The 72,089-nt window shown below is 35.8% G+C and overlaps 4 protein-coding genes and 1 pseudogene across 6 annotated transcripts; 3 read left to right on the top strand and 2 right to left on the bottom strand.

The window, feature by feature from the left end:
• Positions 1–627: 627 nt before the first annotated feature.
• Positions 628–3,538, bottom strand: LOC145107222 (sphingosine kinase 2-like). 2 transcript variants are annotated; one of them, XM_079044062.1, is made up of 10 exons: positions 3,091–3,538; positions 2,786–2,908; positions 2,615–2,715; positions 2,213–2,289; positions 2,040–2,122; positions 1,810–1,887; positions 1,628–1,698; positions 1,270–1,536; positions 1,062–1,184; positions 628–840 (listed from the first exon to the last, which is right to left on the bottom strand). In XM_079044062.1, exons 1-10 carry the CDS (start codon positions 3,419–3,421, stop codon positions 649–651), a joined length of 1,446 nt encoding a protein of 481 aa, XP_078900188.1. In that variant the 5' UTR covers positions 3,422–3,538; the 3' UTR covers positions 628–648. The 2 variants fall into 2 exon arrangements, with proteins under 2 accessions (XP_078900188.1, XP_078900189.1); XM_079044063.1 differs by lacking the exons at positions 2,786–2,908; positions 3,091–3,538 and having other exon boundaries at positions 2,213–2,292.
• Positions 3,539–5,134: 1,596 nt separating this feature from the next.
• On the top strand, positions 5,135–9,733 carry LOC145104907 (1-aminocyclopropane-1-carboxylate oxidase 4-like; annotated as a pseudogene).
• A 12,998-nt stretch (positions 9,734–22,731) lies between these two features.
• Positions 22,732–24,684, top strand: LOC145107224 (ribosomal RNA-processing protein). The gene is made up of 4 exons (XM_079044064.1): positions 22,732–22,953; positions 23,661–23,766; positions 23,960–24,107; positions 24,262–24,684. The coding sequence occupies exons 1-4, from the start codon at positions 22,835–22,837 to the stop codon at positions 24,513–24,515; spliced, it is 627 nt and encodes a 208-aa protein (XP_078900190.1). The 5' UTR covers positions 22,732–22,834; the 3' UTR covers positions 24,516–24,684.
• Positions 24,685–25,911: 1,227 nt separating this feature from the next.
• Positions 25,912–30,544, top strand: LOC145107221 (calmodulin-binding protein 60 D-like). 2 transcript variants are annotated; one of them, XM_079044061.1, is made up of 9 exons: positions 25,912–26,270; positions 26,708–26,783; positions 27,390–27,451; positions 27,948–28,441; positions 28,526–28,686; positions 28,763–28,966; positions 29,068–29,299; positions 29,483–30,060; positions 30,267–30,544. In XM_079044061.1, the coding sequence occupies exons 1-8, from the start codon at positions 26,182–26,184 to the stop codon at positions 30,037–30,039; spliced, it is 1,875 nt and encodes a 624-aa protein (XP_078900187.1). In that variant the 5' UTR covers positions 25,912–26,181; the 3' UTR covers positions 30,040–30,060; positions 30,267–30,544. The 2 variants fall into 2 exon arrangements, with proteins under 2 accessions (XP_078900187.1, XP_078900186.1); XM_079044060.1 differs by having other exon boundaries at positions 29,483–30,544.
• A 131-nt stretch (positions 30,545–30,675) lies between these two features.
• On the bottom strand, positions 30,676–36,891 carry APC4 (Transducin/WD40 repeat-like superfamily protein). Its single transcript, XM_079044059.1, has 19 exons — positions 36,635–36,891; positions 36,380–36,491; positions 36,169–36,260; positions 35,933–36,019; positions 35,606–35,845; positions 35,363–35,443; positions 35,141–35,262; positions 34,876–35,036; positions 34,691–34,791; positions 34,530–34,604; positions 34,263–34,442; positions 33,571–33,659; positions 33,391–33,489; positions 33,131–33,235; positions 32,627–32,765; positions 32,016–32,180; positions 31,419–31,571; positions 31,199–31,280; positions 30,676–30,918 (listed from the first exon to the last, which is right to left on the bottom strand). Exons 1-19 carry the CDS (start codon positions 36,707–36,709, stop codon positions 30,824–30,826), a joined length of 2,253 nt encoding a protein of 750 aa, XP_078900185.1. The 5' UTR covers positions 36,710–36,891; the 3' UTR covers positions 30,676–30,823.
• Positions 36,892–72,089: the final 35,198 nt, after the last annotated feature.

The following is a 72,089-nucleotide window of genomic DNA, read 5'->3' on the forward strand; positions in this document are numbered from 1 at the left end:
TCTAGGCTTGTTTGATTTTTCTGAAATGGTTCTCGACATATCTTTAGCTGGCAAAAAAAAAAGATTGAAATCATATGTATTATAGTGTGCTTGTCGTGATCTCAGGTTTCCGGTTAGCTGAATTCCCTCTAAGATCTGGAAGAACCAGTTAACATTAGTAAGGTAAGAAGTTCAAAGCTTACTAATTGAATCGGAGGATCATAACGAGTATTATCATGCCTATTCAGAAAATTGAAATACATGCTCAGGAGTACATCGAAGTGTTTTGTAAAGCTTTTTGTGGTCGACATAATGTTATTCCATTATGTGATAAGAATAATGTATAATTGTTTTGTTGCATAAATCAACAGCGACGTGTTTCAATGTATTATTAAATTGTTCTCGTTATCAATTGCCAAAGTTAGCTAGCTATTGTATTTAACTTGTGTGTTAACCCATTGGCTATATAAATTTTTTTTTAAAAAATGTTTATAGTTTTGCTATTGTCAATAACAAGAACGCGATAACATATAGTAATAATTTTCATAAGTATGATTTTAAAAATGATTTATTTATTTTTTCACCTTCATTTTGGTTTGTATTGAATACCAAGTTTGTATTCTATTATTTACATTTTGAAAACATAAATAGAGTTTGTTTATTACAAATTTAAATAGGTGTAAAGAGAGTGGCTAAACCTTGGTCCACAACAACTTGTATCTTATCATACGCCATCAATGATTTTAAGTTACATTTATAAGTTCCTTTCCCTCTCGCCAACACTTCCCCATCCGAATCTATAATCCCTTCTTTCATCGAGTCATCCGTTCTCGGCCCAGGCTCCAATATCACCGCTTTCACCTGAAACATATCAAGGACAAAACATGACATGACAGCCTTATACTGTGTTTGACATGTGCTGACAACAAAAAATGCAATCGTGTAGATTCCTTTTTTTATCTCTATATGCAAAAGACGTAAATGCCCTCCTTGTCCTTGTCATTTAAAATAGCCCTAGAAAGTTTGTCCTGTCCTCTCTAGATATGTGTAACAAACATAGATGAAAGATGCATTGCACTCGCCTTGATGTACACAACATAGGGTGATTCCACGTGGCCCCCGTTGTTCAATTCGGACATTAAGGACAACAAGGCCAACTTTGGGCATTGCCTCACTATAATCAAGTCCAAATAGCCATCTTCAAACTGAAAAGACCAAAATAACCTCCATTATAATAAGTATTGAAACAAAGAATATGCTAATACATAAAATAGATAGAGGGAAATCAACCTTGGCATCAGGGGCAGCCATAGTGTTTTCAGCACCCCAAGGAACATTATGAAGCCAAACAGAAACAAACGGGCCTTCAATCTTTCTCCAATTTAAATTCTTTAAATCAATATTAGGACCTTGGTAACCATGCTGACGTGGCACAATAAGAGGTTCCATAGAATCAACACACGAATCATTCGACTCTCCCACATCTTCAAACCCGGGTCCAGGTACAAAACATATACTCCCATTATATTTTCGCAGCCTTAGAATTCGTTTAAGAGCCTGAATTTTATTTTAAAATAATAATAACCCAATTAACATACAAATTGATGGTATTTCATAATAATTTTAGAGAGAAAAGGTTTGGAATTACATAGAAATCTATCCGAGCACTTCCCATCCACCGATATTTCTCGGACTCGATGTCGATATCTGATACAAGTCCTTGAAGAAAACAAACCCAAACCCAAACCCAATTCCATAAGTCAAAAGAATCACAATCTGAATATTTATTTATTAAAATTTAGTTTTGAGTTCAGTGTATTTATTGTATACCCCATGCAAGCATTAAGACGCTAAAAAAGGCAGTCTCTCCTTGCCAGATTGTAGCTACATCTAAAGACCGTTTATGCCCTGACAAAAAAAAATATATATATATATGATGCTGTTTCTTTTTCACTTAATGTGGAGAAATCTTAATATGAGTAATTATTTTTTGACTGAAAATGCAGAAAGAATGACTTAATAGAAAAACTTAGCGAAGTAAAAGTAAAGTAAGTATATACCTCTAACTACAGCAAGAGTAGCATGAGCTGGAGTACATGGCTGATTGACTGAATCTAAAAGGGATTTTATCATGCCATTCCCAGTACCTTTTTCATAAACATTTGTTTGTGTAAGTTTTTAAAAAAATAAAATAAAATAAAAATATTGTATTTGTAAATTGTAATGAAGAAAGGTACCTGCAGGTATGACTCCAAGAGGCATCTTGAGTGCAACTGCCCAGTCTTTTCTTTCAAGCAATCCATTCACAACCTACTACAATTTACAATTTCCAGCCCATATGCCATCAGAAACCGTGGGACTTATTTGCTTTAAAAAAGTTGTAGGGACTGATTTGCCAAAAAGTAGAAAGTACATGGGTTTTATTGCAATTTCCCCAATAGTAGATACTAGATAATTAGATATACATCTACAAGTCTTCTATCCCAAACTAGATGGGGTACAGCAAGCCAAACATTATAACTTTTTCAAGTGACATTAATAAATTGCTTCAAAAGATTTGCATGATGTTTTCTGGCCTACATTTCATATAGCAAAAAGGTGAAATTCATATATCAAAAAGAGGTAACAAACCAACCTCAACCAATATGCCATCCCCGCTAACACATATTATACCATCATACTTTGTAAGATCCAACGAACAAGAAACTTCCTTCGCGTGAAGTTGATATCTTGTTTCTGAAATTAAGATTAAAGGCAATAAGCAACATTATGATACAGAAACGAAATTGGCAGAAGTTGAAACAACCTTGCAATGTGTATTCGATGTTAGCATCTTCAAGTATTGGTTTTATATCATTAGTAAACATCTTGGAAGCAGATTTCCTCCCACCAAACGGATTAACGAATATGAAGAGCTTTTTTGGTCGACCTGTTACAACAGCCTCTAAGTTATGCAGAATAGAAATATTTTGCTTACATGGGACAAAGTACAAGTCAATTCGTAGTGAATCAACGCCATGTTGAAGCTTTTATGTGTAATTTAGCTACATGTTCATATTGATGACATTGGAGAATAGCCTAATGAGTTGAACAGAAAATCACATGTATTACCTAACGAATCGATGTACCCTTGAATCTTCTCGCATAAATTCCGTAACGAATCCTCCGTCACCGCCTCAAATACGAAGCTCTTCCTCGTCAAACATCCTTCGGCACTACTTCCGAAGCAAAATCGATCAGCGCCAGTTTGAACAAGTGCCCTAATTGTGATCAGGCGTCCGACTTTTGAGAATCCAAGAACTTCCTTCTCTACAGACAAGCACCGGCGAATTAAACCTCCATCCAACCACTGGAGTATCCCGTCGACAGAAAGCGTGAGTGATGATTTGCCGCCGTTGACGAATACTTCATCGGAAACGGAGAGTAAATGTTGTTGTTCCATCGTCGATCAGAGTTTGGTGGCGGCGAAGGGAATGAGGGTAGCGTGCGGGAGTTGGCAACGAAGGCTTGGGACGCATATGATTTATCGGAGGAGGATCGGGAGTCAACATCTTTAGAAAACTTCTAGACTACTATTGTGTTGGTTCTTTATTCAAAACCTTCTAAAATTAGCCAATCACTTTTTCCAAAAGACACAGGATTACCCCTCAGAGTTCTAAATTCTGTAGCTACAAGTCCTCATACGATTTGGTCATCAAATTGCGAACTTAATTTCATATAAGTCGTCTCTTCACCTAGTTACCGCGTATAGTATTCACCTTTTACCATTTATTTTTTCAATTGTCACCTTAGTTTTCACTCACATTTTGGCTCACCAAAATACATCAAATCGTCATCTTTCATTATTTTTTCTTAAAAAAAAAAAATTTATGTTTATTTAATTCAGAATATTTCTTTTATCGCAGAATTTGTTCCCAAAACATTATTTTGAATATGAGATATTATCAATGTCAAAGCATTTCGAAGAAATAGTTTTCATTAATATATAAAAAACTTGGGATGTTGTAACTGATACAAACATGAGCATAAACTTGTCTTAACAGACCTTACAACATCTTTTTATACTAATGGCCTACATCTCCTCGAATCTCTCATCATATCCAAACATCACTATATATGTACTTTCGTACCGCTACCTGTGATACAAAGAAACTGAGTGAGTTGAGTTTGAGAGCCTGGTGAGCACATAGGGTTTTCAAACCACAATATTATAATTAATTGTCTTAATTGTATAATTCACATCAAACAAATAACCTGATTATTCATTCTTATTATTCTCACTCCCTGATCCTAAGATGATGATCTTGTGGGACCTATCTTAAAAGATCACTGAGTAGACAATACCGCTTTGGGGATTCCTTAGCAATATAAGTCAATAAAGCAACCGAGGGGTAAATAGATTACCCTGCATGAATATATAGTTCATCAACACCTACATGTCATAGACCTGCCCGTGTGTGGTTCATTTATCACATACATGTCGAAGACCTGCCCGTGTGTGGTTCATTTATCACCTACAGGTCGAAGACCTGTCCGTGTATGGTCCATTTAACATCCACCGGTCGAAGACCTGTCCATGTAGGATTGATTGACACCTACAGGTTCTGCTCGTGTATGACTTATAAACACCTACAGGTTGCAAGCATGTCCATGTTTCACCAAACTTGTCTAGAATAGTATGTGGTCGTCCTATATATTCTACTAGATGACTACATTGCAACATCACCAGTAAAGTCATAGCCTCTCCTCATTATTTTTCATCACTCATCACCCATCACTACCCAATATATTACTAATGGTGTACTCGGACCGGTCAATCAATTAAGCCCATTACCGACCTACATCCACTAGGTCGGCCTGGAAAGCTTACCAATCACGAGCATAATCCATCATAAGTCGATCTAAACCCGACCAACCACATCCCAACTCATACGGTGGCAAAAGACAGCCGATCAAAATTAGACTCATAGGATAATACCAAAGCACAACAAATAAAAGCAACATATCCCTGGATTAACGCAAAGGCAATATCATAAGCAATAAAATAAGAAACCGGTACACATAAGGCAACTTCCTTTTGTCCATGTAATAAAGAAAGACCGGGTAAAACCTTATACCTTAAGATATAAGGAAGCCTATAATTACCTTTAGAAACATGGCACTGAGGTAAGAAAAAAAGAGAACGAGAACAATCAGCAATTCCTAGCAATTTACTTATCCGGCATCTAACTTAGGCATCGAAGAGCAATATCGGGGTCCATCCCTCAGTGTTGCTTCCTAGCCTAGTGTTTTCTATTCCTTGTAGCGTGATATCTCGAGTGCTCTCTGGACAAATCCTTACGGAGGCCGCTAACAACGCACCCAGATGTCTACGTAGCAACATTGGTGCCATCAGTGGGTAAGAACTATCAGATTATTGACATTGAGACAAGCGATACCATCGCCCAATATAAAAGAAACTACATAGGCAACATAACCTCAAATAGACTAACGAAAAAGCTAGCCTTACCGTGTAACGACCCAATTTTCAAGTCCAAAAATTTCTTTTTAATTAACTGACTCATAAAAACATTCATAAGAAAATACTGTGAAAACACATCATCTCATAAAACAATGCATTATGTCTGAAAACCCAAGTCATAAAATAATAACATATCAGAGTACAATCCCAGAAAACTCCATGCGGAAATCATGTGTGTGTGATGCGCTGCTACACTGTCGGCTCCTTCCCCTTAGACGAAGAGGTACCTGAAACCAAAACTAAAACTGTAAGCACAAAGCTTAGTGAGTTCCCCCATCATATCACATACCATACAATCACATAGCATACATACTGCCAGGCAATTCTGGGGTGCCCGACCTACCCGTGTCAAGCCATTCTGGGGTGCTGACTTACCCGTGTCAAGCCATTCTAGGGTGTTGACCTACCCGTGTCAAGCCATTCCGGGGTGCTGACCTACCCTTCGGTCCTAACAACCGAACTCTGGGGACTATCTCACCCCATACTACTACTATCACACATATCATAACATAATCATACTGTCAGGCATATCTGGGGTGCCCGACCTACCCTTCGGTCCCTACGACCGAGATGCGAGGACTATTTCACCTCCTACTACTACCACATAATATCATAGCATAAACATACCGTCAGGCATATCTGGGGTGCCCGACCTACCCTTCGGTCCCTACGACCGAGATGCGAGGACTATTTCACCTCCTACTACTACTATCACATATAACATATCATGCCAGCATATAAACATATCATAACATACTGTCGGACATATATGGGGTGTCCGACCTACCCATCGGTCCTAACAACCGAACTTGGGGACTATTTCCCCCTACTACCACTATCACATATAACATATCATGCCAACATATAACATATCATGTAGTAGCGAACCTAGATGAATATCACAAAGACAATCATCTAACATACAACTCCTACTGGTGGGCCGGCATTGTGGCCGTAGACCCACCGTTACTGGAAGGTAACTCACCTCGAACGAGTAGCTGCTGATAATCTGTGCGGGAAATCTCTGTCTGTTGCTGCTCCGGAAATCCTCCGGCTATAATCCCCACAAAACACTTAATCAGAGTCTGAAATCTATTCTTAGGGTAAAATGACCATTTTAACCCTGACCAAGTCCAAGTCAAAGTCAAAGTCAACTTCCAGTTGACCCGACTCGCCGAGTTGGGCCGCCAACTCGTCGAGTCCTTATCTCTTCAACTGTCCTCATCCACGACTCTACTCGTCGAGTTTAGCAACGACTCGACGAGTTCCTCTTCGATATGAACATCGAATGAACCTTCATCCGACTCGCCGAGTTGTATGAACAACTCGTCGAGTTCACCTTCATCTGATGAACAAGTTCTGACCTTGACTCGCCGAGTTGTATGAACAACTCGTCGAGTTCATCTTCAACCATAAGGAGATTGCCTTGGACTCGCCGAGTCTGTTCTAGCACTCGTCGAGTCCCATGAACTCCAGGTCTAAGGCTAAGTCCAATACATTGGGTCACTCCTTCGGACCTTCTACAACCTTTCTAACACCCAACTGAGTTCTTTTGACCCTCAACAGACATGGGACTTTATGTCTTGGACTCGTCGAGTCCCAAGAACGGACTTGCCGAGTCGATAACGTCCACACCCTAAATCCTCGATTTCTGATGTATAACCTTTGACCAAAAGATAGATCCAAGCCCCTAAGCTCGATCTAGCACGTAAAGTTTCGAACTTTACGTGCATGCATGGGACTTTTGAGCCTAAAAGGCTCTAAAATGGCTCTTATGTTGCATGGGGTCTTCCTTGAGTTCAAAAGCAACCCAAATCTGCCTTGTGACCCCTCCCAAGACTTAGATCCGAAGTCTTGACCCCCAACCATGTTTGCAATCATGGTTGGCTACCTCATATGGCTTAAAAAGCCCTAAATCTTCCCCAAAAAGGGATCTAACAAACAAGCAAGCAAGGTACAGACTTTATACCTTTCAAAGACTGCAAATGATGAACCAAACTCGAATCCTTCAGTCTCCTCTTGATCCTTCTATGCTCTTCCTCCTTCCTTGAGGTCAAAACCCACAAAAATCACTCAAAAGCCTTAGATCTTGCACCAAAACACTTAGGGTTTGATATGGAGGGTTTCTGGGAGCATAAAGGGGCGATGGGAGGCTGTATAAGGTTGTTTAAATAGGGTGCAAACCCTCAGATTAGGGTTTTGTCCAGTCAGAGCCTACTCGTCGAGTCCGGGACCCAACTCGACGAGTCCATCACTTAAATCACGCGTCTCATCCCGCTTCTACTCGGCGAGTTGGGCCTTCAACTCGCCGAGTCCCAGGCTAAAAATGCAAAATTACTTAATTGAAATACATACCAGGAACCAGGTGCTACATACTGTGTCCTAAAGATGGTCGAACAATGTGCTTACACAACATGTTTGACATACAATAAAAAAATCCATTCATCCCCGAAGATATGAACCAATACTAATACATGTCTACATCTACGACATAGGTATTCATCGAATATACTACGATAGTTGAATCTCAACCGAGATAATGTATGATGATTTCTTCTCAAGGTTACCAGAAACAATGAGGAAGAAACTCAAACAACCAGAGGGGCATTTAACCAGTTTTGCATGACATTCAGTATGGGCCCTAGGGATATTATCGGTATCGCTAAATCTACGGGATCAACTCACACAAGCTAAGCATACATAAATGTTATATGTCACAATCACCCAGTCAGAATCACCTTATAATATAATATTTGGGAGGAGTGCCATGAAAAAGTTTAAAGTTATCGCATCAACGATCCATGGTCTTCTTTTGTTTTGACTTCTTTGACAGATCCTAGAGGCCCATTTGCAACATCAAGTAATCCAAAACAATTCCATCTTCTTCTTATCATCATCAAAACCCAAATTAAACAACCATAACTAATAATCCATAATCCAAAAATCTTCATCTTCCAATCATCCAAGGCCCAAGTTTCTTGCATATAATCTTCAAAGTAAGCTCCAATGACATTAATTTTCAATCCAACTATCTTTGATAAGCTCCAACAATCCGGATCATCCGCTCGAACTTCATTTGTCTTCCGAATCTCCCTTCACACTCCACTCCATTCCTCCAAATATCTGCAATAAAGCTAAAAAAACTAGAAAAAGTACCCGATATAGATATAAAATAAAGAAGAGGAAAAATATGCATGAAGATTAACTAAAAATAAAATAAAATAAAATAAACTATAAAACGAAGTAAATAAAATGAAACTATCAGCAACTACCCCCATGTCCTACCCCATATTTGATTAAAAGACTTAGAGCACATACGAATGTTGGTGGCATCATTTTGCTCTTTCAAGATGATAAAGTCCTCGGACTTCAGCTTCTCAAGGATGGTGAATGGATTGATGCTCCACCCATGCGACATTCCATTGTGATCAACCTTGGAAACCATATTAAGGTAAGTCGATACATATAACAAGATAAAGAGCTATATTAATTCATTAATATGAAATACCATTAAGTGGGTTTATATATATATATATATATATATATATATATATATATATATATATATATATATATAAGGATCGCGTACAGATGATTACCAATGGAAGATACGAGAGTGTGATGCATAGAGTTATGGCTCAAATAGATGGAACAAGAATGTCGATTGCATCTTTCTACAACCCCGGGAATGATGGTGTGATTTATCCAGCAAAACAATTGTTGGTGTAAAAGAACAAGGGGTTTATCCACTATTTTTGTTTGATAACTACATAAAGTTACATGCCGGCATGAAGTTTCAGACCAAGGAACCAAGGTTTGAAGCCATGAAAGCAACAACAGAAGCTAATGTCAAGTGCTAAACAATGGATCGAACATTGTAAATATTATTTATAAAAAATGATGTTCTTTTATAATATCTATGTAATCAACATGTAAATTTTGGGTATTATTCATCTTCATTTTCACCATTTTACATGTAAATTAGGAAAACTTTGCAAATCTTCTATTGATAATGATTCCTGCAATCTATATGGATGATGGCAGTCCAATCGGTGATCATGGCATCTGTAAAGCTAAGGGTCTTTCTTATGCATCATTCTCCATAGCCGTAATCATTTACCATTAGTCAAATGTCTAAAATGCCCTTCACATTGTCATTTATATTTTCTCATTGAATTACTGAATATCTAAACTTATCAGATTCATGGATATGCAGCAATGACAAACAAATGAAGAGTTGAAATACATATTCAACAAAACAGTGGAACAATACCAATTGGAAATCGAAAAAGAGATAGGATTTTTGCACTCAATATATGTAAGAACTCACTGCACTCCATGACTCCACTACCAACATCCTCCATTTTATGCACTTATCTATATCTTTAATATGTGATTCTGTTCTAGCAAAAAAGACTTCCATAGAGCTTTTGACTTTGAAGGAAGGGAACAATTCTTCCAAAACTGTCAAGACAAGTTAAAAGGTGATTCATACTTTTTCTTTCAAATCTCTTTGAGCTTTAGATTGAATTCATATATTACTCAATTTACAGATCTCCCAACTCGATTATGCATTGTATCAGAACTTAGAGTACACTTCACCAAATTTCTAAAGAATGTTGGAGACAAGAAAAGCGTATCTCAATCTCATTTCTTAGGCCCCAACAGAAACTGTAATATGACTTCATGGTCCCAAGGATGTGAAACAGGATAGGTGGGTACAGTCAACCCTGTGATTATAATGAAACGAATCCTAGAAAAATGCATTTTCAGACTGTTGATAGTAAACCATGTTGTGGGAATTACAATGTTGTAATAAGAAAAAATGGAAGTATATGTTGGGCTTTAGTTCAAAAAATAGTTTCATAAACTAGAAAAATATGGCAACGGAAGACTTTAAATTTTGAAATAACATAAACATTTTATACCCACCAAGGATCTTCTTGCAAAGTATAGAAAGATTTAAACACCAACCAAAGAAAAGATGAAGAAATAACAACCTTTGTAGTTATTTGGGTCCTCTTGGGAGGCTTGGAAGTTGATGAAGAATGTGGAACCTTTGAGACACCAACAATGACTCAACTTGATGTAGATGCTAGTCCAAAACTCTTAAACCCTTAAGCTTGAAGTTCATAACCAATATAAACTTCAAGAGAGCAAAAGATATGCAAGTAATCTTCAAGAACTCAAAGCAAAGAAGAGGTGGAGAGTCTCCTAGAGAGCTCTCGGGCATTAGAAGGGAAGAAGAATGAGCAAGCCATTCAAGAATGCAAGCCTCTTATTTATATGCATAAAGTGAAGTTATTAACCATTAGTTACTTCCACTTTAGACAAGTTTGTCCCCATGTCATAAGAGTGTCCCCCATGCTTCTAAAGACATGTATACTTTTGAGAAAGCCATACATTTATTTTCTTTTTATGCAAATTTCAAAAATTGTATAAAAAAGAGGAAAGTTAGTTTAAATTTTATAAACTCAAGGTTTATAAAATATAAAGTTTGTCTTTTGAGTAAAAGACAAAAGGTTTTCAACTAGTCCAAAAAGTTGTGCATGACTCATTAATTCATGCCATATGAAATAATATAATGTTACTTGCTAATGAAAATTATTATTTCCATGAAAAAATAATTTCCAATTTAATTATAAGAGTTTTATTGAATATTTATTAAAATCAATTTCTAATAAATAATCAATTGTATCAAGTTGTTGTTAGTGTGACCCATTAGTATCATATGTTATTTAGCAATATCACTTTAATATGACTCTTGAGCATACTAGACCTTTCAGTATAATGCTACAAGAAGAAAGAAATAGAATGTACATTGAAATTTCTTGCATTAGCCCATGTAGTTTGTTAAATTCTTCATGAGTATTTGTTTCCAAATTAATAAAATTATCTTTTTGTTAACTTGTCATTAAAGCATGCCCCTTAGGTACACATTCTCCTGTTGCGAAGTTGAATCCAACAAGGGAAAATGACATAAAAGCCCTTAAGTTTTCACAAAAATGTCGGTTTTACCCTTGGACGTGTTTTATGTCCAGTAAAGCCCGAAGTTTTGTTTAATTTGTTCATTTTTACCCTTGTAGCCGGTTTCCAGGTAACCTACCGGTTACCTAGGTTACCTAATGCCAGTAAAGCCCTTGAATTTTCAAAAATGTTCGGATTTACCCTTAAGTTTTTCAAAAATGTTCGGATTTACCCTTACCTTGATTGTTATTTTGATTATTATTATTAGTATTATTGTTATTATTATTATTATTATTATTATTATTATTATTATTATTATTATTATTATTACATTTTTAATTGTATAAAAATATTTTTTACATACATTTTTAAATGAATAAAAAAATTTCGTACTTTTTTAATACATTTTTATACATATTATTATTATTATTATTATTATTATTATTATTATTACATTTTTAAATGTATAAAAATATTTTATACACACATTTTTAAAAATGTATTTATTTGTATTTAGTAGGTATAAGTATAAATATATATTTATTTCATATAAAAATATATTATATACATATAAATATAAAAATACATATTTATATGGTTTATATTATATAAAAGATATAATTATATGTTTTTGTACATATTACCAAGTATAAATATGTTTTTATTATCAAACATCATACTAAATAGATAAGCAAAATAAATATTCGTTAATTAAAAACATAACGTAACAATTATAAAACCTTCGTAATTAGAAAACCTCAATAAAAACACTCAATTACAGATAAGATTTAGTATAAAATTTGAAAAAACTTCTATTATTCAACTATATTAGGTTAATAGTGAGTAGATAACAATAAATGATCAACAAATAACACTCGTAAATGGAAAATACAAAATATAATTAAAAAAACCCTCGACAAAAACACTTGATCACTGCAAAAATTAAGTATTATCAACTTAAAATCATTCATTAACTATTTTTATCTCAAAAATTGATAACGAAATGTCAAATACGAGTGTAAACTTCATTTATGTTTGTTGTAAGTTCACAAAAAAAGATCACGAAATGCATCATTTTTTATATTGATCTGAAGCATTTGTTTTTGCAAAATCAGTCATTGACGATATTTTTTACTTTATCAAGCTTTTTCTGTCGATTCAACAATTATAGATGAAGATTTAGGGTTTTCAAATGTATATAAATACTAAATACAAGTACATATATTTTTAAAAATATATTTATATTAGTAAAAATATTTTTATACATTTAAAAATGTGTGTATAAGATATTTTTATACATTTAAAAATGTATGTATAAAATATTTTTATATAATTAAAAATGTATTAATAATAATAATAATAATAATAATAATAATAATAATAATAACAACAACAATCAATGTAAGGGTAAATCCGAACATTTTTGAAAAACTTAAGGGTAAATTTGAACATTTTTTAAAATTCAAGGGCTTTACTGGCATTAGGTAACCGGTAGGTTACCTGAAAACCGGCTACAAGGGTAAAAATGAACAAATTAAACAAAACTTCGGGCTTTACTAGATATAAAACACGTCCAAGGGTAAAACCGACATTTTTGTGAAAACTTAAGGGCTTTTATGTCATTTTCCCATCCAACAACGGGTATTTATTTACCGTAAGTGATTATCTATTTTTGATTTTGTATTTTATTTTATTTTATATTTTTATATTTTCATAACTTATGGTTTATATACATTATTAAGGAAAATATGTTACAAATTACTTTTTGCAGATACCACTACCTGCTATCTTCAGGACAAAAGAATTACAGTTGTGGTTCATCCGATATGTGGATCCCTGTACAAATGGGTAACAAGATATTTTGTGATGCACGATATTATCGTCCAACAACTATCAAGAAACTTCAATGTCCACACGGGTATGTTCTTACATTTTAACATTTGTGTATCAATGTGTTTTAAGTTGATTCTTGTGATAGGTGGTTTACTTCATTTTATGTTTTCGTTTGATTGTAGATGCTATTGTCGGATGGGATATAGGGTTAAATAACCTAAGTTCTTTTTTAATCTCTATCAATCAATTGACATTTTGATAAGCTGTAATTTAAATAAAGAAAGTTGTGTTATTAAAACCTACATAGCTAATAATGAGTTATATTACAGTTTTTCATTCCATTCCACGATGGAATGAACATTACTTTTCAATAAGGGGCGCATTAGCTAGGCCGTTTTCTTGCAGGAGTGCTAGCGTGCGCCCTTACGTTTTCTTATTAAAAGTACGTTCATATAGCATTCCGTTTTCATTTTTTTTTTCAAAAATCTATCAAATATAACATTTTACTTTATTTTTTTAAAAAAAAACTACACTGACATAGAATTACATCATCATTTTTTTAACTATTGTATTTTATGTGTATATTTATGTAACGCCCGATTCTTGGTATGTATTTTAAATAAGAACTATTCGTCTTTGCAAGGGGACTCGACGAGTTGGAGGCCCCAAACTCGTCGAGTAGGAACGGAATATTGTTGGACGCGGCTATTGAAGTCTACTTGACGAGTCGAGGAGCCTCGACTCGACAAGTAGGACTACAAGAGTGAAACCCTAATTTTTAGGGTTTGCACCCTATTTAAAGACCTTAACACCCCATTTTGGCCTCTCTCATCGCCTCCCTTAGTCCAGAAAATCCTAATTCGAAACCCTAACCCATTGTGAGTGTTTTTAGCCATTGTTGTGTGTTCTTGGTGATTTTGAAGCTTGAGAAGGAAGAGGAAGCTTGGGGGATCAAGAGGAAACAAGTAGATTCAGAGTTTGTGATCCATTTCCAGTTCATCTGAGGTATAAAGTCTATACCTTGACTATCCAATTACTAGATCTCTTCATGGAGTAGTTTAGGGCTTTAAGGAGCATACTTCGGAACCATTCATGGATGCAAGCATGTTTTGGGGTATTGACTTCAGATCTGGAACCTTTGAGGGACTCCATGGCATAAAGGTGCCAACTTTATGGCCATGGGAGTCCCATGCAACTTGTGAACCTCATTTTAAGGCCTTTTGAGCTAGATAACCCATGCATGAACGTAAAGTTTGTAACTTTACATGTTATATCGACCCTAGGAGGCCATATCTACGTTTTGGATGCATTAAGCCCGACTAAAATCGACTGTATGGATTTAGACTTTTGGGAACTCGGCGAGTTGGGTCGTAGTTCCCCAACCTTTTCTGTTACTGAGCAAACTTGTTGAGTCTAGAAGATGACTCGGCGAGTTAGACGTGTTTATGGACTTGAAGATCAAAGAACTCGACGAGTCCAAGGATGAACTCGGCGAGTTGATAGCAAATATCCCGACTTGTATGAAGGAGAACTCGACGAGTCCAAGGAAGGACTCGACAAGTTCAAACGGAAAGTCCTAATTCTGTCATAAGGAGAAACTCGATGAGTTAGAGGGTAACCCGACGAGTTAGATCGCAAGTTCAAGATTCTCTAAATTATGGGACTCGACGAGTTGACAGACCAACTCGGCAAATTGAGTCAACCAGAATGTTGACTTGGACCAGAAGGTTGACTTTGACCAGAGTGTTGACATTTGACTTGACCAATGACCAGAGTTGACCCTTAAAGGGGTTATAAGTTTGAAAGAGTAATTAAAAGAGATGTTATGTGTAGGAGTTTGAGGAGAGTTGATCCCAACACCGAGGATAGTTCAGTTACTACACGACATTGAGGTGAGTTACCTTCCAGTAGAAGTGGGTCTAAGGCACCAAGGTCGGCCCACTAGTAAGAGTTATAGTAGAGATGATTGTCTTTGTGATAATTATCTGGTATGTTGCTATCTGTTATGATTATGTGCTAGTATGCTATGATGTTATGTGATATGTGATAGGAGGGGTAGGATAGACCCCAGTACCGTTCGATAGGGCCGAAGGGGTATTCCAGCACCCAGATAAGCTAGGCAGTATATGATATTATGTTTATGCACTAGGATGCTATGTGGTAGAGTAGGGGTGAAATAGTCCTCGGTACCGGTTGAAAGGACCGAAGGGGTAGGCCAGCACCCTGATATGTTAGGCAAGGTATCGGTCGAAAGGACCGAAGGGGTATGCCAGCACCCTAATATTCTTGGCAAGTACCGGTCGAAAGGACCGAAGGGGTAGGCCAGCACCCTGATATGCTCGGCAAGTTACCGGTTGAAAGAGACCGAAGGGGTAGTTAGTACCCGGATATGTTAGACAGTATGTGCTATGTATGGTATGTGGTATGATGGGGGGACTTACTAAGCTTTGTGTTTACGGTTTTCAGTTTCTGTTTCAGGTCCTTCTTCTTCGAAGGGAAAGGAGCCGGCACGGTAGCAACATATCACACACATGATTTTCCGCACATGAGATTCTTGGGATTTGTACTCTGACATTGTTACTATTTGATGATATGGTTTTGAGACACGTGATCTATGTTTTTTATGAAATAAATTACTTGATGATGTTTTCTTATAAATTGTTTTATGAATCGCTATATTAAAAATGAAATTTTGGTCTTGAATTTTGGGATGTTACAATTCATTGGGTTGATGATATGATACTATGAGACATGATGTGATTTTCAGATTAATGCATATCTTGAATTTTCTTACTCGAATTTTAGATCCTTTCAAACAAATGAAATCAAAGGTTAACATTTTTTATTTATAAAAAAAACGTAAAATGCAACAAATAACAACTTACTTTCATTGACTGTTTATTATATCATCCTACTTCTATATCTATAACTGGTTAGAATTATCATAGCATACCGACTGATAAAGAAAAAAGATGAAAACATAATGTTGTAAAAAACGTGATGCTTACAAATAAATGAAAGTATGTTGTTATTTCAAGCATATGTTAACTTTTTCATTTACTACTTAATTTCTTGAACTTGCTTTGCTTATTTGGTTACAAATAGTAAGCACTAATTAATGGATCAAAGAAAGGATAGAATGAAACAACGATGTCAACCAAGTCCATTATTTGGACTATTTATTTGATAACAAGTATTTTAGTGAACCTAAACCAAGGTTTATGTCATATTTTTATTTTATTTTAATGTTTTGGATATTGGAATGAAATAACAATTTATGATTGAAATTTTAAAGTTCGTCTATTAGTTTTATGTTGATTAGTCAAATATCTATGGTTGTTGGCTTATTAATTGATTAGATATGGAACACCAATGCAACAAATTTATGTAATTGATGTCTTTTAGTTTATCATTTAGGGAAATCTTCAGAAAAGTCCCAATATTTTCGGAAAAGTTACACTTTAGTCATAAGATTTTTTTTTAACGAAAAAGTCCTGAAAACCGGCAAAAATTTGCAGTTTGACCCTTTTTGACCGGTTGAAACCGGTACCAAATTAATTTGGGACTATTTCGTAAGCTAACCCAAAATATTAGGACTTTTCTGTAAACAAAAAATATTAGGATTTTTCTGTAAACAAAAATATTAAGACTTTTCTACAAACAAAACTCTTATTATTATTATTATTATTATTATTATTATTATTATTATTATTATTATTATTACAAATATAAATAAGAATTCTATTTTTTGAACTTGTTATTATTAATATTGTTACTAATACATATAAATGCATTTAAATGAAAAAAAAAATATTAATGACATTATTTAAGGGTGGAGGTGGAGGAGATGGTGATGCTTTTAGCATTGAAATCATGAATGTTTACTTGTATATTTTTACTTTGTATATGGTCATTTCACTTTTGTTATTATTGTTTTCAATTCAGAATAATAATACTTAACAATTTAAAAGAAGTTGCATATTTGTAAAATTGTTTATAAATAGTTTAAGGTAGAAGGATTTCTCACTTTGTATATAAAAATGTTTAAGGTAGAAGGATTACTTTCCAAATCCAACAGATCCACTACAAACATCTACATAGGTAGCCCATATCAAAATTCAAAAATATTAATTACAATATCTTGCTTGATAAAGATTAATAGGATATGTTTTTTGGATAAATACTTTTGAATTTTGATTAATACTTTTGAATTATTCCTATTACTTTTTATTAAACAAGATATTGTAATTAATATTTTTGAATTTTGATATGAGTTACCTATGTAGATGTTTGTAGTGGATTTGTTGGATTTAGAAAGTAATTCTTCTACCTTAAACAATTTTATATACAAAGTGAGAAACCCTTCTACCTTAAACTATTTATAAACAATTTTACAAATATGAAACATCTTTTAAATTGTTAAGTATTAATATTCTGAATTGAAAACAATAATAACAAATGTGAAATGACCATATCCAAGTAAAAATATACAAGACATTCACGATTTCAATGCTAAAAGCATCATCATCTCCTCCACCTCCACACTTAAACAATGACATTAATATTATTTTTTTATTTAAATGCATTTATGTGTATTAGTAACAATATTAATAATAACAAGTTCACAAAATAGTATTCTTATTTATATTTTTAATAATAATAATAATAATAATAATAAGGGTTTTGTTTGTAGAAAAGTCCTAATATTTTTGTTTACAGAAAAATCCTAATATTTTTTGTTTACAGAAAAGTCCCAATATTTTGGGTTAGTTTACGAAATAGTCCCAAATTAATTTGGTACCGGTTTCAACCGGTCAAAAAGGGTCAATCTGCAAATTTTTGCCGGTTTTCAGGACTTTTTCGTTCAAAAAAAAATCTTGGGACTAAAGTGTAACTTTTCCGAAAATATTGGGACTTTTCTGAAGATTTCCCTATCATTTAAATGTAATGCCACCTTTTAGTATATGATTCATATGGATGGATGTTTTTTATTTTTGCTTTGCCTTGATGTTAAGAGCATCTCCAATGGTAAGCCTATGTTATTGGTTAAAAACATTGTCACATCATCAACCCATTAATATTGACCTCTAATTAAATAAGTTCTCCAATGGTTAATCTCTTTTATGACTATTTTAATTAATTTATCATCTTCTATTTAAATGTTCTATAAAAACCCCCTCATTTAACTAATCATCTTTTAAAACGTCGAATTTTAATACAAAACATTTTAATAAATATTATTGATAGTCGTTTAATATTTTAATAAATACTATCTTTTAACATTAATATTTAAATAATTGATTATAATACAATACATTGTTTTAATAAACACCAACACTAAATGAAGGAGATAAAATGAAATATTATTAAAAATAGAGGGATTAAATGTTCATTCTATCAAACTATATTGATCACTTAATATATATTAAATCTTTTAACATTAATATTTAAATAATTGATTATAATACAATACATTGTTTTAATAAACACCAACACTAAATGAAGGAGATAAAATGAAATATTATTAAAAATAGAGGGATTAAATGTTCATTCTATCAAACTATATTGATCACTTAATATATATTAAATGGTAAATAAAATTAGCAAAAAAATATGTTCTCGGGGGTAATAATATTGGTAATAAGTCAAACTTATAACTTATCCAAATGTTGTAAAAACAAAACCCTTTCTAACCCATATCACTTCCCTAGTTTTTCTTAGATTACTTCCATATATATATATATATATATATATATATATATATATATATATATATATATATATATATATATATATATATATAGAGAGAGAGAGAGAGAGGTAAGTTCAATTGAGAAAATAAAAAACGTTGAGAATGGGGGAATCATTCTCAGCCACTCATTTATTTTTGCCGTAAAAGCCTCCGTCGTACCAGCGGAAATGGGAAAGGAATAGACATGTGTTTTCCAACAAAACATGTTTCCTTAAACTATGCTAATCATTACCTTAATATATACAAAAACATAGTCTTTTCGTTTTTTTTATTTTATTTTTAAGAAGTTATTTTTATCGAAAAATGATTTTAAATATACCAAAATTCATGATTTTTTATTCTTTACAAATAGACATCCATATTGATATAGTTTTAAGATAAAATAAAAAATTTATTTTTGTTATATTTTCAGCTATCGTTACACATTAGTGAATAAAAATGCATCAGGTTTTTACTAAAATACATTCGTTATTCACTTATGAATAAAAAATATGATTAATTTTTTTACAATTTAAGTGTCATTCATATATGAATATAGCATATAATAAACATAATATATTTATATTTAAATATTAAACGATGCATTTACTTGTAAATATTACATAATATATTCACTTGTGAATATTAGATGGTATATTCACTTATGAATATTAGATGATATTTTCATATGTGAATATTACATAGTATTACATGGTATATCACATGTGAATATTACATAGTATATTCACTTGTGAATATTAGATGATATATTCACTTATGAATATCACACAGTATATTCACATATGAATATTACAAGGTGTTTTCACAAATATATATAATTTTTATATGTTATTCACATATGAATAACATACAAAGTTGAATATTTGTTTTTTGTTTCATTAATCATATACTGATTCAGGTGAGAAAACATATTCATATGTGAATATAACGTGATAATTTAGTTTATGCATTTCATCAAACAGTTGGAGCGCATACAAGTTAACTTTTTTTTAAAATGTTAAAAACATGATACTTTGACTATTTAAATCTTACAAAATAGTAGATTGATAGAGAATTATATGAAAATTTCCAAAAAAAAATGATTTGATCTTTTTCTAACCTTAATTTTGAAGTTTTATTTGATGATCGATGTTGAATGAATGATATGAAGTTAATTTTTTGTTGATTATCGATGATGTTGATCTAATGACGCTGAGAGTATAATTAATCGTAGATGTTGAAGATCTGATCGTATTGAAGCAGAATTGAAGGTTGGATTAAAAGAACCAAAAAAGAATTTTTGTTGTCAACTGTTGAATGGTGTTGATAAACGCGTTATTGACGAAGATCGATGATTGATTAACACTGTATGACGTTGATGATAGTTTAATTGAAGAAATCTGGATGATTGTTGAAGGTTGGAGGAAAATTTTAGACGATGAACGATCGATTAGGAATGGGTTTGAATTGTACGTATTTGAGATTGAAGGTTATTATCATATTTACAAGTTTGCCACAGTGTCTTTTTATGCTTAGATAAAATGATTGGCTGAGAATGATTCTCTCATTCTCAACCTTTTTTTTCTCAATTGAACCCTCCTCTCTCTCTCTCTCTCTCTCTCTCTCTATATATATATATATATATATATATATATATATATATATATATATATATATATATATATATATATATATATATATCTTATTATTATTGTTATTATTTTGTTATTAATCTTTATTGGGATATTATTTTTTTGAAGAAATTCATATATATCATTCTTAAGTTTCAAAATATTGTATTTGCCCGGTCTAAACTCTAAATATCGTATTTGTCATTCTTAATCTTTTAAAATATATCAGGTTTGCCCAAATCTATTTTTTTAAACATTTTTAATCAGTTTTTTTTATTTTATAATCATATTAATTGATCAAAAAAAGCTAATCGACTAAATTGCCCTTCAATATTAAAACCATATATTGGATCGACCAATTTACCACTCAGTTATCTATCTAACCCCGATCATCTGAGAATTGTGGAGATCGATTCCTTCTAGTTGACGTCTTTTATTACACACACGCACACAATCACACATACTATTCATTCAGGTGCGAAACCAGTTCGTCAGCCACAATCTAATCTAAGGAATGCGACGCAACTTCGTTCGTAACATTGATTGAGGGGTAAATCGATTTTGTTTTTGGAAATGTTCATCTGAAAATGATATTGGAGGTAAATCGATTTGAATTTTTAGAGTAAATCAATTAAGAATTTTGGTTATCATCTTAAAAGATGTGGGTTTTGGTGCTGACTTATTCTTGAAAGTTGAAAGTAGATGGATAATTCTTGTTTGCTCTTAAAAACTCAATGCTAATGTGTGTTGTAACTCATAGCTGATGCGTTTTACTTCTCAAGTTATGGAGCTTTGGCTGGTTTTGTTCCTGAAAATTCAAGCTTATATTGGTGATGTATTGAATGTACAATGCTAATGTTGGCAGTGACGGAGCTTGAAGTGTTGATTTGGGGGGGGCGAAAATAAAATATGTATAAAAATTGAGGAATAGGGGGGGCCAAAGTCAAAATTTCTAGTTTTAGGCTTAATATGTAAAAAATTTAATACTTAAGGGTTAGTTATGAAAAAGAAACAGGGGGGGGGCCACAACCCCTCCTGGCCCTACATAAGCTTCGTCCCTGAATGTTGGTTCATCTTGAAAGTATATTTTTTTTGTTAGCTGCATTTGAAAGTTTTAATCCTCTGCTCGGTAAATTTCTGGTGCTATCAGCTGTTTATTCTTGAAGTTCATAGTTTCATAGCTTACCATGAAACCATATTGGGTTTTTTTTGTTAGCTGTTTCGTAGGTTTTTTTTTTGGTATTGTTTAGGAAGTTGGGTTATGATTAGTGATTGATTACTAACTTTTTAGGTAAAGTGTTCTTATTATATAATATGATTGGTAATCTAATGTGTTTTTTATTTTTGTGTGATCACGAGATGTATTGGAATTTAGAAGCAAGGCATTATTGTCCATTTAATATGTTTTTTCAATTATAATGATTTAAGAAAATGAAAAAACTTATAAATAAATAAAAATTATCAAAAAAAAAAAATTGGATATATATGATATTTAAAAACATTAAGAAGGGCAAAATTTTGATATTTAGATGTTAGGTCGGGTAAATACAATATTCAGATGTTTAGTAAGGGTTAGGGATGACCAAAGGAACCGACCGGCTGGACCCGGCCCGGGAACCGAAGTCTGCCGAAATTAAGAACCGAACCGGACCGCCGGTTCTACCGGTTCTTGCCGTGTCTTCAATGTTGGAACCAGTCCTCGAGAAATAACAACATACGGTTCCGGTTTTTGACGGTTCCACCGGTTCTGGTTCCTAGCGGTTCCCCATTCCAAAAATCCACAACAATATTGTATCGGTCCCGGCCCGACCGGTTCCATCGGGTTTCGGTTCCGGCCGGTTCCCCGGTCCATATGCTCATCCCTAATAAGTGTATATACAAAAAAATTTTTTTTTTTTTGAAACAGCAAAATATCCTAATCCTAATCTAATCCTAAATATCACCCGTGTATCCTAACGAGACATGAACTAGTAACCTTGGTTTACACAGCTATTTACCTTTGACCTATTGGTCGCTATTGGGATTCAATGTACCATAATGTATGCACTTAGTACAATACTAGAAGAGCACAACACAAACACACAAAAGCCTTTTCAGTTTCCAAGGGTTTTGCCATATATTCACCGGCGGCGGGTGCTGTTTAGACAAATAGGGAGTTAAGAGACGACGGAGATGGAGGAGGAGGGGGACGCTTTGCAGTCGCAACAACAAGTGGTACAAGCTCGCCATATCAAGAAGAGATCTCTCAAGAACAAAGCGCTTTCTGTTTCCTTCAATGAAAAGGACCTCAGGTATTCATTAATTCCTCACTAATTAACCCTTCTTTCATCGAAATGCCCCCTCTGTTCAGCCGCACTTTGACCTAGAAATCAAAAAGCGTCTTCAAATTCTAAGGAAACATTCCTACCATCTGATAATACATATAGTAATCATTAAATCTTTAGTCCAGTTGGAAAGTGCTAGTTTTGTGAATTTGCTCATGTTGTTTTTAGTTACTATTCTATTTGATTTGATTTGATTTTATGCGTTATGGATGATCCTAGCTTGTGCTAATTCATGTGTCTTACAAACATTGTGTGCAATTTCTGGTTGAATTTGATATATGCATGACAAATTTGAGGCTATGAAGCAAATTTGCATTATGGGCAATCTATCTTGATGTGCTAATGTCAAGTTTTTTCATATACTTACAATTGTAAATTATAGAGCTTTGGCTTGAAACCTTTAACTGATGAAAAACCTTTTAAGATGTGACAAGGGCCAAGGTGTTTTACACAGTCATTGGTTGTGAGTCATAGAGCTTTGTCTTGAAAATTTTAATTCATGATAGTTGGATAATGAATAATGTTATGTGGCAATTGAATAGAGATAGATTGTCTGATTGAAACATAGTGACTACTAATTGATCACAAACATTGGTTAAAATAAGACACTTAAAAACTCATTGGGTTCAAATTGTTTTAGCATGTTTATCTCTGATTTGTATTTGGATTTATAGTGATTTTGTGACTGGGTTTCACAAGAGAAAGAAGAAGAGGAGAAAAGAAGCACAAAGTCAACAACAAGAAGCTTTAAGGCGCAAGCGTATTGAGCTCCGCAAAAAGGTAATTCCTCCATATGCTCATTTATTTACTCACATTCAGACACTTCATTCAGTCCAAAACAGAAACAGTATTATTCATCCATTCAAGACTTATTGGGAAATTTCCATATCCTATTCGTCTAAAACTTGTAGTATTTTTATTTTTGGGGTCCCATTTATATAGTTTTCATTTTTTTTTTCTCATTTGTTGGCAGAGAAAACTAGAAAGAGAGTATGTTATATATGGTGGAGCTCCACCTGGTCAAGATGGTGAAGGTAATGAAAATGGTGAAGTCAAAGAAGCTGAAGAAGACGAAGATAATGAAGAAGAAGATGATGATGAACATCTAACATCAGTTTCTGGTACATAAACAAGTTTTCAAGAATTTATTGAGAATCTGAAGTTAATTCAGATACGATTCTTGAAATTGTTTGACTACTAAATCAGTATAATCAGGGACATAATAGTCATTTACATTGGTTGATTCTGACTTTCTTTCTTTCTGTTTGATTATAGGAACAAAAGTGTATGACACTGGTAGTGTGAAGGTCATGGTGACAACGAGTGAGATCTCTCGAGAAGACGACTCTTTGAATGGAAACCTAGTAGCTGGTGAAATACCCAAATTGCCCCTAGGGTCCGAAAAGAAGGTGAATTTGCCAGTGATGAAGAAGAAGCCGATGAAGAGAGTTGAGAAAAAAAGATCACGTCCCAAGACTCAAACCAAAAGAGATAAAAGAAAGGGTAAGAAGGTCGAAAAGAGGCGTTAGTATATGCAAAATTATCATATGTAACCCTGAAATGGTTGTTAATTTATTTTGTCTTATGCTAAGTACAACTTTTTGTGCACTGTGTACAAGATGTGCATTCTTTTGCTATTGTTTATGTTACTCACACTGCAATGTGGAAGGAGATATAAATCAGATACACAGTTATCTACTTAAGTTGCAACACATGTATGTGGATTGATCATCAGATGTTAAAGAACAATCGTCTATGCATGATGTACAATCACTAAAAAGTTGGTTGGTAGGTTGGTTTTTTTACTTTTTTTTTTTTTTGCAACTGCTTTCCCCTTTGTGGGTATACTTTTTTCTTTGGGTTGTGTGTTATAGAGGTTTGTACTATGTGTATTAGTGATTGTACGTTGCAATTAATCAGATTCAGTGGACTGCAAAAAGTCAAAAAATGTCAAGGACCATATCCAGCGAAGAAACTCATGATAAAAAAAATGATGTGGCCAGGTAGATACATTGGATTTGTATTATTGGGATTTAGAGTAATTTACATTTAAGCCCCACTTGTATTCTTTTTATTTATTTTGAGGTACTTTTTTATTTATAATTTAATCAACCATTTGTAAATTAAGTGCTTAATTAAACTTCTAAATCCTTTTGGTTATATCTCTGAATGAGAGATTGACATTTAACTTATATGATGCATATAACCATAGTTAGATTTCTATTTTTGTTAATAAAAGAAGATTTACATGATAGTTTATTGTACACTTATCTAATTCGAACCCTAATCTACATATTTTGGATTTATTTCACAATAGATCTTTCATTTTAATTAAAGATGGTATAAGTATATTTATTCGACTTCAATGTAACCTAATAATAGTAAACATTTTCATGGTATATCAAAGAGATTAATAAAAATTTATATGTTAAACGTATCTTGGTTTATAAATACATATTTGCTAACATGTTTTTATGAAGATACAAAAAGATCATTATGACTAAAAGGCTCACAAATTTTGATATTATTGTGTAAAAGTGTAATCCATGAAACCATTGTATTATTTAAGTTGGTTTCTTACATAATATGCTCATTAGTAACCTCAAGTTTTATCTTTTCCTTACCTTAAAATAACAAATAAAGTTATACATTACTTAATCTAATAATTTTCATAACTACTGTTGAAATTTTGTACTAACTATGGTTGACTTACTCCTTTTAATTATATCTTTTGTGATTTGATGAACAATATTAAAAATTCACTTCTAAGAAAGAATTAGTCAACGTTTTAAGAAATAAGAGCATAGATGACATAATCTTAATCACAAGGGGTCGTTTGTGAAACTTTAGAAATTTTAGTGGGTAGATAGGCAACTTATCCGGCCACCACAATGGAAGACCCTTTATCTTTTAATGGAATAAATATTTATGAGACTAAAAAGAGAAAGTTCCCAGATTCTGACCTGAAAGTTCTTGGTAATTTCCCAAAACAAAAGCAAACCAAGGCGTAAAATTTCCTTTTAATTTTCCCGCTTTCTTGTTTGTCTTTAATCTTTTCATCCTTTAATTGGATTCCCTATTGAGCCCTAAAGAACCCCTTTTTAATTTTTCAATTTCTAGTGTGTTTTTGTGAAGATCAATAAGAATTAGATCAGATCAGATCTGAACGAGGGTTCGTGTTTTTGAACCGAGAAAATGCAAAAAAACTTCATGGAGAAAAGGGGATTAGATCCTAGTAGTAGCGAAGAGGGTCAACCCGATAAGAAGAGACCAGCTCTCGCTAGGTATTTTCCCTGAATTATTTATATAAAATTTGCAAATTATTTGTCAATATATGAAGTGGGTTTTGTCATTATTTATTTTCTGGCAAAAAATCATGTTAATTGTTCAACTATTGTGCTGATTTTGGTCTAAGTCACTAATGTTTGGTAGTGGATTTTGTTCTTTTGTTGTTTTCTGGGCAATTAATGTCAGTTATGCAACGATTGAGCTAGGGTTTTTTCGTATGCATAATCTCCTGAGTTTTTTATGATATTCATGAATAAGTCAACGCCAATCATCAATATTATCATCAAACTTCCAATTTTTTACTCTTATACGAGGAAATAGAGTGTAGTAATGAGAAGAGAAAACAATTAACACTGTTACATTTTAATTGGTGTCTTTTGGAATACTTGTAGCATATTTTATGTAAATGTTCAAGGGAATTTTTATTATGCAGTGTTATTGTTGAAGCTTTAAAGGTCGATAGTTTGCAGAAACTTTGTTCATCATTGGAGCCGATTCTTCGAAGAGTTGTAAGATCTAAAATCCCTAGTGAGATATCATAAGTGTCTGGATTGTAAAATTTTCTGTGTTTTTTTTTCTGTTTGTTATATGAAATCTTATTAGTTAATCAATCAAGTGAATCAACTAAGAGACTGACTTTTACATCTATCTTTCTCAATCATATATGCTAAAAGAAAGCAAAAAAGAAAATGGATTGTATTGAATGCATGAGTTCTTAGTTCTTTATTATGTTATTGAATTTGAGCACCAAAAACGACTGATATGCACAGTTATAATAGTACAAAACTGATTTTAAAGAATTTATCCTTATATTATGAAAAGTATAAATTTGACTATAATTCATGTTTTAAGTACCCTTTGATTAAAGAAATGATTGAAATTATTATCTAGTTTTCATATATGAAAAGTCTTGTGGGCTTGAATGCTTGATAAAGACTTTTTGCAAGTATTTTAGCTTAAAAGTTTTCTGAAAACTAGATGTTGCCATCCTAAAAAAAGCAAGAAAGAAAAACTATTGAACTTGTTTCTAATGTTTCTTGCATTATATTTATAAAAGCATAGTTTGAGATATTTCATATTTACCACTTACACCATTTGTTTTACTGATTAAACAGGTTAGTGAAGAAGTTGAGCGTGCCTTGGCAAAGTTGGGCCCATCAAAACTTAATAATGGAAGGTACAAGATTTCCTAGTTACTTAACAATCCTTAGTCATATGATCATATCATATGAAGTACCTTTATATGTAAAAGTAAAACCTTTTTTTTTATTTGAGGACCAAAATATACAATTTAACTGTAACCTGTTTAACCAATTCAAACGTTTTTAGTGTTTACATAATTTGTGTCAGTTGCATAAATTGATAAAAGAAAGTGGAACATTGTTGAATAAATAACCATTTAACCAGTGTCACATCATAAGGATTAAGGAAACCAGTTTATAATGTTGTGTATTTTGGTCCTAGAATGAAGAGTGTTTGCATAGACAAACATTTAACAATTTATCATTACACTCCTACTTCTTGCATTTAAAATTGTTTCAACTTTCAATGGACGGGTCTTTTAGATATTTGATAAATAGTCAATCAATTCAGATCCTCTGTATCATCTCAAAGACTGTAACTTTCATAGAAAAGATTACTCTTTGCTAAAGATTCTTTAAAAATCTATTCAGGGTTTCACCAAAGCGTATAGAAGGTCCCGATGGAAGAGACTTGCAACTACAATTTAGGTCCAAACTATCCCTCCCTCTTTTCACTGGTGGAAAAGTAGAAGGGGAAAGAGGTGCTGCAATCCATGTAGTCTTAATTGATGCCAACACAGGTCATTTGGTGACATCAGGTCCCGAATCATCAGTCAAACTAGATGTGGTGGTGCTTGAAGGTGATTTCAACAATGAAGATGAAGAAGGATGGAGTCAAGAAGAATTTGAAACTCATATGGTAAAAGAAAGAGAAGGAAAACGACCACTTTTATCTGGAGAATTACAAGTGGTATTGAAAGAAGGTGTGGGGACATTAGGCGAATTGAGTTTTACAGACAATTCTAGTTGGATAAGAAGTAGAAAGTTTAGACTTGGGCTTAAAGTTTCCTCAGGATATAGTGAGGGAATTCGTGTTCGTGAGGCAAAAACAGATGCCTTCACAGTCAAGGACCATCGAGGAGAATGTAAGTTTGTTTTAAATTTGATAAAAGAACAAGGGTAAAACGGTCATTTACATTGTTTTTTTTTCTTGACTTTTGGCTTTACAGTGTACAAGAAACATTATCCACCTGCCCTAAACGATGAGGTTTGGAGATTGGAAAAGATTGGTAAAGATGGATCATTTCACAAGAAGCTTAATAAAGCAGGAATATTTAGTGTAGAAGATTTTCTTCGCCTTGTAGTGAGAGATCAAAAGAAGCTAAGAAATGTAAGATTTGTGTTCCAATTATATATTAAAAGGGTTTAGGGTTTTATTAATTGTGGTATGTTGGAATTGGTTATAGGTACTTGGGAGTGGCATGTCGAATAAAATGTGGGATGTTCTTGTGGAGCATGCAAAGACTTGTATTTTGAGCCACAAACTATATGTTTATTATTCAGATGATGTGAGAAATGTTGGTGTTGTTTTCAACCATATATATGAATTAAGTGGCTTAGTTGCTGCTGGACATTACTATGCAACAGATGCCCTTTCCGATGATCAAAAGGTTAGTGAAATACCCTAAAAATTGTTGAAGGGGCCTTTAATTGTTGGAAAAAAAAAATGAGATCTTGAGAGACAAGTGTGACTTTGTTTGTATTTATTCAGGTGTTTGTAGATACCTTGATGAAGAAGGCATATGATAACTGGATGCATGTGGTTGAATATGATGGAAAATCATTTTTAGGGGCTCATCAGGAAAAAACAGCAGCTCCACAAATCGATATGGGAATCGGTCAACAAAGCTATTCAAATTCGTTTGACCATCAACAACTCAGTCTACCTCCTCCAGCCCCTCAACAACAACAACCTGCTCTCAATCCAGGCGTCACCACTGGAGGTAAATGACCATTTTACCCTTGTGTTTATATGTGATGCCAAATATCAAATGATTGTCTAGAACTCATGTTCGGATGTTCCCATTAAGTCAAAAAAGAGACCACCTTGTTTTGGTTTACATTTTCCAAGCCTATTAGTTTAAATGACTAAAATACCCTCGAGTAATGGATGTTTTCTTTTATAGGTTATGATGGTACTTCACACAACATGAATCTCAATGCACCTACTCAATTCGATTCCTCCTCATTCACTTTGATCAACAGCTCTCAACACCCTCCCAGGAATGATAACAACATCCTGGCCCTTGGATTAACACAACCATCCACCCCCGGATTCCTTTCGGGACCCACCAACACATTGAATTTGAGTTCTTCATTTAGAGGATTAGATGACTACTTTCCCGAAGAAGAAATCCGAATGAGAAGTCATGAAATGCTTGAAAACGAAGACATGCAGCATCTGCTTCGGTTGTTCAACATGGGTAGTGGTCAAACCCCTGGTGGCCATGGTCAAACCTCCGGTGGTAGCCATGTTAATGAAAGCTATTATCCATATTCATCGGGTTATGTGCCTAATACACCTTCAAATTTTGGGTATGGATTTGATGTGGATAAAACACGTACTTCTGGGAAAGCAGTGGTGGGGTGGCTTAAACTTAAGGCTGCTTTGAGATGGGGAATCTTTATAAGGAAACAGGCGGCCGAAAGAAGGGCACAAATAGTTGAATTGGAAGACCCATAATTGGGATTTCCTTTTTTTAAGGTAACCCACCCCCACTTTGTTTTTGCTTAAATATCAAAGATTCAAGTGGTATCAGGTTTACAGAGCAAAAACTATACAACAACTTTGACCTCACAAGTGTTGCAAGCTTTTCACTTGTTTTTGACATGATTGAAGGCAACAACAATCAAGAAATCTTGAACTTGGACTTTAGGAATGATGTTTGTTGTATTATTATATAATCACAGGGTAGGTTTTGTTAGTGATTCTTGTCAACCGTTGGATTGATTTGGCAAAGATCATTGAAGGTGGGGATTGTGCTTGAGGTGACTTTTGGAAGCTCAGAAAAGCTGAGCTTTTGGAATGGAAGGGTGTAATTTCAGTTATACAGTGATTTGTTTGATGTTTTTTGTCTTAGTTTTTTTTTTTTAATTGTGTTGTGTTGTTAAAATGTGACAACAACTTTCTGGTGTATGCTATGATACAATTTTTAATAATAGTGACAACCTTTGTTCCTCTTTCTGCATTTTTGGAGTCAATTTAGACAACATAATTTAAATGATGATGCTTTTCCATTTGTTGATATTATAAGGTTGTTGGCTTAGGGCTTCAAAGATCCTAAAAACTAGATGGTTTATAAAATAATTTACAACAAACTGAAATCTAATATTCTATGATCTTGAAACTAAAGATGGATATGAAAAGTTTCACCAAATCAAACCCATCATATACAAGAAAAGGTTTAAGTTAGTAAATACGATGAATATGAAAAGTGAAAAATAGATAAATGGACAACAAAATGAAGCTATTCTGCATCTGAAATTTCATCTTCATCCTCATCTAGAATGTAAACTAGAGCACGCTTTCTTGCAGCAAACACACATGCAACGCCTCTAGATGCTGAAGATATAACCAAGAAACAAAGATCAAAACATTTGAAAAAGCCAAAAAAAAAAAAAAAGTATAGCTTTACAACAATGATGTATCTAACTATCTCTTGTCCTTTAAGACTGTGTTTGTAGGCATAAGCCATGAACAAGTTTTCTAGGGCTATTTTCCATGATGAAGATGAGGGCATTTACGTATTTTCCACACACAAGAAGGGATCAAGAACACGTCCCTATTCCACCTTTTTAGTGGGACAAAAAACTAAAAACATTTTTTGTTGAGAGGTACTTACCACTAACTGCTAGAGGAGCAATCACAGAGTGAGGAATTCCTCGTACTTTCAAACTATCCATTTGCAGATATACAATCGAGTCCTGTAGTGAAACATCATATCAGTAAGTACAAGTGGGACCCACAAAATGAAAATCTTAAGTGTTTTTAGCTTGAGATGAAAATGAAATGGAAAATGCTATTACATGATATGGTTGAAACTTTAAGAGAGGGATTTGTACCTTAAGTTGTTGCAATTTCCAAGGGGTTGATGTTGTAGAAGTTGGTATAGATACAAATGGAAGATCATCTGCTTGCACAATCATCATACAAGCCTTTTCAGAGCTTTCAGAAACAGAAGATGGCCCGTTTAACAGTAGAACAAGTTGGCATTCCTGTTATCACCACAATGTTGACAAAGTAACTTGGCTTGTGTTTTCTATGGAGTTAAATATGCAAGAAATGACAACATACTTCTGTTGAATTTTTTTTTATTATAGCATCCTATTTTCATTTCTTCCTATTACAACATTGTACTTTAAAACATCCACCAATTCTAGCAATGTAATCCAAATGCAAGGCGATTTTTCTGCTATAATGAGGTAGATTTTCAAAGTACAATATCTTAAAAATATATTTAAGAAAAAACTAAGTACAAGACCATAACTGCATAGAATTTTGAAAGTTTAGTGCATTTAAGAAAAAGATTGAAAGTAAAACTTTATGATATAAAGAAACTGAAGTAGGATGCTATAATACACAAACAAATGAAAGTATTTTGGGATAAAAAAAAAACTTGTTGCTACCATTACATATTAACAGGAGTGCCAATGAATCACCTTATATAGAGACAAATCGACACATTGATAGCCATCAGGAACACATAACAAGACAGCTTCTAAGTCATGCATTAAACACCTTGTAACAACTATGCAATTTGCTAGGTCAGATGAAGGCTCATTGGGTAATCTAAAAGATACATAATCAACAAAGCTCTGTTGTTCCTGCATACAATCAAATAGCAAATCAGTAGCAACAAAATGGACCCTTTTTCTATGAGATGTGGGCTCCAAAAGCTACTGATAATGATTGCCTTACGGGGGCATAATCGTCTATTAGAGTATTAGGCCCCCTTTTCATTACACATGGTAGTACAAGACTCACTCTAGATCTCTCGTCTGTGTAAAAGACGTGAATGCCCCTTCTCATCCTTATTCTTATCCAGCTGGTCTAGTGGCATCATGTGTAAATGGGATTGGATTGGACTGGACAACCTTTCTAGGGTTACTTTCAATGATGAGGATGAGAAGGGTATTTACGTCTTTTGCACAGACGAGAGATTGAGAGTGAGTCTTGTACCACCTTGTTCTACCTTTTTGGGTGGGACAAAACATCAGTGTCAGTGTCAGAAACAGGGCCTTAAGAACCTGAAGAATTAGCAAAAAGATACCTTGTAAAATGAAATGGATGTTGGAACAGTGGACAATGCAGATTTTGGCAAAGATTCAACAGGAAACAGTGGCAACAAGTTTTGGCAGAGGATCTTTTTGGAAATTGTAGTGAAAGGCATCTGGAAGGCCTCTTTGAAACTGCAGTGATTGAGTCATTACTTTAGGATATCATTTGAAAAGTGAGGTGTTGTTCTTGTTTAGCAACATTTTTTTATTCTGGTGACATTTTTAACAGAAAAAAGTGATTAGCAAGTATCAGAAAATCAAAATGGACTACAAAATTTGTATATATTGGTTACAACTTACAAGCAGTTAACTTGAAAATTTGAAGTTTTTTCAATTCTAAAAAGCTTTTAAACTCTGGGTCACATGAACTAGTTTTCACATTCAAAATCAATAAGCAACTTGTCATATCCTTAAGACACAACATACTAATACCCGAAAATTAGTTTGTTTGATTTCAAACATACATATATAATATTGAGTAGAGAAAGAAAGCATACCAAGATTCCATTTGTTGAAATTCTTTTGCTAATGTTCTTCGCAAGTAATCTAAATCTGTGAAACCCCCAAAATGAGCCAACTCTTGTACTCTTTCCATTGTCTCCCTGAAGAATCAAGGTTTAAGAAATGTATATATAATTTCATATATAAGAACTTTGAGAAATTAAGCATGTTCTGGACCAAAATCACATGTGGGTGGGTAAAAAAGATTCAATCTTGATTAAAATGTCTCCCAATTTCACATGGGTAAGTTACTTACAAGTCAACTTCAATACTGTGATCAATTTCTGTTGATTCGAGCAACCGTTTTACTGGATCTTGATCATATAAATACTTCAAGAATAAAATAACTAGTTCACTGAAAAAACAAAGAGGTATTTAGCCATCATAAAATCTTGAATATAACTATAAGAAACAAAAGAGAACTAAAAATAACAACCAATTGAATGCAAGAATCTGGTGCTGGTCACTTGGTTCTGATGTTAACATTTTCACACATTTGTGAAGCCAATTGAAGAAGTTTGAAAACTGCATCAAAAAAATATCAGCACTTAATTGCTTTCCTTTGTAATGCAAATTATGGGTTACATATTGCTACTATCAGTATAAAAGTATGTTGTCTATATTTGTAAAAAGAGTAAAGTATCTTGCAATTTTCCCAATTCACCCTTTTACTATTGTTGCTCAAACTGTCTCATTATAATCAAAGCATTTGACTTGACCTATAGTTTATAAAATGCCCTTCAAATCTTCAATAGTGACATTAAGAGAATCATGTGGATATAGATTAATAATACTAGCTTTAGGAAAGTATGAAGCAAAATGGATAAGCGAACACCGAACTACCTATGAGTTCTTGTTTGTATAACTGAACATAAAGATTTACAAACTCTCTAGACATAAGGGTTAAATGGTCATTTAATCTCATTCAAATGGTTCTCATTCATCCAACAAAGAAACAGTCTTTGTTCATTTAACATTTTTTCCAAACAAACATCATTTATGCATATAACACTTTATCCATTATGAGATAAAAAGGAAACATGTCCTTAAACTCTAAGACATAAGGGCAAAATGGTCATTTACTATAAAAGAAATGAAAAGAAGAATATCTCAAAAAGTAATAAGCACCTGTTGTACAGAAGAGGCCAAAACCCTCATAAACCTTTCAACTTGTATCAACAGTATACCAGCCTTCTCAGTTGCATTATCTATTAAACTCTCATCCAAACCAACACTTTTATAACGTGAACGCCACTTAGAAAGTCCTCTTAATTCCCCTAATCTAAATCCAATCATCTCTGCAGCAGGCTGAACACCAAAAGATTCTTCTTCAAAAGTGACTGATGTTTTTAACTTTCAACTACAAACTTTAAACAATCTCAATCTTATTCTTACCTGTAAATGTTCAAGAACAATAACCTGAAGATCCTTTCCAGCCCCACAAACCAACTTCATTATCCGCTTAAGACCCTGATAATAATAACCTTTCATCAATGAAACCTTTATCCCAAATTTTGGCTTTTGTAATGGATAAAATGAAGTAAAGATTGATATACCGCTTCACCAAGTGAAGTCAATAGAAATTGGTGAACAGCTGGACTGGTGCGGGCCCCACCTAAAAGGCTAAGAAACTCCTCTTGTGGAGTTGAGTCCAATCCTGTGTTTGATAAGCAAGAAAAAGTCAACAATCATCAGAATGGAATTGTCAAATTTGATTGATTTTAGGGTTGTTAGTAGTTACCATGGTCATGAATGAGATTAGAGAGGGAATCAAATTTGTCATGAAATGTGTGCATGGCATCAGACCATTGCTTAGACATGACAGACAATGAGGCTCTAATGACTTCTGTTAAATCCTCAATGTTTGAAGCTTGTTGAGCAACCTGGTGAAGCTCATTTCTCCTACAACAATTAAGAATCAGTGTCATATAAATCACTAAGATGCTTCTTAGTATATGTGTTTTTTGTAGTATAATGATAAGTAAATCGGTAAATTTGAAAGTAACCTTTTAAAGAATATTGAGGTATCGAGTGTTAAGCAATGGAAACCATGCAAATCATGCCTTGGAACTTGTAGCTCCCCAGAACATAGTACTGTCACATGACAAAGATCTTTGGACAATGCCACCTGTCAACAAGACCAATTTATAAACTTTTAATTTTGGCTATAAGTTGTTCCACCCTTTTTGTTGAGACAAAATATTTCATTTTTTGTCCCATTGACATACCTTACAGATTGAAGCATTCAGCAGTTTGCAATCAACATGCTCCTTTTCAAGTGGAAAAGTAACAGAAAAATCATGGATATCCTGCAACCCAACACAAAAAAAGAATCATGTAAGCCAATAAACCAAGATACAATTGTCATTGTTTACCATTTTTATTCTGTGGGTCCTTGAGGAGAAAATAAAATGGGGCCCACAAAATGACAAATAAGGAACATGGTATCGGATGTATGAAAACAAGCTTACAATTTTCCCGATCGGAAATATTCCAAAGATACTAAAGTTTATGATTCCATCTTTATCTGCACTACAAAGAATGTTGAAACGTTGATGTGAGGAATTTGATAACTCTTGTGATAAATTTTCACTTTCATCCATGAAACCGGTTTCTCCAGGAACAAGTCCAGGTGCCCTAGGAGCTCTTGGAGGAGGAGGAAAGAAACGAGAGGTTCTATCTTCATATTTTGAGGTATGAAATTTGTCATCCTAAACAACACACATTTAAAAAAGCATGAAAGAGTTGTTTTCCAAAAGACTATTCAAAAAAGTTTAAAATATAAGGAGAAATCATACTGATATCTCTCCACCTCCATCATCCTCCCAATTGAGGCATACAACAGCAACAGTGTGAGATTTCATACTTCTTAACAGCTTCCCATTCTGCTTAATACAATATGTATATATGTCATAAACTCAAGATTCAAGATTCAAGGTAACAATTAAGACTAATTACTTGGATAAACTTTATAGTGAGATGATAATTTTGAGATTGTTGAAGCTTATTTATGAGGTTAGTCAGAAGAACTCACTTCGACATCATGCAATGAAATAGTCCCATCTTGAAGCCCAACAGCTATTGCTTTACCATCAGGACGCCAACATAAAGATGTTATGCATCTTCCTGTAAAAGAATTAAGGATTTTCTTTGTCAAAATAGCTACAAGTTTGGTATAAACATATGCAGTAATCAAATACTGGTTCTCTTTTCACAAATAAAAGAACTGGAGAGGTGAAGGTGACCTGGGGAGATAGTCCATAGCCTCTGCCAATTAAAACGATGCAGCAAAATCTTTGAATCCTCAGTAACCATAGCCAGCAAATCTTTCTCTGGGTTCCATTCAGCTATTTTGATCTTCACAATTTGAATTTTATTTCTTTAGATTAAGGAAAACAGGTGCTAAAATCTTTAGAAGGAATCATTTTTTACACACTATCCACACACAGCATTGGTTTATACAGATTTGAAAAGGGTTAAAGGGCACGGATTTTTCAAACCTGGGACGCTACTGGCTTGTCGAATTGGAGCTGGAAAGGAACAATTCTTGAAACGTCTTCTTCATCTGTTTCCATATTGATTAATGGGTGTTTAACTATCGATGGATTTGGCACTCCTGGTATGGGGTTTTTTTCCCGATCTTCGTAGAGTCTATGATTATTATGTGTTTGCGCGCTGCAAATTTTTGAGTGGAAGCTTGCGAGTGTGGGTTTAAGAATAGGGCGGGATTTGGGGATTTCAATGGTTGTTAATTGTTAACGAGGGACAAATGCAAATTGAAGGGCTAGTTTGGCATTTCTCTTATTTTTGATTAATTTTTTGGGATTTGTTCCGTAGAAAGCTTGTTTATGATTGTTTGTTTAATAAATGAACGAACATGAACATAAATTCTCGTTCGTTTAATTAAACGAACAAACATGCACGATGGTTTCGTTTATTTATGTTTGTAAACGTTTGTTTATATGCGTTCGATTAATTTTATTTATGTTCATATATATGTTCAATTGTTTTTTATTACATTACTATATTATATATTTGTTTATGTTCATATGTGTTCAATTGTGTTTATTTATCTTTGTTCGTTTATCATGTTCACGAACATAAGCGAACGAACATGAACAAGAAATTTGTTAAACGAACGAACATCGTTCGTTTATCCGTTCATGTTCGTTTATTTGTTCGGCTAACTTAAACGTATGAACATAAACAAACCCTTGTTTGTGTTCGTTCGGTTCGTTTACAGCCTAATTTTGATAATTTTTTTTAGAGCATCTCCAACCTACCCCAAACTTCATTTTTTTCACATTCTTCTACAACTATATCCTATTTTTATCTCCATTTTTTGAGATATGAATAGTATTCCCCCATATTTGGGAGAATACTATTTTTTTTTAACGACAAATATATTAAAAAAAAAAAAAAGACAAGCACTCACAAGCAAGAAGCTAAAACGAGGCAGAAATACAAATACAGGTAGAAAAGTAAAGATAATAATTATCTGACAAAGGAACATAACTACGAAAAAAGTGAGAGAAATGTGAAATACGCCAATCGCTCCACGCTCCACATCCACAATTGTTTCTATACTTATACAAGACATAGGATGAGGAAACAATGTTGTCCGCAGTTTTTGTCGGTGGTGCAACAATTTTCTTAAAAATGTTGTCATTCCTGACCAACCAAATATTCCACAGAAGACAATAGAACACCAAGTTTAGAATCTCTTTTTTCCTAGGGCAGTTTTTCCAAATAGCTGCATAATCAATGAATTCCTTAACATTCAAGAATCTTTTCCTTTGTACTCGACACCATTTAAGGATCCAATCTTGTACCTCCTGAGTATAGTTACAAGTAACGAGCAGATGATCTGTTGATTCATTCTCCTTGTTGTATAAAGGGCAAGTAATATTTGTAGTGTTAACACCCCTGACCATCAAAGCATCAACCACATGAATTCTAGCCAATGAAGCTCTCCAAATAAAGCATCTTACTTCCAAAGGTATCAAATTTAACCAACAGATGGATAGACCTTTATACAAAATCAATTTAGATTCTAGCAACCTCATCATGGCGTTGACGGTGTATTCCCTGTTAGGGTTCAGAGTGAATTCAAAACCATATCTGGAAGATTTCGCAAGTGTCAACATTCCAATATCCTTGTATAATTGTAGAAGTTCATTAGTGTCGATAGCGCCCATATGCTCTAACTTCCACATCCATGAGAAGCCATTGCTAGATAGTCGGTCCTCAAGAGCACAACATTTTACTGTTTCTAACGAGTACAAATTAGGGATTTTTTTTTGAAAAGAAGTATCACCACACCAACTGTCCTTCCAGAACAGAATTTTGACACCAGAACCTGGAATAAGCTTAAATATCTCATTCACATCAATTTTAGGTTCGAGATGGATTTTACAGCCTTGGAGATGTTGCACCAAACGCCATTTGTGGATTTCCTAGCAATATAAGAGGTTTGTTTATTATGCAGATTGTGAATGTTATCAATAATCATCTTCCAAGAACTGTCTTTTTCATTCATCATCATCCACCACCATTTGACTAGGAGAGCTGTATTTTGCGCAAATAAGGAGCCGATTCCAAGACCCCCGTCAGATATTGGTACGATGACTTTTGACCATTCCACCCAATGAATTCTCTTTTTGGGTTCACCACGGTTCCCCCAAAGAAATCTGCTTCTGATCATTTCAAGCTTATCAATGATTCCTTGAGGAGCTTTGAATAAAGACATTAGCTTTGCATGGATGATACAAGATCTCACAATCGTAGTCCTTCACTACATCCAATCACCTCCTTCGTCTCATATTCAGGTTGGGCGGATCCATAAGGTGCCTCAGGCTCTTATGGTCTGTGTATATGGTACTTCGGACACCATAGAGATAGTGGCGCCAAATATTGAGGGCGAATACCACCGTCCTCAGCTCCAAATCATGGGTGGGATATCTCGTCTCGTGAGGCTTCAGCTGCCTCGACGCATACGTTATCATGTGCCCCATCTACATCAACACAACACCCAATCCCGCTATAGATGCATCGCGGTCGGCTACGAAGTCCTACCGGAGCCTCGCACAACCTCTGGCGAAGAGTCTCGAATAATGCATGTTGCTCAGTCCCCCAAGCAAAAACAACTCCCTTCCTGGTCAATTTGGTGAGAGGGACAGTAATCTTGGAGAAATCCCTGATAAATCTTCGATAATAAACTGTCAAGCCAATAAAACTTCTGATCTTGGATGGGAATCTCGGCACCTCCCACTGCATAACTGCCTTAATCTTGGTCGGGTCGACCAAAATCTCGTTCTGATTAACGAGGTGTCCCAAGAACTGGACCTCTCGTAACAAGAAATCACACTTGGAGAATTTGGCGTAAAGCCTCTCCCTCCTCAACACTCCAAGAATATCCCGAAGATGCTCCTCATGCTGTTCACTAGACCTCGAGTACACCAAAATGTCGTCAATGAACACGATCACCGACCAATCCAACATGGGCCTACACACCCGGTTCATGAGGTCCATGAACGCTGCAGGTGCGTTGGTGAGCCCGAAAGGCATCACCACGAACTTATAATGCCCATAACGAGTCAGAAAGGTCGTCTTCTGGATATCCTCCTCGCGGACCCTCATCTGATGATATCCATATCTCAATTTAATCTTGGAAAACCAAGACGCTCCCTGCAACTGATCAAATAAGTCATCGATCCTCGACAATGGATAGCAGTTCTTAACCGTCAACTTGTTTAACTCCCGGTAATCGATGCACATCCGGTGTGAACCATCCTTATTCTTGACAAAAAGGATCGGCGCTCCCCACGGCGAACTACTCGGCTGAATGAAACCCTTCCCCAACAGGTCCTGAAGCTGCGGGGATAACTCCTGCATCTCGGGCGGCGCGAGATGATATGGCGCCTTGGCAATAGGCGTCGCCCCCGAAACCAAATTGATCCGGAACTCCACCTGCCTCTCAGGAGGCACACCCGACAAATCCTCAGGGAAAACATCCGGGAAATCACATACCACTGGAACATCGGAAACAGAAATCAATCTCTCCTTGACAACCTGAGTATCCACTACATAAGCTAAAAAGCCCATACATCCCTGCTGCAGACTCTGTCTTGCCCTGCGGCAGAGCAGAAAGCTGATCCCGATCTACTTCCCTCGCCATAAACAGTAAGTACTCCCCCACTAGGGTATCGAATCGTCACCATATGACGCTCGTAATCAATCACAGCTCCAAATAGGCTCAACCAATCCATGTTCACTATGACGCATACATCTCCCATCGCTATCGGCACCAGATCTATCGGAAACTCAACATCGAAAAATCTCCAAAACACAACCCCGGAATACATCAGTGGAAAAAACCACATGCTCGTCGGCTATAGAAACCCTCAGTGGTCGACTCAAAGCCTTGCGTCTAACACTAATGCGACGACCAAAGGATCGACTCGCACCCGATTCAAATAGCACCAAGTCAGGAACATAATCCACAAGAAAAGTACCTATATTAAACATAATATAAGAATAAACAATCCATAATAACAACATGAATAATGAGATACGTACCAACAACAACGTCAGGTGCTGCGCGGATCTCCTCCGTAGTCAGCTGGAAGGCTCTCCTACGAGCTCTCGGAGCCTCGGCCTTCACCGGCCTACCATCAGTAACACGTAAGGCGGCAGGAGCAGAGGCATGGGTTATTCCTTGAGTGAGCTGAGGACACTCAGCCTTCCGGTGGCCAGTCTGGTTGCAATGAAAGCAAACCGAAAATCCCTTCGAGTAATCCTTCGCCATATGCCCCTCATTGCCGCATTTATAGTAAATCCCATGTCGGCAAGATCCCCCGTGACTCTTACCGCACTTGCCACAAGTGCGGCCCTTCTGGCCTCCTGCTCTAGAATCAAGGGCTTTAGCCCGCTTGGTCGCCGGTTGTGACTGCTTTTGTCTACTGTCTCTCCCATGAGACTTTCTCTCCTCCCTCGTCTGAGTCTCCAACTTGATCTCTCTCCTCCTGGCATTGGTCTGTAGCTCAGCCAATGTCCGATATGATGAGTTCGCAACGAACTCTCGAATTTCCCTCCTCAATATGCTCAAATACCGGCTCATACGTGCCTGCTCGGTAGCCATGTGCTCAGGGAAGAACAACGCTCTCTCATGAAACATCCTCGTGATCTCTGTCACCATCTCTGTCTTCTGTTTGAGAGATAGAAAATCATGGGCCAACCGTTGCCTCTCCACCTGGGGAACGAACTCATCTTGAAATAAATGGGTGAATCTCTCCCAAGTCATTGCAGCATGATCTGCAGGAGTGTAATCAGTCGTCACAAACTTCCACCAGTCATTCGCTCCCAAGCGAAGCTAGTTCAGCGCAAATCGAACCTTCGGGTTCTCAGGGCATGAACAAGTATAAAAAAATCCCTTGACGTCAGAGATCCATCTCATCGCAACAATCGGGTCCTGGGTCCCATCAAACTCTGGTGGCTTCGTGTTGCTGAACTCTCGAAACATCATCAAATCACCTCCTATGGCCTTGCAGTTGCAAGAGTTGCGGTGGCTGCGGCAGCGGCAGCCTCAGTGACAGCAACATAACGCTCATCAAAAGTCTCGATCAACGTAGTCTTAATAGACCCGAACATCTCCGGAATGACCTTTCTGATAGCTGCGACCACCTCGTCCGCAATAATCCTGCGGATCTCCTCGTCACTGGTACTCGCCCTCTCAGGGTTGCCGGAGTCTGAACCTCGGGTAACCACCATAGTCTCTCTCTGGAATACAAACACAGAAATCATCAGGAACATGATAAAATACACACACACACATTTACATGCCCCTATATGATCCTTAGTACCCTAATATTCTTACTTGAGTCGCGTACGGATCTGGTGCTTTCAGTATTACGGGCCCAATACTACCTTCCACACCAACCCGTATTTGTCCCAAGTCCTCCTCTTAGGACCCTAATTCACAGGTACTTTATCCCTCATGGATATCTAAATACTCTCTCAGAATACTTCTCAAGCTAAACATCTAGGTACCCCTCTTAGATTACTCTTCCACTCATATCTATCTCTTAAAGATTTCTGCCATGTACACTACGCAACACACATAGAGCAAATGGAAAATAGTGTCGATCAAGAAACAACCTCCTAGGCTAAGGCATCATGAATCAGACAACTCTAGCTCAAATTCTCTGAAATACCTAGCCTACCATCCAGCAGGGAGCTCGGTCTCTGGCTGATTGTACACACTGCTTCGTCTCGTTTCCTCTTAAAATCCTTTGCTTGTTTAGAAAATCATTTCTTTTTGAAAGATTCCTCAAACCCTCAGTTTGAGTCCAGACATACCCGAGGGTACATTCGAATCCCTCAAACCAAGGATCTGATAGCAACTTGTAACACTCTAATTTTTAAACAAAATTTCCAAAATTTAAAACTTCCACACAAACATAGTTTAACATTTATCAAGTCAATTTGAAATTTTCCCAAACACAAAACATCGGTAAATTATTTTCCAAATATCCCAGAATCCTCAAAAACACAAATCATCAAACTGGTGTGTACAATCATGTCGGCGCCTTCCCGCGATCCTGAGATGTACCTGAAACACATTTCACACAAACACTGTAAGCACGAAGCTTAGTGGGTTCCCCAAAATACCACACATATAAATAATTAGCCTCTCATGTCTATATCTCGATAAGGACCCTCCGGTGATGTGTCTTAGTGAAGACCCTTCGGTCTCACGGCTTGGTATGGACCCTCCGGTCATAAATCAATAAATACACACAGTAATATAACAACATAATTCACAAAGACAGAATGCATAATATCACATATCTCAGTATAAGCAAGTAAGACCCTCTGGTTAATAACACAAATAAGACCCTCCGGTCGCACAGTAATTACCACTCAGGTAAGTATAGTGAGAAGACTCACTTCGTAAAGTAAAGCACGTATATCCCGCACCCGAACTGCTGATCTAGACTCCGCCTAACATATATCACATATACCTTTAATTAATAATTGATATTAACAACCCTTAAAAGATGTTAGGCTAAGTTCCTCTAATAAATCTCGGAAGGGTAAAAGACCATTTTTACCCCTCCATGGCCTCCAAAGTCCACAACTTGACCAAAACCCTAAAAGTCAACGGAAGTCCACACCCAGCACGTACGTTGGGCGTACAACTGACCATGCATGCATCGGGGTGGCTCAGCGCTACGCTGCGCGTAGCTGGGAGTACGCTCGACGTACGTCTCGGGCTCACTTTTCTTACTCTCCTGGTCTTAATCCGTTAAGACCATAGCTACAATCTCAAATCTTGGCTAATTAGAGTCTATTACTTCACAAAGTTGGTGACTTTAAGCCTTAACATGGCTGGACAAGTCTAAAACTCATAAACTCTCATCCTTTACTCATAAAAGTCCTCATAACTCATGCATGGAGAGATCTTGATGACCAAGATCTCATTTTTATGAGTCCAAACGACTAGAAACACCTAAATGGACATGTATTGTGCTTTGGATTTCATCAAACTCATAAGCTTCAAGCTTGGGACATAAAACCCTAAAAATGGACCAAAACATGAACTAATCAAAACAATGAGAAATCTTTGAGCTTGATACCTATGAATGATGCACCAACCACAGGGAAAATTAGATCCAAAAGCTTGGGCACCAACTCTTCTTCCTTCAAAGCTCCTTCTTCACAAAAGAATCCCACAAGATCACTCAATAAGCCTCAAATGCTCACACAAGCTATGAAAACGGGATTTAGGGTTTGAGGGGAGTTGAAGGCTGGAAATGGTGGCTGGAAATGAGGCCATCATGTTCCTTAAATAGGGACACACAACACAATTAGGGTTTACACTCTGAGCCTAGTACGCCAAGCGTACCCTCTGGTACGCCTAACGTACTGGGTGGCCTCCATGTCCATAATACGCACATGAGTACGCTGAGCGTACACACGCCTACGCCCCGCGTACTTATTTGCCACCAATTTCACAATTAAAGGCTAGTTTCGACAATTCAATAAAATTAAGGGTCATTAATACATACCTTATCTAGGGATGTTACAATGTATGAATTGAAGTAACCATTACAATAGATGTTTGTTTCAACAGAATGGGGGAGATGTAATTGGGCAAAGAAAGCTGATGGAAAAGAGATAAAGAAAATAATCATGGACGAGAGAGGTTTTTGGCCTAGTGTGGTTTATTCTCTTAAAACCACAAATCCACTTGTCGAAGTGTTGAGAATTGTTGATGGTGAGCAATCACCGACTATGGCTTTAATTTACGTTGCGATGGATGAGTGCAAAGAAAAAATTGCAAAGAACTTTGATAATGAAGTCTCTTCTTATAAAGAGATTTGGGATATCATTGATGAAAAATGGGAACATCAAATGCACAGGGATTTGCATGCGGCTGCCTACTACTTGAATCCTCAATTTAGATTTTAGATGGAGTCCTAATGTTTCCCAGCATTCGGAAATTAAGAGAGGATTGTATAATTGCATGGACAAATTAATTAAGAGTAATGATATTTATATGAAGATCAAAGCTCAACTCGATGACTACAGATAGAAAAAAGGAATGTTTGGATGTAGAGCTTCTTTGAATTCATATATGAAGCGTGTCCCTGGTAACTAATAAATAGTTATAACTTATAAGTTATAATTATTCTATTTTATTATTTTGCATAATTATACTATTTATTAATTTTTTTATTCATTTAACTTATATAGTCACATGGTGGGGCCATTATGGAGATGAAGTTCCAGAACTACATGCCTTTGCGATGAATATATTGGGTCTTACTTGTTCGGCTTCGGCATGTGAATGAAACTGGAATACGTTTAATCAAGTTCATACAAAAAGAAGAAACCGATTGAGCACTGATAGGATGGATAACTTGGTGTACATCATGTACAATAAGAAATTGAAGCAATAGTTTATCAGGAAGACTAAGCTAAAAGAGTATGATGATCCATTAGTTGTTGATGAGGTGTTGTCTGATGATGAGTGGATAGCCAACCCGAGTGATGAATATGATGAAGCATGTGAGGAATATGAAATTGATGTAGTTTGTAGGGCAATTGGGGAGAGAGGTAAAAGTTCTTCATCTAGGAAGCGGAAAAATGTTGAAGTGAATTTGGTGGATGAAGATGATGATGGACTAAATTTGGTTGATGAAGATGACATCTATCGTGTGAACGATGCGCCAGAAAATGATTGCTTTAATAATGTTTGAATTTGGGCTATGTGCCTCTAAGACTTTTGTGCTAGACTTTTCACTTTTGTGTTGCTAACATTTAAGGATTTAGGTTCCATGCATTCAAGACTTTTATGCTAGACTTTTGTGTTATTGACATTTAAGGATTTTGTGCTTCACTTTTATGCTATTAACTTAGTGACTTATCATATTTCTCATTTAGATATAAAATTATGTTTTTTATGATATATATAATTTTATATAATTATTTATTGATAATCTTATGAGGCTTATGTTGGAATAGTGTCCAAGGTCATTAACTATTGGTCATATTTCTAATAATAGCATGGTCCTTTTGGGTTGCCCTCAAGACCCAAATTGAGTAGAATAAATAAAGGAGAAATTGGTTTATTAATTATTATAGTTAATAATTAATTAGAAACTAATTGGAAATATATTTTGGAAATATATTATGGGAATTAGTAATAGTTTAATTAATTAAAGGGTTGAATGTTCATTAATCGATAGTTGGTCAATCAGGAATGTTCCAGAACCTTATGGAATTAGGGTTGGATGAAAATCACTCCATCCCACATGGGAAAGGAGTGAAATTTTGTGGTTATGCTCCCATCCCACATGGGAAGGAGTACTAAACCCTAGGAGGCATCCAAGGCTATAAATAGGGCCTTAGGGATTCCATTCCTCCTTGCACCTTGGCTTGAAGTATTCGCCAACCCTTCTTCCTCCCCCTCTTAGGAACGATTTCTAACCCCTTTGGGTTTGTGAAATTGACCCTTCTCCTAGTTATTTTTATTCCACTCTTTGGTGTCATTGGGTGTGATACCATTAGAGGGATTCTGGTTTGGGTCCTTTCATCCAAGCAACTTCATGGAGATTCAAGATCTCAAGCATGGATATCAAGGGCTACATAAGAGGTATGTTTTCTTACTTATGTTTTAGTTTTCTAGGGTTGATGTAATTAGCATGAAGCCATAGATCCATAGGATGCATATACACTTAGGTATATCGTTGTTTCGATTTTTCTGCTGCCTAGTTTTAGAGTGTATTTGATGCATAGAAAACCCAACAGTGGTATCAGAGCCATTGGTTCATGGTTACCATCACCCTAGATCCATGTTTCTGAAAATACTTGTTTGAAATTGAATGGTATAAGGATAATTGAAAATTCGTAATGGTTAAAAACCCTAGTCGCAGCTCACGACGTGAGAGCTAGGAGCTCACGACGTGAGCTCGGCAGAATTAGGGTTTTCGGATTTTTGCCATTTTTTCGAATATGAAGGTTTATTAAATATGGATAAATACCAAATTTAAATTGTTTTTGAATCTAGAAAATTGATAAATATTATTTAAATGTGTTTATTTGAATTTGAATATTTATTTGATAATGGATAAATATTATTTAAATATGTTTATTTGAATTTGAATATTTATTAATTGATATATATTATTTAAATGTGTTTATTTGAATTTGAATATTTATTTGTTATTTAAATAGTGAATTTAAATATTTAATATTATTTATATGGATTTATAAATTTGAATATTACCCCTCATGATTTATTAATTGTTACATTGCGTCCTCGCAATTAATTAGAATTAATAATAGACAACTAAATTTAAAGAGTTTTAAATTTACCCCTTGTATTTATATATATTAGAATTGTGTCTATTATATGTATAAGAAAGTTACATCATGCGCCCTCGCGTGTTTAAATATTGACATTGTCAGTCTTACCTCGACTAGTCTCACCCGTTCTAATGTAGGGGTTTAAGGAGGTCTCTTTGATTCCTAATGATGTCGGTTTTTAATATGCTTCGTGCTTACCACCCTCACCGCCCTATTGCATTTTGAGAATGGAGTTACCGAAAGGGTTTGATAGTGATAATGGTCAATCTAAAAGTATTCTAAATACAAGTATAAAACAAAATCCCGTTTTATTAATAGAATGTGAGTTCATATTATCCATGAAAATTGCACATTCTCTTTATATTCTGTTGGTGGAGCTCGTGTGGTTAACCGGCACATCAATCTAGAGTATAGTTGAGAATGATATGGAACTCGAGAATCTCAAGCATAACTTGAGCCGGGGGCCATGCGATTTTGCAAGGTTAATTCTCAGTCTATTTAATGTGAATCTTATGTTATCCATAAAAGTTGCACATTCTCTTTATAACTTGTTGATGGAGCTCGCGTGGTTAACCGACACGTCAATTTGAGAGTATAGGTAGAAAATGATGTGGAACTCGCGAATCTCAAGCGTAACTTGAGTCGGGGACCACGCGATTTTGTATGGTCGATTCACCATCTGTTCAGTGATCCGCGACGACCCCGTCATTGAATTTGAGATGAACATAATCCGAGATTAACATGCCATTGATAGTCAATGAATCTCAAAGATCTACGAGTTTCGTAGTGATCGAAATTGGCAAAGGGCTTTGCCTACCTAAATAACTTTATGGTGTGTTTACGGCATCCCTTTACACATCATGGAGCCAAATATGGATCCTAGCCTTCTAAAATTATTTAGGGTGATTATTTTATAAGGATAAGTAAAACAAACTATAATGGAATTTTATTGAATGACGTCAATAACCTTATCCACTAAAATCTACTGCTATAAAACCTTTGAAAGGATTAGCTATGATGATGATCAATCTTGTCAAATTCGTAGTTTGGGAATATTTCTCTTAAACGAAAGGAAAGATCATGCCTTTGTTAAAGCTCTTCATAGGTTACTTCAAACATTGCATTGTAAATTGTTAGAAAGAGCAATTATCAAATATACGTTGTAAATTGACATATTGAAGTAAAATGGAATTTCCTTGAGTTAGAAGTTGACTAGGGTTAGTCAACTAGCTGACATGTACATATGATCAATTCATTTTGATTTTGATATAAACAACTTGGAATGACCATGTAGGAGTTGTGTAGCATGTTGAGGTTTTCTTTTGGAAATAACATGGCAATCATAGAAACTCATACTTCAAAACACTCCCATAATTTACTATCATAGAAGTGTCAAGAAGAAGAAAGTCAATTTCCCATGGTTTAAAAGGTGATTAGTATACCTAATCTAGGCCCCAATACCTAGGACAAAAGAAGGCTTATTCTAAGACATGTTGTGATAGATGCTCGTTTCCATAACAAGAAAAAAGGACTAAGAAATCAAACTTGCCCAAATGTATATTTGAGGTGAAAGGACTGGAACATGAAGAAGTTAAATTTGATCATGGATCACGAGCCCATGCTATTTTCCATTGGATCAAAAGATAACTAGTTCTTCCATGTTTGGTATTCAATCAAATATATGGATTTATAATGCCATGAGAACATTACTTCTAAACCTTAAGTATTTTGTAAAGGTTTAAGTACTGACATTTGCAAGAGTGAGCAGTGACTAAAATGAAGTAAGAAGACTGAAACATGGAGAAGATAATTTGATCATGAATGCCAAGCCCTTGCTACATTCATAGGATCAAAAGACAACTCTTTTCAAAATGTGTAGTCTATGGTGTTATATTTTGAAATTGTTTATACTATGAAACTAGTATAGTAACAATAGTTCAAAGATTGATTCAAATATTTGAATAAGGTGTATTATTTTGAATGGATCGTTCAGAGTAATCACAATATGTACTTATTCAAATACATCCAAACGTTTGGGTGAAATGTATTTGTGGCATCATAGTCTTGGATACATATATGAGAAATACATTACCAAATATCCAGTTGGATCGGATTTTGGATATCATTTGGCCTCGAGTCTTATGATAAATGTAAATCTTGCTTATCAAGATAGATCATGAATACATCACCGGGTGATGTGAGTATCTGTTGGAATTAGTTCACTCTAATAGACAGTTCAGATTAAACATGGTGAGACCAACTTTGTATGAATGTGAGTCTGAAACCTTTCAGGTGTTTAGAGCTCTCATAAAGTGAAGTTGAGAATCAATTGGGCAATAGGATGAGACACTCATAGTGAGAACCTCAGTCCAAACTTTATCGATCATCTAAGGAATTATGAAGGAGTTTCACGATCTATCTCCACCCATAACACTACTGCTAGGAAGTGTTAGTTGGATAGAGAAACAAATCATTAATTGATTTTTTACTAGATGAGTCGCATTATGCACACTAACAGTTCGTGGATTGTACCATGAATAGTGTTACAATAAGTCCTTTGGTCTTGTGCCAACTAAGTAGGTTCTTGAAACACTCTATGATATGTGAAGTGGGATTCTATCCTCACTGACATATATGTAAGTCTACGATTATGAGGCTTACGCTCGTCGTTGAAGCGCTCGACAATCTGGGACATTGAGTAGAGATATGTTATCTCGTTGGAGAACCCATCAAGCATTTTGGATAATTGTTTAAGAATCCTTCTGAGAACAAAATGTATGTTGCTCGAAGGGCAGTCTTCCAAGAGAGGGAGCTGATTTCCAAAAGGGCTAGTGGGAGCCACATTGCTCATGATAAGATTCGAGAGTCGACTAACGAAGAGCCTAAATTTGGAGATAGCATTCAATTTGGAATTGAAAATAGCTATTAAGGGAACTGACATATGTCAAACCCATAAACCAGAACGGCGGAATCGTTCGGGGGTGGAGGACGTCATGTACAGTATCACAACAATGCATAATAGTAAACAAGCAACAACATCATCCATTGCATTAATAATATAATTTAATACAAGTGTGTTCTGTCAAGTTAAATAGACACCAAAAACATGAATCAAAATAAAAGATGAGTCTTGAACGAGCTCCATCTTCTCAAACATGGCACCGGTACCTGTCTACTGGTGACCTAAGAATACAAGTTATTTTGAAAGAGTTTATCAGCTTTAAAGCTGGTGAGATCATAAGTATATTAGTGTCTGTGTTTGTATGAAAGTGTTTGTAAGTATGAAATGTATAAGTTTGTAAAAGTTTGTAAGTTGTTTGAACTCTCCTAGAAAACCCTATGTTTTCTACTAAAAGTAGCCTTCTACCAAGGTATCTAGTGTTTGAGTGTGTGTCTCTTGTAAGAGTATGTATTTTCCCAAATCTGACTATCATTAACCAAAAATATAGTTGTTTTACATTACTGTTTATTGTGTGAAGATCACAAAGTGAATGCAATGGGAAAATGAAATAGTACTGTAGTGTTGTATTAAGTAACTACTGCTATACTAACTACCTTAAACCAATTGTTATTTAAAGTACCATGTGATCGGCCTGTACCATACTACCGACTATAAACACGACGATGTAAGACGTCGGAAGAAATGACGTTTGGCACCCGTAGACTTGCAAGTCCCACTGTAGCGAGCAGCAAGGTGTAGGATAGTCAATCCAGTATAGATCTATACACAAACTCAACGCTCTCAATTTAAGGAGATTCTGGATACAAAACGGGCCATGACAGGTGATGCCATGCCCCGTTACGTGGCTCACATAACTGTAGTAATGTTCTAGTATATGTATGTGCTAGCTGTATTGTGTGTTCTCTCTCTGTCTAGCATGTATGTATGTTCTCTCTGTATGGTATTGTATGTTCTCTCTGTATGGTATTGACTCATGTATGAACTGACTCATTATATGTTTCACTGTTCTAGTAATAGTATTAGTATCTCCCTAAACTATACCTATTATAGCTTACTAGTAATATTGTTTGAATGTCTGAACATGTTTGTATACCTTTGCTACCCAAAGGTACTGAATAGAAAGAAGTAACCTTTTATATATATACACATATACATGATATATGACTAGGATTCAAACGACCTTCGGACAAACAACCGATACCCTAAGTCCACAACCAAACAAGGAACAGGAGGTAAGGTGAGTTATCAGTCCTAAGTCCTTTAAATCCTACTTATATAACTATATCTATATAGATACATATTTAACAGAATATAAGTTTAAAAGAGTTTAATAAAAGTATTTGACATGTAAAAGAGTTTTTAAAACAGTTGAAGTAGTTTGTTTGATAACACAGTTTGAAAAGTAAGAAATCCACTTGTTTGGTAGTTATTAATCACATGTGATTGATATAATAACTATAATAGTTCAACTTGTATTCCCCCCCATAAAAGCATTTAAAAACATTTAAAAGGTTAATTAAGGGGTATGAACTCACCTGTAGTGAGTGGTTTGGATGAACGGATGGTATAGGATGCTAAGTGTCAAGTGAAGACTTGAACACACACGCGGATCCTATTTAACATATAATGATACATATATGAATATAATTAGTGCTTATAACAACTAATTATTGAATTGAAACCACCTTAGGGACTAGTAAACACTTATTTTGAAGTGTTACAACCATATATGATTGTATATAAGGGGTATATTGCTATACAAGGGAGTGTATGGTCAAAATGCACACTATTTGTGTGTGTGCGGCCAGGGTGTGTGGCCAGGGTTTGTGTGCGGCCACACACTCCCTATGAAATGTGCCAAAACGTATTTTAAGGCTTTAGGACTCATCTAGGAAGGTTTCTTACTTCATGCTTTAGCCTTATATGGAGTTCATTTCCATTTTTGGACCTAAAAAGGGTGTGTGCGGCCGCACACCCTTTATGAAGATGATAAAATCGTGTTTTTCTAGTATATCATCAAGTGTTCTTAGCATATAACAAGTTATGATAAGTATATACACGTTATAAAGGCTTGAAAGGGTGATTAAGGTCCAAAACTAGTGTGTGTTCTTGGTGTTCTTGAATAAAAATGGATGTTTTCATGGATCAAAGCAAAGGTTTTTGCTAGATAGGGTCATGTATCAACAATCAAAAGGAAGAATTACTACCTTTTATGAAGATCAAGATGAAGATTTGGATGATACTTGAGAGGATTTCGAGTTCTAGTCTTGAAGAAGTGAAAAAGTGTTCAAAAATGACAAGTGTTGAATATATATGGGAGAGTGTGCGGTTGGGATGGGTGTGTGGCCGCACACTCTTGTGTGTGGTTGTACACACAAGTGTGTGGCCGCACACTCCATATGTTGGAGTGTTTGGCCCGATTTTGCTTGATATGCATCTAGTTTTCCCATTTCTAGGCTCTTATCTTAATGGTACTAGTTTTAGAACACTCAAATAGACTCTAAACAGTGCTAAAGGATAGCAAAAACGAGTCTGGCCTTCATTGATTTGAATAAGTGTATAAGATAAAAATTTCGGATTGTCACAACATACCTCCACCTCTTCCTTATAGATCTGATAGATGGCATCATATACTAGTTATATAATAGTTTATATTACTAAGGCATGTGAGTCACTGGTAGAGTGTACCAGCTATCGGAAGCTATGGTAGGCCCTAAAGGCTACAACATGGAAGGAGGAATTAGAAAGCGAGATTCAATCCATGTATGTTGTTATTTGGTAGATCTAGCACTTGACCTTCACCCTTAAGTGCAAGTGGATCTTTAAGTAGAGACAATCATGGATTGGAACAAACGCATAATTGAACCAAGATAGGTTTTGAAGGATGTGTAAGCTTAACAAGTTCATTTATGGACCAAAATAAGCATCTCGCAAGATGGATCATTATTTCAATGAGAAAGTTCAAAGAGTTTGAATTTCGAGAAATAAAGATAAGCCATATATATGTCAAAGCTAGTGGGAGTAATTGGATTCTTTGTTTCAATGAGAATGTTCAAGGAGTTTGAATTTTGAGAAACATATATAAGCCATATATATGTCAGTGCTAGTGGGAGCACTGTAGTCATCCTTGTATTGTACATAGATAATGTACGATTCATAGGAAATTATATTCTAACGTAGCAAGTGTAAAAGCTTGGCTTGGTATGAGAATTGTTTCGCTATGATATACATGGGAGATACAAAAACACGTACATAATAAGGATCTATGGAGATAGATCAAAGCGATTCATTGGATTAAGCCAAAGTACATTGAATGTTGAGGAAACTCGACATGCAGAACTCAAAAAGGAGTTTAGGCTGGCATGCCATTGAGCAATGCTAATGTCCTAGTTCTACTATTGAGCTAAAGCAAATGAGTCGTGTCCCACATGCTTCTGCTATGGGATCGATCATAAATGCCATGACATGTACTTGATCTAATGACTCGTATGCCTTGAGCATGACAAGTTTGATTAGATCAATTTGGCAAGAATCAATGAATCAAGATCAAGAACATTCTTAAGTGTCCTTGGAGGACAGAAGATATGATCTTGGTAGTATGGAAGAGATCATTGTAAGAGTTACATTGATGCTAAGTTCCGCACTAATAACGGCAATTTCGTTTGCAGTCGGAATTCGTGCTTTTACTGAATGATGATATATTAGCTTGAAAGAGTACCAGGTAATACACCATAGTGGATTTAACATACTTAGAGTATATTGCAGTTGGTTAAATTGCAAAGTGGACAATGTGACTGAAAGAGATTCATTAGTGACATCTTTGTTGAAATTTAATCATTGATGGTCCTTATGAAGTCTCTTTGTGACTTTAAGGGTGAACTTACCTCGAGTATGGATCCCAAGTCACACAAGCTCACATGACATATACTCAGTATGTACCATCACGTTTGATAGTGATTCAAATGTAAAGACATCATAGTCAATATGTCATATCGAAAGATAATCTTGTCGATCCATTCCATAAGCCGAGAGGCATTAGATTTGTAAATGAATTGGCTTAAACACTCTTAGTTTGGTTTGTTTTAAAACCCGAGAACTTTAAGCGGTATAAGTTTTTATTTGATTTGGCGGTTATTAAGTGGTGATCTTAATATATGATGGATTTCGGTCATTTCAATTAGCCTATCACTGTGTTCTCACTTTTGCATGTTTAGAACCCACTTCCCGAGTATTAATTTACTCAAACGTCCACAGTCGGTCATACTCTTGGAAGTAAGTAGTGATTCAAGACTGTCATGAGTATTAGTGGATTGTCCATATTGATTGGACATAGCATAGAGATTGCGCTAACACTCATGAGTGCTTAATAGAGATTTAAGTATTGGACCAACCCACGCTTAGAGATTACTTCATGGATTCAGTCACAAGTAATTCTAAGACGATAATATCTTCTATTCTTCAAACCTAGATACATGTGGGGTTTTGCTCTATGAATCTGTTATGCATTGGACTACTCCAACGCTAACCGTAACTGGTAGTTATAAAGGGTATATCCATGTGTGACATGATGAAATAGGCAGAAACTATGTAGTCGAAGTTTATTTGTTCCTTCTGCCCTAATAGGAGAAGCGATATCTATGGGCCCCTCGATGATTTGGTGCTGACATCTAAAGTGCTTGGTCGAGCCCTGGCTGGAATTGATGTGTTCAATTTAGTAGTCAGATGCAGTTGTCACAAATCTATATCGAGGAATCTTGAATTCTTGAGATTGACCATTATCCATGTCTCGAATTCATACATATATCATATAACGAAGGGATAGTTGATCACTTATCTAAGGGCTGAATTTTGATTAGATCAAGAGTTTGGTAGTTGCATTGGATGGCTAAATCTCTGTTGATTATTAAGAAATATTGGTCCTCGTATAGTTGATGACTTGTCCAAGTGGGAGACTGTTGGAGTAGTGTCCAAGGTCATTAACTATTGGTCATATTTCTAATAATAGCAGGGTCCTTTTGGGTTGCCCTCAAGACCCAAATTGAGTAGAATAAATAAAGGAGAAATTGGTTTATTAATTATTATAGTTAATAATTAATTCGAAACTAATTGGAAATATATTTTGGAAATATATTATGGGAATTAGTAATAGTTTAATTAATTAAAGGGTTGAATGTTCATTAATCGATAGTTGGTTAATCAGGAATGTTCCAGAACCTTATGGAATTAGGGTTGGATGAAAATCACTCCATCCCACATGGGAAAGGAGTGAAATTTCGTGGTTATGCTCCCATCCCACATGGGAAGGAGTACTAAACCCTAAGAGGCATCCAAGGCTATAAATAGGGCCTTAGGTATTCCATTCCTCCTTGCAGTATTCGCCAACCCTTCTTCCTCCCCCTCTTAGGGACGATTTCTAACCCCTTTGGGTTTGTGAAATTGACCCTTCTCCTAGTTATTTTTATTCCACTCTTTGGTGTCATTGGGTGTGATACCATTAGAGGGATTCTGGTTTGGGTCCTTTCATCCAAGCAACTTCATGGAGGTTCAAGATCTCAAGCATGGATATCAAGGGCTACATAAGAGGTATGTTTTCTTACTTATGTTTTAGTTTTTTAGGGTTGATGTAATTAACATGAAGCCATAGATCCATAGGATGCATGTACACTTAGGTATATCGTTGTTTCGATTTTTCCGCTGCCTAGTTTTAGAGTGTATTTGATGCATAGAAAACCCAACAGCTTACGCCTCGGTTAGCCTCGAGGCTTACGCCTCTTGAGGCTAAGGGCTTAGCCTCGAGGCCCGTTTCCGCCTTTTTAAACCTTGTCATAAGATTTACTATATGTTTCAAATAACTCTTTCCAAACTTCCTCAATAGTTTCAGAATAAGTGAATAGTTTCAGAATAAGCATGACCCGCATATATGGACTCAGAGATAGACCCCAAGATCCATGAACAAACAACAACATTGGCTCTTTCCCATTTTAGTGATCCAGCTGCAACATTAGTTTGTTTAACAACAATACCATCAACAAATCCTACTTTATTACAAGCCTTTAGACATTTAAGCATAACACTTTTCCACATTCGATAATTTTCAGTACCAATTAGTTTAATTGTAAATAAGGTAGTAGCAACATTATCAGATGGATGTATATAAAGAGGATCATCAAAATCAATTCTTTTAATTTTATTTGAACTACTACCCTCACCAGTTGGACCACCAACCATTTAAAAAGAAAAGAAAAAAAATGGAATTAGTGAAGACTAAATGATCCAGATGGTCACCATAGTTTGTCGATAGCCCAAAATCAGTCAACCACTTCTTCCAAAACCAAACAACGAATAACAAATAGAGAGCATATAAGCAATTAAGAAAGATAAGCATACAAGAATGCATACAAGCAATTAAGACAGATAAGCACACAAGAATGCAAGTAATAATTGGTGTACTCAAGACACCAGGATCTCCCACGACTATACTAAGAAAAGAGGTAGAAGAGAACAATAAGGATCTCATAAAAGGTCCTTAAGCATGTTTGTTGAGATAGGTTTGAGATCGTATTTTTCCTGATCGAGATTTGTTTTCTGAACAGACGATAGATTCCTTTCTTTTTAGAGTTATTTCAAAACTTCAAGGTTGCATTCTCTTTCAGAGTTAATTAGAATCTACTAGGTCTTGATGGGAGACAATAGAACGTTGTAGTCTCCAAATCAAACCACCAAAACGATAAATCTGCAAAGCAAAACAAGAACTCTTGTTGATGATTTTGTATCATCAATGTGTATTTAAGTTTAATGGATTGACTTGTTGACCAAAATTCAATCTTGATGAATATTAAACAAGTAAGGAAGGTGCGGAGTGCACACTTGTTTAATTAAATTTATTCAAGATTCAAAGTAGACTGGCATTTAGGGGCGAAGCCCCTAAACGAACGGGGGTCCGGGGGCAGAGCCCCTAGGAGCGGGGTCCAAGGGGCAGCAGTTGGAGTAGTTTTTTGGACCCGATTTTTGACTTCATTTTGACCTTTATTAATGATCCGTTTTTAGTGACTGTTATTGGTTTGGACAGTTGGAGTAGTTTTTTGGACAAAGAAAACTGCCTTGACAGTTTTCTGCCAAATGAACTACTTAATCACTTTGGTCACCATTTTTCCTGGTACAACAACATTCACGAAATTCATAACAATTATGTTTTCTATTCTTGCTCTCAATTTTGAGTCTTATCCGATTAAAGATTGGGAGTACCACCCAAATACTTTAATCTGAAAGTGAAACCACAATTCTTAGAATTTCCAAGCCTTTCTATACCCCAATTTCTTACAACTCCCAGTAACCGAGATATTATAAAAGGACGAAGAATTTCTAAAAACCTCTAGATTATTTCACTCGGAGTCTCAGATTAACACACTAGGTGTCGAAAACCTAACATTCAGAGGAAACGAACAACGATTTAAAGAAGAAAACAAAAGAAGGGTATAAACCATAACCTTTGGAATCATCGTCGTTCGAAACGATACACGATAATCAGAGCAAATAGAGAAACATATTTAATTGGAACCACTCTCTAATGTCATCTAAGAAAAGATCAACGATATATATCACAATTTGATCAGTCCATTTCATTTATGAACCAGAACATTATACATTGAACAATTACATAAAAAAAAACTCATTACAAATCACTCAGCACCAAGGTGCTGTTTGATTTTCTGAAGTAAAAATTCATGAAGTTTGCAAACCACCTCTGCAACCCTCTGCAGTAGAAGAGGTGGTCCAAACGGCTGCAGACTGTAATAAGAAGCGTGTTTGTTTTTTTAACATCTGCATACTTCTGCAGATATTAAAAAATTAAAATAAACTAATTTTATAAACTGAAAATAGTTTTTTAATACGTAAAATTTAATAATGTATAACATTTCGGCAAGAATTAATGATATTTCATCAAGAAATTATAATTATTGAATATAAAAAACCGAAAAAAAAATTCAACAAAAAAAAACGAAAAAAAAAGTGAAATAAAATTTCAACAACATATAATCAAAATTTCAGCAAGAAAAGAAGAAGAAGAAGAAGATGGAAGAGGTTGGAAGAGGTAGTACGAGTGTTGCGCCAAACAGAGCACGCACAGAGGTTTTTGACTCCGAAGACTTCTAAAAAACAAACAGCTACGAGATGAAAAGTGTTGCGTGTGTGCTGCGTCGCGCAACAATAAGAGGTATGAAGAGGTTTTTTCCAAAAAACAAACAACACCCAAGTATTTCACAGATTTCTTGAAGACGAACACAAAATCATAATCTATACAAAGAAACCCTAATATATTGAGATAGAGATAAAATATGAGTGTAATGAACGAAAGAATGAAGAATGCATATATCCTCACCTACCGCCACAAATATCTAACATTACACTTAACTCCACAAGTAACAAGAAGTTACAAACAATCCCCTTCCGCTTTATAACCTGCAAAAAACATAAACTAATACAAAAAACTAAAATATTCATTATATATAGATTAATTTTGAAGCCCTTTAGTGAATAGTTCTTGGATATGATTGGCTCTTTTTTTTCTGCTTTATGATAATCTTTATCTTTATATACTTATAAAGGAAGCAATTTTTGTTTTCACCACATTCATTTGAAACTCCATGATGCATTTTACTCAAACCATATTCATTTGAAACATCTTATTTTAATGAATACCACTCAAAAGTTCTTAATAATGATTAACCATTCAAAGGTTTTATAACTTATATAATATGTTTAATAAGAAATTAATGGATGGTCTACTATAAAAGGCTAATCTCTTTGAGTAGACACACAAATACCAATCACATACAAAATTCACAAAGAAAACAAGTCTAAAGGTTTTGTGTTGGTTTGAGGACTTTGAACCATTTTTCGAGCCATGTTATTATGTTAAAGTTTTTAATTTGTAAGTTTGTTATATACTAATTGTTTATTTTATTTTATTTTTCTTGGTTTAAGTATTCTTTTAAGACGATCATTGTATGTTGCGGTTGAAATTTTAATGTAAATTAGATTACATTCATGTTATCGATCATATGTTATGAAATGTGATATAGATAATATTTAATTAAATATTGTATATATGTTTGTATGTGTAACATCCGGGAATTTGGGTATATCTATTTAACTTCCTTCTTTCTAAGTTGTCTTGTTTAGCCCTTAAAAGTAGATTGTGGCAAATGAGTGATGAGTTATGTTCATTCTAACACTCCTAAGTGTACATGCAACCCTAAATACCTTGGATCTATGTTTTCTCTATTATACATGCAAATATGATTATCCAAGGTATTATCCTAACTAGCATACCAAAACATTGATACTAGGATACTAAAATAGATAAAATACATACCTTGTTGTTGTTGCTTGACTCCATGAAGCTTGAGAGCCTAGTGCCCCAAGTGTGACACCTCAAATGGTTCACACAACATCATGAACTCTTGGAATAACCATGAGAAGAAGACATACACGTTCAAATCGGCTAGCCCTCAAAATATGTATCACTAGTGCCAATTTCTTGAACTAAAGGGGTTTTTATATAGTGTGGCTATTAGGGTTACACCATGTAAGTCATGACTTTACCCATTCCTTATGCTCCATGGGTTTTAACCTCCATGGAGTATCCATGGATCACCACATGGGTTAAACCCAACATAAAGGAATCTTGGATCATAAGCCCACATATATAAGAATGAATGATTTACACAATCAATCCCCATATATTTAATTAGTCTCTTTTTGATCACTAAATTAAGTCCAAATTAATTCTTGATCAATACTAATTAAATAACATGATTTCATATTAATATATTAGAACTTATAATATATTAATATGTCACAAAATGTCTTTTCCTCATAAACGGTCTATCCAAATGTTCCGATGCCATGCAACCCAAATGGACCATGCCGAGTCGGGTCAAGTACATACCAATTATAGTTATGGACTTAGACACTAATCCAACAGTCTCCCACTTGGATACGTCTAAAACTATTATTGCGTATGACTTCAGGAACCAACTGGCAATCGTAGCTCTCAAAAGCCGCTGTCGAACTCTGACCTTGTAGATGAACTCTGACCTTTGTCAATGACTTGTCCATTAGATAAGGGATCATATATTCCTCCATTCTAGATATCATATGGACTGAGACATGGATTATAATCATTCTTTTTGTCCATTTGTTGTTTCCCGATTTCCGATTTATGACGACTGACTAATTGAACAAATCAAATCAGTCCTGGCTCGGCCGAGCACTTCCATTTGTCATCATCAAATCATCGAGGGGCCCACAAATATCGCTTTTATCCCGAAGGTAAAAGGAATGGATAAACTTCGACTCATATGGCTTGTTCTACTACTTGTTGAATCATATACAAAGGCACGTTTTATAACACCGAGTTACCGAATGCGTTTTCGTGCAATCAATGTACAACCAACTCATAGTAACAACTCATATCTCTAGGTTTGAAGAATATAAGATATTATCGTCTCATGATCACTCGTGATAAAATCCATGAAGTGATTCCAATGAGCGCGGGTTGAATCCAATACTCAGAACTTATGAGCACTCATGAGTGTTGTAGCCCCTTGTCCAACATCTTAGACCTCTACAAGCCAACCCATGACAGTCTTGATTCATATATACTTCCAACATATGACCGACTGTGGATAGTTTGAATAACTTAGTCAATCAGGAAGAACGACCTAGTTATTCTGGAAGTCAAAACATGCAAAATGAAACACAATAATAATAGAATCTAATATGGTATCAAAACCTATGAACATAAATAAAACACCTTTTATTTATCACCATATGATTACACATTATTCATTGTATACTGTTTCAGCTATCAACTTTATTCTTGAATTTAAAACAATAATTGTCCCATGCTCCAAGCATGTACACTATGTTTTCTAAACACTAGTCATGCCATACACCAAGTATGCATACTATGTTTGTCTATGATCTTCACTTTGTGAATTAGATCAATTGAACATAACTCCAATGATCCTCTTTCACAGTCCCAAATCCTTACTGCAAATGCAAGAATTCCAAATTCATGCCATTTACTGAAATCTGTTAGATTCTAAACTTATATGCATTGATCCTCCTGTAATGATTATGCACAGAGTCAGAAAGACTTGACAACAACCATTACAGAGCATTCCAAGGAGATCAACTCCTTGGAAACATCCTTCTTGCATTAAGTTTCCTAATCTTACACAGATAAATAATTTCCAACTTTGAAACATTTCCATATTCCATTTTGACTATCACTTCTGAACAAGAGTTGTCTCCTTACAGATTATGTCAATATGGTCCTTCCAGAATTAACACTATACTTCCAACTGTCCTTGAGCAACCAATCTTTGGTAAACCTTAGATTGTCCTCGACAATTGCTTAATCCTTTTAGTCATATCCAGTTCTAGACCTTTTCCCTTCTTAATGCCCCAAGCATTTGGAAAATTTTAGAAAGGATAAATATAGCACATGTAATCGATCCTATATCCGAAGCATATGGGACACGAGTCATGATGTCTCACATAAAGACTAAACCAGTCTTTTGCTATAACATTTCCATTTCTATTTGCCAAGTTCTCATAATTCAGATTATGAAAAGGGATGCCGTAATCATAATCGAATTTTAGAACGCAAATAATGGACCCATATATAGAATTTCCTTATGTTGAGTCATTCCAACATGAAATTCATATATATATCCTTGACTAAATACGACTTAAAACCTCAATCTAAGCTTTTAGAATTGAAATGAAGTATAATTTCCTCTCCCTTAATTATAGCAAAACAACTTTTTCAACCCCTGCAGCCACACGAATTGAAACTTTTGTTTTCTATAATTAACATTGCTAACTTGCAATCTTTATCATAATTATCATGCTCCCACTAACATGATGATTATTAGCATAACACTCATGCTCCCACTAGCTTTGACATGTAATCAGAAATCAGTTGAACTTCTAGAAATCAATACTTTATTGACTTTCTTACCAAAGTTCACATTTCTGATACTAGATTGCTTTGATAAAACTTTATCAATATCATACACCTTATCTTAGATAGCTCACAGGTGTGTCTAAACAATTTTAAGAACTATGAAAAGGGATGCCGTAATCATACTCTCGATTGTTTAGACCTTTACCACTTCTCACAAGTCCATGTTAGTGTGCTGGTTAACCACACACGCTCCACTAACGACTTTGAGAATGCAAATATCACAATTGCTATCTAGCTAAAATCTACTTAGTGAAAGTGTTTCCTCACCATCATTTTCATGAATCGGAGAGAAACCTTATGACACTTAGATTTTATGGTGTATGAGTTCCTATCCATATGAATTTTGTCAAAACCATAATCACAAGACAAGGTTACTGACAAATCCACACTTATATGGATTAAACTTGTGCAATCTTAAATTCTTGCCATTTGGCAGCTCAAGGGCCTGCCATTGCTTCCAAGTAGTTGTGCAACCAATTGAGAACTCTCAGAACTCCTATGCAATGCCAACTTGAATAGGCACAGACATGTCGACACGATAGGTTATAAACCTCAAGTCGTGTGCTAGTGAAGAACTTCAGGTTTTATTCTTGATTAGTTCTTGAGACTTTCAAGACCTTTAAGACTCCCACTGTCCTCTTGACATATAAGACTTTCTTGTCAGATATTCAAGAGATAGTGTGGATTCTAATCAAGACAAACACTTCACACAATTGGCCTTAGTTGGTATTTGTTTTATCCAAAACATCACAACTTACCAATTTCAAATGTACAAGAGTAGAAAACTTTTACTCTTACATTTGACAAGTGTTTTAAACCTTCTTTAAGACATGTCACTCAAGTTACAATCTTAGAGTATAACTCTAAGAATTGTTTTTGGAACGAGGTATAAATCATCTTCTTGATTTAACCACTTCAACAATTCATAGCTCCTCTTCTTAGCTACCAGAATGCACTTAGAGGATGAATTGTGATAAGGTCTCTTAATCATTAAGATGATTATATAACAGGATACTAAAATACTCTCCCATCTTTTCAGATTTGAGAAACTTTTATCTTTCTGCCTAAGTTGATTCTTCTTATTCGCTCTGCCATACATTGAAACCTTTTCCAATGTCTCAGAATTACACTTAAGCTTGTAAGTATAACCATATTTACTGAATTTTAGTAAATAATGACAAATAGTCTTAACGATTATTTGTGGTGGGCTTGATCAGTGCACAAGAATGTGTACTCGATCCTTTACTTGACTCACACATCCATGTGAACAAGTAGTTAGTCTTAATTTTTCCAATGCTTGAAAGTTCTTATTCATCATGCTATACAACTTGCATGATTCCAAGTTTCTATCCAACCGAAACTTAGGTGATGAGAATCTTTCCTTATTTGGTAAATTTAGACACTACCACAAATGAAAGAATCAAATTCATATTTCCACTCTTGCTCTTAATGGAATCTTATAAGCAACAAAAGTTTTCACAAATGCCATTGTAAGGATATTTTAAAATAAATAAAATCAAAAAAAAAATTTCTTTTATTTTAAAACTTTGCGGAAAAACTATCCTTACAATGCAAAAGCACATGAAAACTTTGTTGTTATTTATTCCTAAGCAATATATCATAACTCTTAAGAAGTAGCTCAAGAATCCGATCTTCAAACTATGCGATAGAAATCCATCTATGCCATCAGATTCAACATATTCTTTCTTTAAGTTTCTTCACTTTTTCTTTGATTCTTAAAACATCAACATGTGACCCAGTCACATCATGTATCAAGAATCTCAGAATAGAAACTTAGCAGAGTTAGATAGTGGACTTTACCCGAAGTAGAGTCAAACTTATTGACTTTAATATCCTTAGGTAAATTTGGCAGCTTCGCAACCAATGCCCCTTTCTTTGGCAATAGACCCTTGATAATGGGACTATCTCAGACTTAGTCGTTCTCTTTACCATTTGGTCAACCGAGTTGACTATGGCCGATCCCTTTCCATTGGGAAGAGAGAGCTTTACTGGATATCCAATGTCATCATTGTCAATGTCCATAAAGTTTTAGGAAGTTGATCTTAGCAAATAGATAAGATCATTAAGGGTCTTGTCATAGTCTGTTTCATAGGAGTCCCAAAGGAACTCACTATGTGACTTAGAAAATAGTTGAGTCACCAACTTACTCAAGACTTTGACACCCAACTCTCCCGGCTTGTCAATATCTGACTACATCTCCAAGATGTGATCACATATAGACCTTTGCTTGAGTGACCTTAAACTTTTCAGGAACTTGTGGGTTAGGGAGAATAATTGGAGGAGGTGAAAGAAGTATGATTTCCATGGGACATCATCTTCATTTAGGAAAGCTTGTTTCAAGAGATTTGGGAAGATCATCTTTTGGGAGATATTCAAGAGAGTTGATTTAAAGTCCTTAATATAACACCCAATATGAAATATTAAGGCTAGGACCCAACAACCTATTTATAACTGGAAGAGGGATGCCGTAATCCAAGTTAGAAAATAGTTGAAGGTAGGTAAATGACGATTTACCAATTTCCACCATGAAAAACGAAATATAATTAAGTTTTAATTGGATTTGAAACTCCTAGATCTTTTGAGATACATTGAACTTTCAATGGCATGTTTGAATCTTGATTGTGCCCTCTCAAGTTTGTGACTGGGATGCCGAGGATCACAAACAAGGTGTGAATAACCATGCAAATTGACTTGGTACCCTTAACTTTATCACCTAATCGATGTGCCGGTTAACCACACACGCTCCACCGATCTATAATAGAGTCAAGTTACCCTTTGCCACTCTTACTAGTCCTTATTAGTGTGCCGGTTAACCACACACGCTCCACTAATGACTTGGTAAGGTACAAAGTGTAATTTCATGGGTTAGCACCTTTTCACATTTTCCTAAGTAACTAAGATTGGGAATGTACAAGTGTTTAGTTACTTAGTATTTATCATTAATACTTTTAATGAAGGGAGAATTATAGTCCTTTCCTACCCGTTCGGCTAACGACCCTCCACCAGTCAAGGAAGCGGTGGGTGAGAGTGGACACCCATTAAACTGCCATTTTATAGGCAGTAACCTTATACCCCCCTTATAGACCGGCTTTGTGAATGAGGCCTACTAACGGTAAGATTGACTTTATCTTATACATATCTATATAATTAAAATTATAATAATAGTATAAGGGTTTGAATTTTAACTTTTAAAATTCTAAGGGCTAACTTGGAATTAAAGTATTCATAAGAGAAAACTTTTCAAATTCCAAAACTTGAGGGCAAGTTTTGAAACTATTCAAAACTAATTAATTCCATAACTTATGTGTTTAAAGTAGTTTTAATTAAAAAAACTCTTCAAGTTCCATAACTTGAGGACAAGTTATGGAAGACTTTAAACTAATAAAAGAATGTAACTTTTCTTTATTTTGTAATTTATGGAATTAATTAAGGTTACACATTTTATTACTTAATGAAGTGACTCTTGAACCTCCATAACCTGAGGACAAGACTCTTCATTTTTGTAACCATTACCAACTTTTATGAGTTTTATGAAACTTAAATGTGACTTTTCATATAACTTGAGGACAAGTTACAAAAACACATTTTAGAATCAACTCTTAGATTAAAATGGATTGAAAACACATAATCAATTAACTTTTCTATTAATCTAAGCAACTCATAAGAACAAGATAATTTAATCAAACTTTTTCATGTAATTAGCCTAATCACTAAACTAATACAAAACATGAATCTATTGACAATTATCTTTGAAATTGGATTAGTATGAACATTACCACATCAAAAACATGATTATAGGTTCAAAAACAACTTATGGTAATGTTCCTAGTCCATTTCTAGCCAAAAAAACTCGAAGATATGCTGTCAGGGGCTCCTACTCGTCGAGTGTATCAACCTACTCGCCGAGTAGGATGATTTTCTTCATGGACTCGGCGAGTTCATCAGTGGACTCGGCGAGTCCAGTGCCCAGAATGCCCGAAATTCGACTTTTTCAGCATTTTTCAGCAATTTGCATCAAGTATAATTGAAAACAAGCCTAGGCTCTGATACCACTGATGGGTTATGTTCATTCTAACACTCCTAAGTGTACATGCAACCCTAAATACCTTGGATCTATGTTTTCTCTATTATACATGCAAATATGATTATCCAAGGTATTATCCTAACTAGCATACCAAAACATTGATACTAGGATACTAAAATAGATAGAATACATACCTTGTTGTTGTTGCTTGACTCCATGAAGCTTGAGAGCCTAGTGCCCCAAGTGTGACACCTCAAATGGTTCACACAACATCATGAACTCTTGGAATAACCATGAGAAGAAGACATACATGTTCAAATCGGCTAGCCCTCAAAATATGTATCACTAGTGCCAATTTCTTGAACTAAAGGGGTTCTTATATAGTGTGGCTATTAGGGTTACACCATGTAAGTCATGACTTTACCCATTCCTTATGCTCCATGGGTTTTAACCTCCATGGAGTATCCATGGATCACCACATGGGTTAAACCCAACATAAAGGAATCTTGGATCATAAGCCCACATATATAAGAATGAATGATTTACACAATCAATCCCCATATATTTAATTAGTCTCTTTTTGATCACTAAATTAAGTCCAAATTAATTCTTGATCAATACTAATTAAATAACATGATTTCATATTAATATATTAGAACTTATAATATATTAATATGTCACAAAATGTCTTTTCCTCATAAACGGTCTATCCAAATGTTCCGATGCCATGCAACCCAAATGGACCATGCCGAGTCGGGTCAAGTACATACCAATTATAGTTATGGAATTAGACACTAATCCAACAATGAGTACGCTGGGCGTACTGGAGAGTACGTTGCGCGTACTCATGGGCGTGTTCTGGACGCGGACTCCACCCGGTACGCTGGGCGTACCTTAGGCTACGCTGGGCGTAGCGGGTCCAGACTCAAAACCCTAAATGAGACTTGAGCCCTATATCAAGAAAGCTATGGCCTTATCCTCACCCACCATTTGAGAGAGTGAAACCCTAAGAGAGAGCCAACCTTCGTTCTAAGCTTGTGTGTGAGTGTTCTTGAGGAAAAAGTGCCTTTGTGTGTTAGTGAAGAAGAAGAGGAGGTTCTTATGAAGGCTAGAAGTTGGAGTGCAAGCTTGGATCTGAGTTCTACAGAGGGAGGAGCTTCACTTGGAGGTAAAAAGCTCTGAGCTTTCCTTGTAATTGCTGATTTGTACTTCATGGACCAATTTTTAGGGTTTTTGGTCCCAAGGTGGAGACTTTATGATCAAAAGGTCTCCATAAGCTTAGATCTACTATATTTCAGAGTATTGTGAGTTGAGGGTTCATAAAAATCCAATCTTGGACGTGAATATTAAGCCATGCATGAGATCTAGGCCTTATGAGGGAAGAGGAAAGGTGTTAGAGTAATTAGTGACCTTTACAGCCATGCTAAAGCTTAAAGGTTTCAACTTTATGGATTAAATGGCCTTAGAGAAGCCAGATCTGAAGTTTTAGTATATGTCTTAACCATTTAAGACCCAAAATCAAAAGGAGTATGAAACTGGGAGTTACGCGGGGCGTAATCCCAGTACGCGCATCGTAGGGGGTCGCATTCCCCGATTCTGTGAAGTTGCCGGGTACGCCCAGCGTACAGATTTGGTACGCGCAGCGTAACCCGGAGGGTTGACTTTTGTTGACTTTTAGGGTTTAGTTAATGATTGGATCTTTGAGCCATAAGAGGGGTAAAATGGACTTTTACCCTTCTGAGAGAACTTAGAGTGGGATTAGTCTAGCCTTTGAGAGTTGTATTGATTATAGTAATTGTTCCATGTGATTAGGCGGAGGCTAGACCAGTATTATCGAGTTCGAGATTTACCGAGTTACCCGAGGTGAGTCTTCTCACTATACTTTACCTAGAGTGGTAATTAGAGTTATATGACAGAGTATCTTGTATGTTATTTATGTGATTGTGATGCACTGCATTATTTCTATGTGATTTATGCTGTGTATGTTCCAGAGTTTACAGAGTTGGAACTGGAAGGTTCACAGAGTTAGGACCAGAGGGTCCATAGAGTTATAGCCTCGAGTGGCTAATATGTGTTATATGTGGTATTTTGGGGAACTCACTAAGCTTCGTGCTTACCGTGTTATGTGTTATGTGTTTCAGGTTTCCTCATAATCGCGGGACGACACTGGCATGATTGTACACATCAGAGAAAGAATTATGTTTCGAAGATCCTGGATTAATAAGTAACTAACGAGGGATTGTGTTTTGTAAAATAAATAAACGAGTTTTATGAAATGTGATGTGAAGGTTATATGATTTAAAAATCAAAAATTTGTTTTGAAATTTACGTTGTTACAAGTTGGTATCAGAGCCTTGATTTGAGGGATTCGGATGCACCTTCGGGTAAATCTGGACTCAAACTGAGGATTTGAGAAAGAATTTTCAAAAGAAATGATTTTTCTAAAAACGAGCAAGAGTTTCTAAGAGAAAACGAGAAAGAGAAAGTGTATACAATCAGCCAGAGCCCGAACGGTGATTTCTCAAAATACCTTTACTTTTGTGTTATGAGATATTTTATGAGATATTATGCATGCTAGAGATAGGCTAGGTAATTCATAATTTAGGACTAGAGTGGCCTGATTTGTGATGCCTTAGCCTAGGAAATTGTTGTTATCTGACATCTGTGATGCACCTCCGAGTATGTGCTGAGTAGGAGTATCCAGCGGGAATCCTTGTAGAGAAGGATTTGAGTAGAGGAGTAATCTAGGAGAGATGCCTAGATGAGCATTGTGGAGCCTAATCGAGAGAGTAGCTAGATACCCGCGAGGGGTAGAGTTGCAGAGTTCGGTGATATCTTTGAGTATGAGCAGAGCAAGTGGAGTTATCACCTAGAGTGAGTTCTACGTATTTATTTGATGCCCGAATGCTGCTTGCTTTGTGCTTTGTGGAACTCTCGATGATGGGAGTCAGCTGCTAAGTGAATATGACGATATTCAGGAGGTAGATGGCTAGCATCATTAGGAATTCTTCAGCAGCTGATGGCGGAGAAGTGTGAGGACCTAGGGAGAACCTAGGGGCGATCATGGTCAGATGAGTGCGCTGACAGAGTAGAGCATTTCGTTGGGGAGCGAGCACGCGTAATAAGATTGACGACTGAGAAGGTTGAACAGCTACTTAGGGAATCTGGGATGGTCCGTGTAGAGAGTATGGGTAGATGTGACAGGTAGTATGGGCCCGTACTACTGAAAGCAGAGGACCCATACTCGATGCAGGGAGTATTCCGGAGGATTCTAAGTAGCAGATTGAGAGGTGATGTCATGGTTCGAGTACCATGATTGGTAGCAGATTGAGAGGTGATTCCATGGTTCGTGTACCATGATTTGTAGCAGATCGAGAAGTGATTCCATGGTTCGAGTACCATGATTTGTAGCAGATCGAGAGGTGATGTCATGGTTCGAGTACCATGATTTGTAGCGGATTGAGAAGAGATAACATGGTTCGGGTACCATGATTCATAGCAGATCGAGAGGTGGCCACATGGTTCGAGTACCATGACCCGTGGCAGTTGGTGTTATTGGTTCTACCAGTTATTCCGTGGTGATTGGTTAGACGGCGATCAGAGGTGAAAGAGTATGGGGCCAGAGGGCCATGATGAACGAGTTTTAGTGAAGCATCCCTTAAAAGGGAAATCGAGTTAACTCCGAGGGATTTTTGGTGAGATGCCAATTGGAGTCGCAAGACTCAAGATTGAGTAGAGATGGCGGTTATGGAGGATTATGTCATGAGCTGAGCAATCAGCCAATGGTGGAGATGTCATTTTCTGTGACCTGAGAGGTGTTATTTCTGTTCCTGTGGGAAACAGGAGAGGTATTGAGATTTTCGGTTTCCAAGGTTGGGGGTGAGCCCTGTGGGGTAGCTTTGGTTACGATCTTTCATCAGAGTATTTGGGCAGTATGTCTGCCGAGAGGTAATGTTAGAGCATGAGCAGGTTGTCAGCGGGGATTGAGATGGTTAAGGACAAGGATACACTCCATTTGAGCATAGTAGGGCATATATTAGCTGCAGCGGCAGACGATCAAGAAGAGGATATTGGGGCGGTGGCTCTTATTGTCTATAATGAGTATCGAGTGTGGTAATGAGGACTCCACTCTTATTACAACCCACGTGATGGAACGTTGGTTGAAGAGTCGAGGATGAGGAATATGATAGTTCGTTATTTTCAGACTGAGAGTCAGGGCTACGACTGGACAGTTGAGATGTCCGGTAGTGGGATGGTGCGAGATTCTGAAGGACTAGAGGTAGTCATGATGAGAAGTTTCTGAGGATTTCATCGGAAATTTGGGGTATTTGGAATTGCTTGACCTCCATCGGGGAGATCATCGAGCATTGCGTATCACCTTCCAAGGGTAGGTGCGATGTTATTGGTAAAAACAGCCTGTGGGTTAGATTGTTGGCGAACCAATTGGTGATGGTTCGAACCCTGAGTGGGGGAGAACCGGGTACTTTTTGAGGAGATAAGAGATTTGTTCAAGAGCGGTTAGAGAACTGGATAGAGAGGCCTGCGGTACGGATTCCTGAGACCAAGGTCATTGGTGGTCAATGAGAGGTGCAGAGTGAGATAGTGCATGTGGTACGTGTTTGAGAAAGGATGAGTGTCTCCACGGCAAGTGGCCGTTGGTCGGAGACCTTATGGTGGTTAGGAATCCTTCAAGGTTAAAATGGTGAATTCGAGGTGGTTGGCTTGTGAGGTTAGTGCGGCGGGTGAGAATTTCCGGTTCAGGGTATGGGCTATTATATGCAGTATGGAAGGGAAGAAGTTGATTGGGCAACCAACTTCAGGGTTGTTATGAGTATTCTTGCATGAGTTTTGAGCAATAGAGGAGGAAGTTTCGGATTGTCATCTTCGTGTTCTGAGTCGTTGGCAATTTCTCCGTGTTTTAAATTGGGAGATGGAGTATTCCGGGGTTACAAGTGGCACGAGAGAAAGACCGGTTGCGAGGTTCCGAGGAAGCAAGGTGGTATCTGAGTATGATGCCATGAGTATGAGATCAGTGGTAGAGTCAAGACACTGCGAGGCGTTGTGATGGTATTCCGGGGTATCCGAGTTTAATGTCCTAAAATCTCAGATTATTTTGAGTTTGAGTTTGAGATGACGAGTGGTGTATCAAGTGTCTATGGTTCCGGTGGGGGCCCTTCAGCTAATTGTCATCAAATGGATTTATTTGAGAATGTGAATTGCAGCGAGAAAAAAAGGTTTTGTCACGACGGGGGTCGTCCGAAGTAGTGATGCTTAGCCCGGATGGGTGTGTGTGCACCTATCTATGTTAGTCCGTGGAGCATGGGTTAGTGGACACGTGTGGTGTTAACGTGAGAATGAGATGGTGGCATATAGCAGAGGGTGTTGTGATGCTACGGGGATCCGTAGTACTCACTAGTCAGAGGGTGTTGTGATGCTACGGGGAGCCGTAGTACTCACTAGTCAGAGGGTGTTGTGATGCTACGAAGAGCCGTAGTACTCACTAGTCAGAGGGTGTTGTGATGCTACGGGGAGCCGTAGTACTCACTAGTCAGAAGGTGTTGTGATGCTACGAAGAGTCGTAGTACTCACTAGTCAGAGGGTGTTGTGATGCTACGGGGAGCCGTAGTACTCACTAGTAAGAGGGTGTTGTGATGCTACGGGGAGCCGTAGTACTCACTAGTCTGAGGGAGGTTGTTGTGATGCTACGGGAAGCCGTAGTACTCACCAGTCAGTGAGAGGTTGTGGTGATGCCGCGGGAAGCTGTAGTACTCACCAGTCAGTGAGAACTTGATGTGATGCTACGGGAAAACGTAGTTCACACTAGTCAGCGAGAAGTTGTCACGATAAAGTACTCTTTGATCAGGGCATGGCGCAGAAGAGTTTTAGGCATGGGGTGGCCCTAATTTATGAGTTTTTGGGAACCTGGTGGTTGGACCAGGGGCGAGACCGGGGTCTCCTCAATGATAGGGAGTCATTATGGTCTGAGTAAAGTGTGGTCATCGCAATCCGAAAGAATGGGATAAGTGAGGTACGCAT

The sequence above is a fragment of the Lactuca virosa genome, chromosome 4 (genome assembly GCF_052849685.1).
Source record: "Lactuca virosa cultivar CGN04683 chromosome 4, Lactuca_virosa_CGN04683_v6, whole genome shotgun sequence".
In the NCBI taxonomy this organism is placed as follows: Eukaryota; Viridiplantae; Streptophyta; class Magnoliopsida; order Asterales; family Asteraceae; genus Lactuca; species Lactuca virosa.

Excerpts from the sequence above, each read along its gene's own strand:
- LOC145107224 (XM_079044064.1), top strand. The coding sequence starts at position 22,835 with ATGGAGGAGGAGGGGGACGCTTTGCAGTCGCAACAACAAGTGGTACAA. Across the intron at positions 23,767-23,959 it reads GTATTGAGCTCCGCAAAAAG|AGAAAACTAGAAAGAGAGTA; the intron begins GTAATTCCTCCA and ends ATTTGTTGGCAG. Across the intron at positions 24,108-24,261 it reads ACATCTAACATCAGTTTCTG|GAACAAAAGTGTATGACACT; the intron begins GTACATAAACAA and ends GTTTGATTATAG.
- LOC145107221 (XM_079044060.1), top strand. The coding sequence starts at position 26,182 with ATGCAAAAAAACTTCATGGAGAAAAGGGGATTAGATCCTAGTAGTAGC. Across the intron at positions 27,452-27,947 it reads TCAAAACTTAATAATGGAAG|GGTTTCACCAAAGCGTATAG; the intron begins GTACAAGATTTC and ends AAATCTATTCAG. Across the intron at positions 28,687-28,762 it reads ATCAAAAGAAGCTAAGAAAT|GTACTTGGGAGTGGCATGTC; the intron begins GTAAGATTTGTG and ends AATTGGTTATAG.
- LOC145107222 (XM_079044062.1), bottom strand. The coding sequence starts at position 3,421 with ATGGAACAACAACATTTACTCTCCGTTTCCGATGAAGTATTCGTCAAC. Across the intron at positions 2,716-2,785 it reads CATCGAATACACATTGCAAG|AAACAAGATATCAACTTCAC; the intron begins GTTGTTTCAACT and ends TCTTAATTTCAG. Across the intron at positions 2,290-2,614 it reads GGGATGGCATATTGGTTGAG|GTTGTGAATGGATTGCTTGA; the intron begins GTTGGTTTGTTA and ends AAATTGTAGTAG.
- APC4 (XM_079044059.1), bottom strand. The coding sequence starts at position 36,709 with ATGGAAACAGATGAAGAAGACGTTTCAAGAATTGTTCCTTTCCAGCTC. Across the intron at positions 33,660-34,262 it reads TGGCCTCTTCTGTACAACAG|TTTTCAAACTTCTTCAATTG; the intron begins GTGCTTATTACT and ends TTTTTGATGCAG. Across the intron at positions 32,766-33,130 it reads TTTCAACAAATGGAATCTTG|TTTCAAAGAGGCCTTCCAGA; the intron begins GTATGCTTTCTT and ends CAATCACTGCAG.